Consider the following 72,089-nt stretch of genomic DNA (forward strand, 5'->3'; position numbering starts at 1 on the left):
TGCATGTCACATTGCGGAGAGTATTCATTTTTAATGGTTATTGTTGTCACGGTTTTGGGCGGGTCTGATCAGGACTCTGGTTGGGACACCCCTTGAGGTCACTGAATATTGTAAAGAGGTAGCATACTGGGGAAGAAGAGCAGCTAAAGGCAGACACGGAAAGGACAGCTATGAAGAGGCTCAGGAAAGTAAAAGCAGAGCAACCCTTGTGTGAACAAACAGGAAACAGATTACTAATGGACAAACACGCTGGGGTTGTACACAGAGTAAAGCACAGAACCTCCCACAGTGACAGGGAATGTCAATGCCTCTGTGCAGTTTGCTCTTACAGATAGTCACCCTGCCAGCCCCATAGAAAGGAGGCAGCAGAAGTGATTCTGTCTCTGGACCCTAGAGCACAGACAAGGAAAGTACTTACATACACAAGACACACTCTTGTGGGTCCAGCTGGAAACACAGTGGCGATTCCTGAGAAAACAGCAATAGCACACTGTCACTGTTAGGCACGAAAGACAACATATAACACTAGACAAGGATGTGGGCTGGAATTGCCTCCTGGAAACCAGGAGCCAACCCCAGAACAAAGGAGGACACTTATACACTGGTGAAGACTGATAGAACACTTACCAGACACAAATAACCAAGAAGAAACAGAAAGGAACAAACTAAGAGGCAGAGGCAAGAACTAGGAACAGGCTCAGGCTGAAGCAAAGGCGGGACTAGGACTTGAAAACAGGGCGCAAACTTCTGGCTGGGACAAGCAGAGACAGGACTGGGAAACTGAGAGCAGGCTCTGGCTGGAACAGGCAAGGACAGGGCTGGAATACAAGGTGTAGGAAATGAGCAGTAAACAGGACTGGGAAACAGAGAGAAGGTTCAGGCTGAAACAAGGCAGGAGCAGGGCAGAGAAACAGGGAGCAGGCTCTGGAAGAAACAAACAGGTACAAGGCTAAGAGATAGGGAGCAGACTCTGGCTGGAACAATCAGGAGCAGGGCAGAGAAACAGGAAATAGGATCAAGCTGGAACAGAACAGGAACAAAACTGGAACACCATCCGACAAAGGGTCTGTAACACAAAGGAATCGAACTCCAATGCACGACGGGGATCTTGAAGAAATGGCTGCTTATAAGCAGTTCCAAGCTGGGCTGCACAGGAGAGGTCTCAGGTGTGTGTAGTGTCAGACACTTGCAAGTCCTGGAGGAGAGGATCCAGTGAAAAGGAGCAACTGGACTTCTCCCATTGAAAACAATGGGAAACAGAATCCGGGCTTTCCTGACTACCAGGCTGTGCATTATGGGATTTGCAGTCCCAGGAAGCAAATGTAGTACTATACAAATGTACCATGGAGAAAAGAGAAACAAACCGGAGTCAGCAAGGGACTTTAGATAACTGTTCAAGGTGATTCCCAGGCTTCCAAGAGTCCCCTTACAGCGCCCCCTAGAAATGGGACGACAGAGTCGTAACAATTGTGTATTACACACATCTCTATGTGGCATATGACATTAGTTTACTAATGATGACAAGTGATCCAGTGCCGTAAGCGTGGCTGGACTCGGGTTGATCTTGGAGGTGTGTGAGTTGAACCATGTTATTCGAGTGGCTGCAGGATGGGAATAATTATGTTTTTAAGGCTGTCCGAAATCAGGAGCATTCTTGTATTTTTCTTAGATGAATGGATACAGGGTTGTAGTGTTGTGAGACTAGGGGGCATATTTATACTCTGCTTGCGCTGTTTTAGCGTACTTTTTTGATGCTAAAATGGTGCAAACCTAACGCCATATTTACACTTTGACGCTAGACCCGTCTAGCATCAAAATATAGGGCTTAGCGCCATTTCTAGGATGCACCAACCCACTGTGCGTCAATGAGATGTAAGGTAGGCGTTCCCGTCCTCGAAATGACTCTAATCTCCTACCGCCATATCTATATCCCGGCGCAGAAACAACGCGCAAGGAGTAGGTGGGCCCAGATAATGGCGCTAAGCCTGCTTAGCACCATTATCTAACGCCTGGGTCAGACCAGGCGTGGGGTGGCTATGGACCCATTTCCATGGTCAAACACCATGGAATGAGCCCATTTATGCCCACTCCAAGCCCCAGGAACACACACACCAGAGGGACACCACAGGATGGGGGACCCCATCTCAGGTAAGTTAAGGTAAGTTTTATTTTTAATTTTAGGTGTGTAATTGGGGGCCCCTAGCCTGGGGCCCCCTGCCTGGCACTGGACCTAATGGTCTTGCCCAGGGGACACTGGTCCCCTGTGCAGCCATTGGGGTGGTGGGCATGACTCCTGTCTACACTTAGACAGGAGTCATGTTTGTGGCTGCTTGTGCATCAGACAATGACGCTAGGTTGGTTAGTGGGATATATTTTGCAGCTAACCAGCCTAACGTCATTTCTGACCCACTAGCGTCATAATCCCTAACGCCATCCCTGTCCGGCTAGCGTCTTTTTTCCAGACGCTAGCCATTCCTTAGCGCCATCTTGCTTCATTGTATAAATATGGCGTTCGGATGGCCCTGAGGAATGGCGTTAGCTGGCGTTAATATTTTTGCCGCAAAACTGGGCCTAGGTGCACTAGGACCCTTGCGGTTCTGGTTGGACTCAACAGAAGAATTACGTAACTTGCTGGGAGGTGTTAAAATGTGGTTATTAACGGTTATGATGTAATCAGAGTGTGGTGTGTGATAGTATGCTGAGGCATAAAGACGTCTGTTACAGCGCTCCATGTGTGGCATGTTCATTTGTACGCTCCCGGACTGGGGAATGTGCTGCAAGGGTCACAGCGTTTGGAGATTTGGGCTCAGAAAGAGGGTCCTGCCAAGCATGATTTGTGGAAACACGGACTTCTTACATACAAATGGATGTTTGAGCTAAGACTACATTTGGCCAATGTGGCTTGTTGGAAATTTTTTAAGAGTCTGGTGCGAAGGTTTAATGCAGAGGCTTCGGGTACTTCTTCCGTTCTTGTCATGTGCCAGAAGTAATTATCTCTAAGTATTAAAAGAAATAATGTAATTCAGGGAAAGGGAAAACATGGTGTCTGGTGCCATCTAGTGTACAGCACATTCGCTACCTTATTGTCAGTGAAGATCGCAATATTGCCTACAATTCAACTACATAAACAAACTTTGCGGATCGAGATTTAGGGCTTTGAGGCCCTTGTGAAGGCACCGGGGTTAATAGCAGTGCAACATCTATTGTAAGAATGTTGGCCCGATTCCTAGTAATGCAGAGAGACTCTCTCTGAATGACTGGCAGCCAGGAGAGATTTAGCTGGACAAGATTATTGTAGACTTCATGTGAAGATACGGGTAAGGCTTGGCAGTTTTTTTTCTCGGTTTTATATAGCTCGAACTGGACCCTACCATGGTACATGAGGACCAGTTACATTACACAAGGACACACTCATTTTTGGTAGGCACGAGGAAATTAAGGGGCATATTTATAAGCCCCTAGCGCCACCTTACCCCACAGAAGCATCAATTTTTTAATGCCAATGTGGCCCAACGACGCCAAAATCCTTGCGCCATATTTACAAAGTGGCAAAATGCATGAATTGCGGTACTTTGTAACCCTTTGTGCTACATTATGCCAGCGCGTTCCCCATTAGGGGGGCCGAAAAAATGGCACAAGGAAATCTAACAGATTTCCTTGTGTCATTTTTTTATGGCACTTTTAATGCCTGCTCAGAGCAGGCGTTAAAAGAGGGCTTCCATTATTTAAAATGGGCCCCTATGTACTCTGCAGGAGTAGCACCAATATTTTGGCTCTACTCCTGCAGAGTACATCAATAGCATCAATAAATATTATTCTATTGCCCCCTAGCCTGCGCCATGGTGAGCAGTATCATAGATACGGCGCACACATGGTGGCGGTAGGGGGATACTAAGGGGCGTAAGGAAAGTTGCTCTGCACTAGGTGCAGCACCACTTTATTTAAATATGCCCCTAAGTGATTTGCCCAAAATCACAAGAGATTAAACCGTCCCCAGCTCCAAAGTCAGCAGCTCTGGCCGTTATGCCACATCCTCTCTGTAGTTCCGTTCTGAGCCTGTTGGAGTCTTCATACAAATAATTGAGTGTAACAAGACAGATTCCCTTGGCGTCGTTCAGTCGAGGGAAATGCAACCACAATGATTGTTAGCTCCCAACGTGGTAAACCCAGGAAAGAAAAAGCTACAACGTGCAAAACACATGCACTACAGTTTTGACCCTGTATCTGCATGGCCGACCACTACAACAATGAAATCTCAGGGCTTTAAGGTTATGGGGGTCATTCTGAGCTTGGCGGGCGGCGGGAGCCGCCCGCCAAGCGGGGACCGCCAGAATACCGCTGCGCGGTCAAAAGACCGCCGCGGTTATTCTGAGTTTCCCGCTGGGCTGGCGGGCGACCCCCAGAAGGCCGCCCGCCAGCCCAGCGGGAAACCCCCTTACATGAGGATGCCGGCTCCGAATGGAGCCGACGGAGTGGAAGGGGTGCGACGGGTGCAGTTGCACCCGTCGCGATTTTCAGTGTCTGCTTGGCAGACACTGAAAATCTTGGTGGTGCCCTGTTAGGGGGCCCCTGCAGTGCCCATGCCAGTGGCCCCGCGACACCCGTTACCGCCAGCCAGGTTCTGGCGGTCAAAACCGCCAGAGCCAGGCTGGCGGTAAGGGGGTCAGAATCCCCATGGCGGCGCTGCCTGCAGCGCCGCCATGGAGGATTCCCAAGGGCAGCGGGAAACCGGCGGGACACCGCCGGTTTCCCATTTCTGACCGCGGCTGTACCGCCGCGGTCAGAATGCCCATGGATGCACCGCCAGCCTGTTGGCGGTGCATCCGCGGTCCCCGGCCCTGGCGGTAGTCTACCGCCAGGGTCGGAATGACCCCCTATATGCTGGAGAGGCCATGCGATCCCCCTGCAGCCCAGGGGACCACCACCTGCTCGGTGCATTTAGTACATTGTGTGCAGTGAGGCTGCGTGGCCACCCAAAAGCCCCAGGGCCTACCACCTCCCTGGGGCAAACTGTAGAAAAAAGAAAGGGGGTGCATTTCGGACTCCCAGGCCTTAGAGACCAACAACCGACATTTTCGTGGGCCATGTGCCCCCCCTGGAGGTGCCACTGATGGCCCTGTGGACCGCCACCCCCCAGGGCCAGCTCCTGCAAGCCCACCCCCAGGACATAGCTGTTTGCTTTACAGCTGCCACTAAGCCACAGCAAACACTCTGCTCAGATGAAGGGAGAGTTGTCAAACATCCTCTGTCTGCCTGCGGAGATGCAGGCAGAGACACAGAGGAAACTGCTCCCACAGAGAGGAAGCTGCTGTAGAAGTTTTCTCTCTGTGACAGTAATGCAGGCTCCCGTAGGAGGCAGGGAGCCAGCTGGGACCGTTGGGGCCTTCAGGCTCCCTCTGCGGTTCTCAACATTGAGACTGGGTGCCCTGGGGCACCCCGGTCATATGGCCAGGACCCAAGGGATGGGGTCCCCAAGACTGAGATCGGTCCTGGGGAGAGGGGGCCATGCAGCCCCCAACCCCCCCAAAAAAAATAATTAGGCCAGGCCTCGGGGGATGGGGACTTGCAACCACGGCTGACTATAGAAAGACAATATCTGAATATGGGGAGACACTAGGAAAGTAGAAAAACAGGGGTATAATAGAGATTGAAGGATATCAACTTCTGAGGAATTAACATCCAAAGATACCCATGTTATATCTTTTGCCCAAGGTACATAAATCCATGAGTAGCCCTCCAGTTATACCAATAGTCTCTTCCATTGGTAGATTGCCTGAAAATACATCCTAATATGTTGATCATTTCTTACTCCCGTTAGTGAGTGTTCTTCCCTTATACATTGCAGATACTAGGGATTTTCTAAGGAGGATAGAAGGTATTAACTGGGGACCAGATTTTCTCCTAATTACACTTAAAGTTAAATCATTATACTCCAGCATACGTCATTGTGATGGTATAAAAGCATGAGAACACTTTCTAAGAGCTAGACAATTGAGCCAGTTTTTATATATACAAATGCTTATTGAAATGATGACATTTTGCCTGAGTAACAACATCCTTATGTTTTGTAAAATCCTATATGGACAGAAACAAGGGATGGCGATGGGCACCTGCTTCGCCCCGGGCTATGGGAATCTTCTCACGGACTGGTGGGAGGAGCAGGTGTTCACTGGGCCAGAATTTACTCATGATGTGGGAAAAGTGATATTGTGGCTGTGGATATTTTTGATCTGGCAAGGCAATGAGAAAGAGGCTATGGAGTTTGCTGAGTGCTTGAACAAGATTAGCTTGAATTTAGAATCAACCGCCAACTACAACAAGCAGAGCATAGTGTTCCAAAGGAAGTGAAAATAACTGCAAAAGAGATTAAGGTGATCATGAAATTGACAGGAAACAGTCTCCTGCATGCACAGAGTAGTCACACCAGTCAACTTAAATGGAGTATTCGATATAGAGAATTGATTCAAGCCAAAAGAATTGGAAGTGAGGAAGTGACCTTTGAGACAGAGAAAAAGAACGTGCTACAAAGCTTTGCCCAGCGTAGTTACCCCAAGTGGGTATTGGACAAAGCGGTACAGAAAGTAGATGCATGTACCAGAACTGAAATCTTTTTTGGCCTTAAGTGAAAGGATACTAAGACTGACAACACAGAAGAAGGGGTTAGCATGAGAATCATTAAATCTGGCAAAGTGTGTGCAATCTTCCAAAGAAGCTGGGGTCTTTTACGATGTTATCCCATTATAGGTGGAATTATGGGGGAGAGACCCAGAATAAAATACTGGAAAACTAGGTCCCTGAGAGATATGTTGATGAAAGTAGATGTTTGTATTGAAACTACTAGACAGAATGCATTGGGCGGACCACTGTGTGATTTTTATGTGCGTGGCAAGTACAAAGCATGTAAGAAGTCTGTTAACAGCAAGGGAATAAGAACTCCTCCTACAAATAGGTAAAGTACTTTGCAAAGTTTATTACCTTTACTACCCCTTTTGTGGTATACATTTTGGACTATCCCTGTAGCTTCAGATATGTGGGCAGTACAGTACATCCAGTGCGCAAGAGAACATTAGAACATGCAAGAGCTATAGCTAAGAGAGATGAACACTATCCAGTGGCCAGGCACTATGAAACACATCATTTCAGTGACACGACCTTACTGAGGTACACGAGCATAAATCATGTTCCACTGAACCCCTGGGTAGGGGATCAAATAGGTATGCTATGTAGACGAGAATCCAAATGGATTATTGATCTTAACACCAAGATACAGCATGGGTTGGATTCCAATGAGGAATTACTGGTAAGTTCAGATTGGTTGTGCTTATTGTGATGAGGCACCCATGGGTCAGTGAAGTCCGCTTAGGGGGTTCGTATTGTCACTGATAGTATGTGGTGATTATATTAAAATTGTGTATCATACTTCTGTGATTCTGATTTACGGGCCCAAAAGAAAAATATATATTTTTTACATGACACTCATCCCTAATTATTTTCCTCATCTAATTGTAATATATTTCATGCAAATTTATGATGGATATCAGCCAATGTGAACAAAAAGTTCCTCCTCCTTATTAAGACCCCAAGGATGACGACTATTGAGGCGAATGATGTATTCGGATTCTAGTTTTCTGAGTCTTTTTTCTCTGTCCTCACCTCGTGGTGTGGGAAGTACCCTTACCCTGTCTATTCCAAAAAATGGCAACCTATCGCTCAAATTTTATGTTTAGTAAAGTAATGGATGAATAATTGCTTGATGATATTAATGCTGATAAGGATTATTAAGTGGCCCATGTGTTTGTATACAATGATAATTTAACACTGTAGGCATATCGGTGATTAACCATGTGGGGAAGTAACATTGTTAGTTATGTGTGTTTAGAAGTGCAAATTGGTTTCATGAAATTTTCATAGTATTTCTTTTATGTCGATGCACTAGGTTATAGAGGTTAAGGGGAGATTGTTATAATGACTTGGGCTGTTGACAAAGACCGTTATGGTCAAAACGCATCCAGGCTTGACAAGCCTTGTAGAATGGCTTTGTAAATAAATCTAATCATTACTCAGCAATTGTTGGGAGTGCCGCTTTTCTACAATTCATTTTGAGATATATATATATAAATATATATATAGATAGATAGATATATATATATATACACATATATATGTATATAAAATGGGACAGCCTTATGGGACACACTGCAGCATGCCTAAGGAAGTCTTTAATTTTCACGCTACAGACACACACACCTCTGTAGCATGAGAATTAAAGACTTCCTCTGCCATTCTGTCATGTGTTGCAAGAGGGGAGCTTTGTGAATCTAGTCTCAGGTGACAGGCTCTGCAGGGGTTAATTAACCACCCCTTTAAATGCTGCTGTTCTACCTGAATTAAGACTGGCAGCACAGCAGGAGTTTTTCAGCTTTTCAGCTCTAGAGTTGAAACAGATGTCGAAACGATTACCAACCAACTTGTTCTGCAAGGGTCACCTCATCTTGCACCTTACAGCACCTCAGAACATGATGGCCCACCCCTCACTCTGATTGGTTTCACAAAAGCCAATATTAATGGTTTCACACTCAGACCAATTCTGATTAGTTGAATTGTGGCCAAATCGAGTGGCTGAAACAACATTGTATTTTAGGCACTAGCTGATCTTCAACTAATCAGAATTGGTTCCTGTGTTCGGTTTTTCCGATTGGCACCAATTCAGAATGACTGATGGAAGCCACGAGGCACAGCTAAGCCCTAATTGTGGGTCCATGTGTTTGTACTGGATTTAGGAATCACTTTGCAATTCATTTATAGTGAACAGTCTCATACTTATTGAGCCCTACATAATAGGGTGATCAGATGTTGAGAAGCATAAACCGGTACAGGCTAGACATAAAAGTAGGACTAAAGTCTTTAGGCTTGCTGCTATGTTCTGGCCTTTCCCGATACACACACATATATATATATATATATATAGAGAGAGAGAGAGAGAGAGGGAGGGAGAGAGAGAGAGAAAGAGATATGATGTTATATAAGCATAGCATGTAAATGTGTGGATGTATATATATATATACACAGAAAAAACACACATTTACAAGCTACCCTTACCTAACATTAGTTATGACAGGACCTCTAGCATGAGCCCCGCTCCCACCCTCTCCCCCACTCAGTTTTCCTTCGACTCCACCTCCACTGCCTGAACAAGAGTAATTCTTGTTTGCAGGATGAATTGTCCTTTGCCCCAAAACCGGGACATGTATTTAAAGTTCAAGAAAGAGTCAGGTCACCGGGACACTCCTTTGAAAACAGGGACTGTCGGGGGAAATGCAGGAGGTCTGGTCACCCTACTATATAATCTACATATCGATGACATACATAAATAATGATCAATGCAATCAACTATCACGACACACAGAAAATTGTGTCTTTCTGGCAAGAACCTCAACCGCAAAGTAAACTTTTAAAGCCGTTGGAGAGCTACTAAACACAATTAAAGAAAGATGATGACAATGTCTAATAAAAAAAAGCTGACTAGAGTACACTTTCTTGCTTAGTAATAAAAAGCTGGGAAATGTCACATCTTACAGTTGCATAGGTTTAAAGATCACAGCACTAGCCCATGGACTAAACATGTAGAGGGAGCAATAAGAAGAGCTGAGAATGCCAACAAGGGCCTTGGATGTTTTGCGAGCCAGCTTGGGCACAACATGATGACTCACCTGGACAAAACAATGAGACCCAAAGGTAGAGAAATAATATCTGAATGTGCAGAGGTATGGTCCTCCCCACCAGCAATAGACCGCGCAGTGAGAGCCGGTACAATAAATTGCCTGTAAACCTGAAAACAATCCTCAGCAACCTGACTGGCCGAGCATATGCTTGCCCTGAAGACAGAGTGCACACACCTCTTCTTATCAATGCCACAAACTCAATCAAAAATGCATCTGAAATATGTTGGAAAGAAAAACTGATGGCTCAAGGGAGAAGAAATTTCGTGAGGGAGATCCAAAAAGAAGCCAGGACATTTAGGCAGTAAAAACCGCCTCCCGCCACGGTGACGTCCGCCAAAATACCGTCACCGCGGCTACCATCCGTCTGCCATATTATGACCACAGCCACAAGTAGGGCGGAAATCTGGCTGTGACCATACTGGCGAATGGCGGTAAGGTGGCGCTGCTACCACCAGCAGCGCCACGCCAGTAGACAGCCGCCAGCAGTATTAGGACAAATAATACGGCCTGATGGTGTTCTGCTGGCGGGCGCTGCTGGCGGTAGCAGAGCCCCATCCCGTCTTCTGCCAGAAGACCCCCTGGATCCAGGTAAGTCAGGTCTCCGACAGGGGAGGTGGGTGGGGGTTGTGCGTGTGTGTGTGCATATATGTGTGAGTGCGTGTGTGAATGTGGGGGGGTGTTCAGTGTTGATTGCGTGCGTGTATGTTTAGAAGTGTGAGTGCGTGTATGTATGGAAGTGTGAGTGCGTGTATGTGTGGAAATCGGAATGCGTGTCTTTGTGTATGTTTAGAAGTGTGTGTGGATGTATGTGTGAACGGATGAATGCATGTGTGGACATATGTGTGAATGAGTGTGTGTCTGCGTGTGTGTGAATGGGGGGACGTGGATATAAGCAGGTGGGGGGGTCCTTAGGAGAGGTATGGGGTTTGGGGGGCCTCCTATCAGTGACAGGAAAGGAATTCCCTGTCACTGATAGGGCCTACCGCCATGGTTTTCGTTCACGAAAACCATGGCAGTAGGCAGGGTCATAATCCAGCCGGCGGCACAAGGGCGGCCACAGGGCTGGAGATGGTTATAGCGGTCGGAGTGCTACATTGGGGGGTTGGCTTCAGCCAACCTGCCAATGTTATAATGTTATAATGTGGCGGTGTTATATAGTGGCAATGTTATAACAGCCTGTTGGCGGTACTACCGCCACATTAACGCAGACCGCCTTAGTATTGAGGAGATTCTCCAACCAGGAATAAACATTCTGCACAATATGGTCTAACTGTTGGCCACTTTCAAAACACATATGCACAAGAATAGCATTCATCCAAACCAGGAGACCTTAAGTACAGTCAAGTAGGGTGGCCAGGCGTCCCCGATTTGCTGGGACAGTTACGGATTTTCACCATCTGTCCAAGGAGATTTCGATAAATTTGGCTCATGGCCCGGTTTTTAGAGGAGGTCAACTGAAAACAATGAGAGGCACTTTTTAGGTGTTCTGAAGCTGTGGCTAGCAACTGTTTTAAGTAACCAATTTAATTAACAGGTATGGTGCTAGTTTAAAAAATTGCATTTTATTTTTTTTCTCAGTGCCTCTTTTGTTTTCCTGTTTTGCTGAGAGCTGTCATTCTGCGCCGCTCCGTCAATGTAAAATTGCAGTCCTTCTTCTATTTTTGCCAAAATGTCCCAGTTTTTGCTTCTCATGATCTGGTCACCCTACACTCAGGGTACCTTGGAATGAAGCACTCTGCCATGACAGGCCCTTTATTCAGCAGCACTAAAAATCTCAGGAAAAATGCAGACTGTTCCTGGGAGAAAGAAGCGATCACATGCACATAGTATGAAAAGTTAGACCTAGCCTAAATCACCAGATAGAGACAGAATCATTGAAATATATAATTCTCCTGTGCCCACACAGAATACGATGGAACAAGCTTCTCCAACAAGTATCTCGTGAGCTACTGGCAGTGCTCCAGGTACCTGTAGGTAGTCCTCTGGTGTGCAACCCAGGCTAATTAATTAGAAGCTTTTGATTGGTTGAATTAATATCTACATACCAACTTCAAAAAGTGTGTATTTTCAGAAATAATAAGCTGGTCTTTGGAGGAAAATGGCAAAATGTTCAAAACATATTTTCAGCTGATATTTGAGTGATAAATCATATGGAGTTAGGGGGACTTTGCTGATATTTTAAACTTTTTTAACAAGTCTGCTGGTAACCATGCCTGATTCACAAATTTGATCACTGCTGGTAATCTTTCACTTGGTGGTCGCTAATGTAATATTATCTGATGGGGTCACTATTGCGCATATACTATAAATAGCTCAGTATGATTTTCATCAAACATAGGTAGATCTTATTATAGAAAATGGCAGCCTCCCCTGTTCTGGGATCCCCAGGTGAGGTGACATGATGATTTACTTATTGTAGGACCAAAGTCAGGGCAACACAGAAAAATGACCTTCCTAAGTCGCTCATGGAAGAATTGAATCCAAAATTCAGCAACTACAGTACTACTACAACAGCAAACTAATTAGCCACAATCAGTATGTATTTTCCAGTGTGCCCACAGCTCTTGTTCCAGTGTACACATGACAATGCAAATGAAAAAGCATTGCATTCCTTTTAATGTAAATGTATTGCAATTCATTGGGGTTGTTTTCTTGATTCATCCCCTGCAGTGCTGTGGTAGGATCCTGAACAGGGATGTGGGTGGGGTGCCAGAGCCAGAGAGAAGACTAAAGTGCAGCGGGTACAGTGTTTGCTAAGGATGAAGACACACCCTTAGAGCTAGTTATATAAACTTTCATTCAAGGTATAATAATTGAAGGTACAACTTTCATTCAAGGTATAATAATTGAAGGTACAACTTTCATTCAAGGTATAATATGGGTACTAAGAGGCCTGGGGCAGAGATCATGGGAGTCCAAAGATCTGAGGGTCTCAGGGTCAGTGGAGTTTAAGGGATATGGGGGTGAGTGTTATATTGGGCAACAGCAGTTTCATTGTGTCGGAGTCAGAGCCAGGGGTTGAGGCGGAAATGTGTCTGGTGACTCTGAACACTAGGTGGCGCAGTTGGGCAGTGGAGTGTATACATGCTACCTACAGCACAGTGTCCATGAGGCTGAAAGACAGGGTCTGATTGACTTCAGTTTCATAATGCGTGCGGGGGAAAGTACCCCAAAGTGTAAGTGGTGAGACAGGTGTTAGCGGCTTGGGAGGGCAGAGACTTGAACTTTCAGCGGGTGGTGACAGGTAGAGCAGGGATGTGGGGACAGGTGACTAGTGACAGGGGTCTAGCAACAGTTGCCGGGTGAGTGGCAGGAGAGGTTTGACAGTAAAGTGAGTAGTGACAAGTGAGGCAGGGGTGTGCATGGTTGCAAGTGAGTTAATGGGTAGTGACTGAGTGGTGGCAAGTAAGTAATTGGGAGGTGGCTGAGGTGGGTCAAATGGTTTGTGAATGACATGGAGTAGTATTATGGTGCTGTGAAAGGCAGGCTGATAGTAAGAGGGTAGTGGTGTATGTGAGGTCTGGTGGGTGGTGACTGAGATGGGAGCAGATGTATTGTGATTGCAGCTACGAAGGGTATAATTGTCAGGTGTGCCTTTGTGAGTGGACCTGGGTGTGGGAACAGGTGGGTAGTGACAGATGAGGCAGGCGACTAGTGGCTCAGCTGGAGTAAGGGGTGTAAAGTGCATAGTATAGTGACTGAGGTGTGGGCAGAGGAATGGGGCTGGTGGTAGTGTCTAGGTTGTGGCCTGGGGTACCAGTCTTTTGGGAAGTGAGAGGTGGGATTGGGGTCTGTGTGTGTAGGTGGATAGTGATTGGGTGGGGGTAAGTGTTGTGACTAAAGTAGGGCAGGAGCTTAGGAGTACAAAAGTAATGAATGAGTATGGGGTAAAAGTGTGGGTAGGCAAATAGTGACTGGAATGTGCACTGGTTGAGGGCAGGTGGGGAATGGGTGAGGTGAGAGCAGAGACGGGGTGTAGCTTGGTCAGTAAGGTTTGCAGTGTGCGATATTCAGATTTTCCAACAATCATGTTGGCATTTAGGCCCTCATTATGACATTGGCGGTAAGTCCCGCTTACCGCCATGCCGACTGCTGCCAACATTCTGTCCCACGGCAGTTTACCGCTACCCATATTATGACACACACATATCAATCTGTCACTATACAGACACACACACAAGTCTGCCAGCCCAAAGGTCAGTGCTAAACTGGCGGTAGCAAAACCGACACCGTTACGCCAAGAGAACTACGCCCACAATATTATGACCCACGAATCACTGCAGCGGACATTCAACCACGGTAAACCATTGGCGGTACATACTGCTGCGCTCAAAATACACCCAACCTAACAAAACAACACTATAATGGACAATTCAAACTACACACACCTGACACACATACACACACCACACCCACACAACTATAAAACACACACTACCCACAACCCTTTACGACTAGAAAGAATTGTCAACAGGGAGAGAGAGACACCAAGAGCACCCACAGAACCAGAGCCACATAACACCATAACCCATACACCATCCACGCACCTTACAGCACACATCCCAACACATCACCTCACACAACCTCACACACACCACTCACACTACACCCATGGCACCACAACAACACCCCAGATTCTCAGAGAAGGAGCTAAGGGTCATGGTGGAGGAAATCATCCAGGTAGATCCACAGCTAGTCGGATCACAGGTGCAGCAGATATCCATTGCCAGAAAGATGGAGCTATGGCGGAGTATCGTGGACAGGGTCAACGCCGTGAGACAGCACCCAAGAACAAGGGATGACATCAGGAAGAGTTGGAACGACCTACGGGGGAAGGTGCGTTCCTTGGTAGCAAGACACCAGATAGCAGTACAGAGGACTGGCGGTGGACCCCCACCTCCTGCCCCACAACTAACAACATGGGAGGAGCAAGTCTTGGCCATCATGTATCCTGAGGGCCTGGCAGGAGTAGCAGGAGGACTGGACTCTGGTAAGTCAAATCTTTACTACTTTCACCCCCATACCTGCAAGCCATCACATATCCCCACCCTCACCCTCACCCTCACTCCCATCACTCCACCACCTCCCACACACCCTACCATCACAACCCACCCCTCCCACAACCAAGCCCTTCATGCAACACCAATGCATGGACACCACTCACAGCCCTGCATGGACACCCATCACCAAAGTATGCACACTTGAGACAATCACCTAGCCCACCAAATCACCACTCACACAAGCCTAAGCTGCCAGGGCAATAACAACCATAGAGGGCAACACACCCATGCTCAAGATGGCACACGCAGAAACAATAACTGCATTTACATCCCCACAGATCCCCCACACAACGTTACCGGAGAGGAGGTGCCAGCAACATCCAGTCCCCCACAGAAGAGGCCCACAGTGATGACAGCAGCTCTGCACACCTGGATCACGATGACCAACCTGGCCCATCACGGACCTCCGGACAGTCGGTTACCCAGCCACAGTCCCATACCACCACAGAGACTCCCCCCTCAGGAAACACCAGCACAGCACCCACCCAGCTGGCCCATACCACTATCCCCAGGACACGTCAATCAGCAGTGTGTCCACCACTACAGGGACCCCAGGCAACCCCACAAACACAGGACGATCAGGGACCTGGGTCAGTGGCAGTGGGCACTCGGTTCAGGGGACAGAGGCACAGGACAACAGGGAAGCTGGGAGGACTGCTGTGTGACAAGGGGGAGGACAGGCTTAGGAAACCTACTCTCTATGAGGCACTCACCAACATACTGGGAGAATACCACCATTCCCAGGAGACAATGGGCCAGATACTGGCCATGTTGCAGAGGACCCAGCAGCTGCAGGAGGGACAGTACGCGGAGATTAGGAAGGACCTGAGGGACATCCACACCACCCTGGTCACCTTTGCAGGGGTGCTAGCAGACATGGCTAACACCATGAGGGAGGCAGTGGCACACAAACGGGCCCCTGACACTAGCCAAACTGATGAACGGCCTTCCACCTCTGCTGGCGCTAGTGTACAGGAGGACCCGCCACAGGAACAACAGACCATCAGCACCCCTGCCCCTGCAGAAGGAGAACCACTACGCAAACGGTCCCTGCAATCCAGGCAGAAGCCAGAGAATATTGCCAAGACCCCCACCAGGAAATAAGACTCTCCTGAATGTCACCCTTGTGTCCCACTATGTCTCCCTGTCCACCTTGAACTTCCATTGCTCCACTTCCTATGTCCCTTTGGACAGCGCACCTGTGATACAAATAGACTGGAACTTTACCCTGGACTCTCCTCCACCACCACCCAGTCCATTGCAATACCCCATCCACTTATTAGCACATAAATAAACACCCTTGTAAAAAATGCAAATATGGAGTCAATAGATTGAACTATGTATTCGTTTAACAAGCTGTAAACATTGCAATTCAACTGTACAGTAATGTATACATAGGTATGACCTGTAGTTGGCTGCAGTCAACGCACCAGGAGCCAGAGTGGGGCACAGATATTTGTAAATAGACATGCCAAAGGGTACAGTAAGTGGCCATAGTAGTGGGAATATCAGCCTCCCAGTGACAATATCCAATACAAAACTGTCAATGGAAGGTGAAGCTACAGTATCTTACCTGTGTGTCAATGGAAGTACTGTAGTATGATTGCTGTTCTATTGTCCACATCCTCATCCTCTGCCTCCTCTTCGTCACTGTCCAGAGGGTCCACTGCCTCCACATGCCCATCTCCAGCCTCGTCCTCCTGCAGAAAAGGCACCTGGCGACAAAAGGCAAGGTTGTGCAACATACAACATGCCACGATAATCTGGCAGACCTTTTTGGGTGAGTAGCACAGGGAACCGCCAGTTAGATGGAGGCCCCGAAAGAGGCTGAATGTCCTCTCTATGGGCCAGATGTAGGTAGGTTTCATTTTGCGAGTTGCAAATTGCGAGTACTAGCGACTCGCAATTTGCAACTCGCAAAATGAAATGCAGAAAGGTGTCTCAGACACCTTCTACGACTCGCTACGGGGTCGCAAAGACCCATCTCATGAATATTAATGAGGTGGGTCGCAGTTTGCGACCCCATAGCGAGTCTAGGCACTCACAGGGATGGTGGCCTTCTGGAGACAGCAGACCACCATGTCTGTGACTGCTTTTAAATAAAGCAGTTTTTGTTTTTCTTTTTGCAGCCCGTTTTCCTTAAAGGAAAACGAGCTGCAAAAAGAAAAAATACCGAAACCATTTAGTTTCGTTTTTTTCAGAGTAGGCAGTGGTCCATAGGACCACTGCCTCCTCTGAAAAATACTTTTTTGTGGCATTCACAAAGGGGAAGGGGTCCCATGGGGACCCCTTCCTTTTTGCGAATGAGTTACCATCCACTTCAAGTGGATGGTAACTGCGAGTTGGTTTGCGACCGCTTTCGCGGTCACAAAGCAACTCAACATCGCGATGCGTTCGCAAATAGGAAGGGAACACCCCTTCCTATTTGCGAGTCGGAATCACATTTTGCGAGTCGGTACCGACTCGCAAAATGTGACTCTGCATCACGTAAGGCCTTTTGCGCCTCGCAAACTGCGTTTTTCTCCGTTTGCAAGGCGCAAAGGGCTTCCTACATCTGGCCCTAAGATTCTTCTGGTTCGCCCATGTGCCTCATTGTAACGTTCCTCTGCCCTTGTCTTGGGATTCCTCACTGGGGTCAGTAGCCATGAGAGGTTGGGGTAACCAGAGTCTCCTGCAAATATTGTGGGATACCTGTTAGCCAAACACTAACCCGTAGGGCCAACCCCATAGCCATACACCAACATATACTAGGGGGAACCATGGGCTCACCTATTAGCCACACCCGGTGCCTCTGGAGTTGAGCCATCACATATGGGATGCTGCTATTCCTCAGGATAGAGGCATCATGCACAGAGCTGGGATACTTTGCATTGACATGGGAGATGTACTGGTCTGCCAGGCACACTATCTGAACATTCATCGATTGAAAGCTCTTTCCATTTCTGAACACCTGTTCATTTCTCCGGGGGGGGGGCACAAAGGCAATATGTGTACCATTAATTGCCCCAGTAATGTTGGGGATATGTACCATTGCACAGAAGTCAGCTTTCACTGTGGCCAAATCCTCCACCTGAGGGAAAACAATGTAGCTGCGTATGTGTTTCATCAGGGCAGACAACACTCTGGTCAGCACTATTGAGAAATTGGCTGGGACATCCCTGATGCCATGGCCACTGTCGCTTGGAAGGAACCACTTGCCAGGAAATGGAGCACAGATAGCACCTGCACAAGAGGGGGGATCCCAGTGGGGTGACGGATAGCAGATATCAGGTCTGGCTCCAATTGGGCACCCAGCTCTTGGATTGTGGCCCTATCAAGTCTGAAGGTGAGGATAATGTGCCTGTCCTCCATTGTTGCCAAGTCCACCAGGTGTGTGTACACGGGGGATGTCTCCATCTCCTAGTCATCTGCAGCGGTTGCAATCTAGGGGGCAAAACAATGAGCATCTGGTCAGAATTCCACATTTCCAAAATGTACAGTGCATTGCATGTTGTGACTGAAACAGTATGTTGTTGGATAGGCCCAAATGGTGCCTATGTGTACTGTGACACAGTTAGGTGCCATGGCCTGCCACCCTCCCCCTGAAATGGCGTCCGCCTGTCCTGTGTGGATGGACAGGTGGAAATGAGGTAATGCCGCTGCCGTTGTGCGCCGTTGAGGGAGGCGATCGAGTACCGCAGTGCAACTCCTCATTGGTTGTCTATGGGCCCTATGGGTTACAGTGGCCAATTGTGATGTACGCCGGCAGTGACGGTACGCACCGCCGCAGACGTGACCGCCATTTTCTATCTGTTCTCTCACTTGCTACCTGACCTTCAACAGGAGAGGACCTACACTGCATGTTCTGCTGTGACCTGTGTCTGGAACAGACCATGGGTCGAGTCACTGGGAAAGGGCCCCTGCCTTCCCCGCTGCAGAGTTGGAGTGACTGGTGGATGGGGTCCTACCCCAGTACTGAATGCTGTATGGGCCTCCAGACCAACAGGTGAGTACACTGGGAGTACGATGCACGCAGCATGAATACATTGAGTGCTGTGTGTGAGGGTATTGTGTAAGGGGGTGTGTAAGGGTCCTGGGCAGCGTGCTGCATGTATGGTGGGCAATGTCTGTGCATAAAGGGATCTGAGGGATATGGTGGGCCATGAGTGTAAGAGGCCGGACGATATGGCTGATACCTTTTGTTTATGTTTATTTCTCTGCAGGTCAGCACCCATCAGAAAAAGGGTATATGGCGTGCCATCGTCAAAGACTTCCGGACCCTGGGGGCCTATGGCAGGCGGAGCACCCACTGTCACAAACTGTGGGAGGACCTGAGACCCTGGGCACGGAAGACGGCGGAGACCCAGCTGGGGATGGCCTCCCAATGAGGAAGGGGTGCCCGTCGAACCCTGACCCCCCTGATGTTCCGCATACTGGCGGTGGCCAATCCGGAGCTGGATGGGCACTTGAGGGCATCACAGCAGCCACAAGGGGGTGAGTACAGTTTCCCAATATACTACTTGCGCGTGGTGGGGTGGTCTCCGGGTGGGGGATGTGGGCCTGTGGGTGCCCCTAGGCCAGGCAGGACATTGCATGGTAGGTACCATGTTGGGCAGAGTTCTGATGTGAAATTCCTCCAACCAAGCTAATAGGCCTCCACTACTGGGCAGGGGTCTGTGGGTCTCAGGTATGCTGCTATTGGCCTTAGATATGCCTGTCCTAGGGCTGGTGACTTGCATTGTGACTTGTAGTGCATTGCATAGTGCGTAGGCCTGTTCCCTGTGTGAATGTGCTGTGTACGCCAACGGTGGTGTTGGTGCAACAATTAACCAATTGTATCCTTTGTATCCCCCTCTTTTGGTTTTGTCACCCTGGCCTTGTGTGCATTAGCATCATCTGGCGAAGGAGCAGAGGCACCAGCGACGGAGGAAGCTGCATTCCACAAGGCCCATGAGGACGAATCCACCGACGGTGAGGGCACCAGTGGGACGGAGGGCGAGGGGAGCACCATGGCGGCGATAGGTGGGGACAGTTCTGAGAGTGATACCGATAGAAGCTCCCTGGTGGTGGCGGACACCTCTGTGCCCACCCCGACTACAGGTACAGCCGCCACCCCCGTACCAGCACCGCCCTCCCAGCAGCCCCGCAGTGAGTTTCCCTTGCCCACTCACCCAGGAGGGTGGGCATCTCCTTCACCCCAGGCACCTCAGGCCCTGCCCCAGTTAGCCCTGCTGCCCTGAGTGAGGATTCTATTGACCTCCTGCGATCCATATCTGTTGGGCAGTCAACCATAGTGAATGCCATGCAGGGGCTGAAAGGCCATTTGCAACAAACAAATGCATTCCTGGAGGGCATTCACTCTGGCATGGCGACCCAACAGAGATCAATCCAGGTTCTGGCCTCCTCCCTGATGGCAGCCATTGTCCCTATCTCTAGCCTCCCCCCTCCAACGTCCTCTACCCAGTTCTATTCCCCTGAACCCCAACCTATCCCAAGCACACATTCAGACCAGCATGCACCAAAGACAACACACAGGAGTGGCTCAGGCAAACACAACACCGCACATCATCCCACAGGCACTCACACAAACACCATCCAGAATCAGACACACCAACATCCACTGCCTCCACTGTGTGCCCCTCCTCCTCATCGTCCACCACCCTCCCAGTAGCATCTCCACTCACACCTGCATGCACTACATCCTCATCCACTACCTCCATCACCATCACGCCTATCACTACACACCCCTCACTGGCAGTCACCAGCCCCACATCCATGCACACATCCCCTGTGTCCTCTCCCACTGTGTCTGTGCCCCCTCCTTCCAAAGTACACACTGAGCAAGCACTCAGACACCCAACATCCACCTCACAACAGCATCCAGCCCCTGCACCCAAACACAGCAGATTGACACTTCCTACAACCACTCCCTCTTCCTCCACTCCCAGACCTTCACCCTCTTCCTGCCCCAGTGTCCCTAAGAAGCTTTTCCTCTCCGCCGTTGACCTCTTCCCTACCCCTCCCCCCTGTCCTTCACGTCGGGCCAGGGTGGTCAGAACTCAGGCTAGCACCTCAGCCACCCAGTCCACGGCCACAGTAGTGTCGGCAGCTACTGCAGGTGGGAGAGGCTCCAGGGTAGCAGCCATAACCATTGACAGTGTGCCAGCACCAGCTGCAAAAGGGAAGGACAAGGAGCCACTACCAGCTGTGAAGGGCAAGGGCAAGGAGGCACCAGCAGCTGTGAAGGGTAAGGGCAAGGAGGCAACACCAGCTGTGAAGGGCAAGGGCAAGGAAGCACCACAAGTTGGGAAGGGCAAGGGCAAGGAGGCACCACCGGCTGCCAAGGTGAAGGACAAAGAAGCACCACAAGCTGGGAAGGGCAAGGGGCCTGCCCCTGCAGGCAGGAAAGTCAGGAGGCCTGGTGCAGGGACAGAATCTATCATGGCGGTTCAGCCGTCCAAGGCTGCAGGGGAAGGGCTGGAGCCTCCCCCCACCACAGGCATTCCCAACACCAGCACCACCACCAGCATGACCACCAGCATCACTGCCTGCAGCAGTACCACCAACGCCAGCCCCAGTGGGCAGCCGTCCAAGCCTGCAGGGGAAGGGCTGGAGCCTCCCTCCACCACTGCCAGCCCCGCCACCATTACCGCCACCAGTATCACTGCCTGCAGCAGTGCCAGCAACAGCAGCCCCAGTGGGCAGCCATCCAAGGCTGCAGGGGACAGGCAGGAGCCTCCCCCCACCACTGGCATCCCCGACACCAGCCCTGCCACTGCCACCACTGAGCAGCCATCACCGCCGACGGGCAGTGTGTAGTCCTGCCTCCATGGACTGTAGTGAGTCCTGGCCCCTGCAAATCCTGTGGGTGTGACACCCAGGTGAGAGACTGTGACCTTGCACTCCCCATGTGATCCATCACAGGGCACAAAGTCCCCTCCAGAACCAGTGGAAGAAGCCATCCACTCACCCCCTCCTTGCCAGGATGAAGCACACTGGGCACAAATCCCCCTAAAGAACCAGTGGAAGAAGCCATCCACTCACCCCTCCTTGCCAGGATGAAGCACACTGGGCACAAAGCCCCCTCAGAACAAGTGGAGGAAGGCATCCACTCACCCCATCCTCCACAGGATGAAGAACACTGGGCACAAAGCCTCCTCCAGAACCAGTGGAAGAAGCCACCCACTCACCCCATCCTCCACAGGATGAAGCACACTAGGCACAAAGCCCCCTCCAGAACCACTGGAAGAAGCCATCCATTCACCCCATCCTTTCCAGGATGAAGCACACTGGGCACAAAGCCCCCTCCAGAACCAGTGGAAGAAGCCATCCACTCACCCCATCCTTGCCAGGATGAAGCACACTGGGCACAAATCCCCCTCCAAAACCAGTGGAAGAAGCCATCCACTCACACCATCCTCAGCAGGATGAAGCACACTGGGCACAAAGCCCCCTTCAGAAACAGTGGGCAAACCACCCACTAGAGAGACTGTGGCCTTGCACTCCCCAGGACCAAGCAGTGGGCAGACCACCCACTTGAGAGACTGTGGCTTTGCACTCCCAGGACCAAGCAGTGAGCAGACCACCCATTTGAGAGACTGTGGCGTTGCACTCCCCAGGTCTGTGTGAAGGGCATGTAGCCCCCTCCAGGACCAGTGGTGTTGTTCCATCTTCCGGCTAAGGTGCCCCCTGTTCCCCGTCCCCCTGAGGTGCCTGTGTATATTCAACCTGATGCCCCTGCAGTGTTCTCTCCGTGTTGATGCAGGAGTCAAGTGGGGCCTTGGCATATGTGATGTGGCCCTGTGGCCCGCGGACATTGTGGACTGGGCAGTGTCCCTCCATTTGTATATATGTATATACTGTTTTGATTTTGAAGGACGTATTTCTAGTATTTTATCTTATTACACTCACTTTGATCAATTCCTTTTGTCCTTGCATTATTCCTGAGGGGTACAGGGTGCAAATGTAATTGTTGTGCATCTGTTTGTGTGTATGGTGTTGGGGTGGGGGTGTTGCGTGTTGCGTGTGTTTGTCACTCTCTTTTTCCTTTCCCCTCCCTTGTGTGCTAGGCGGCAGTACTCACTGTGGTCATCTTTGCCGGTGTTGGTATTCATGGGGAAGAAGGAGATAGACGAGCATGGGGAACACCTGCAACTCGGGCTCCATGGCAGCGTGCTTCTTTCTTGAGTCTCCAGAGGTGAGTCATTTCCCTTCTGTGCACTGTTTCCACTGTGCTTTTGATATCGTTAGTACCGTCCCGGAAAAGGTGGCAGATAGGCCTGTTGTAATAGTGTGGGTGGTACATTGTCTTCCGTCAGGCTGTTGGCGGTTACAGCCGTGGGGCTTGTTGCTACTGCCGTTGCGGTCGGTGTATTAAAGTGGCTGTCTGTGTGAGCGGTTTCTGCTGTAGACATAATTCAAATTTTTTTACTGCCATCCTGTTGGTGGTGGTACCGCCGTTTTATCACTGACTGCCAGGGTTGTAACGAGGGCCATAATGTTAAAATAGATTATACGATAAGCAGGGTGCTTGAAATGGGCTTAAGGCGCAGCAGAAAGGGAGAGGAAGGAGAAGGAGCAGCTCCTCCATTAGGGCAGTGGGGCGTCGCCCCTCTGCCTAAATGTCGATCTTCCTGTCCTGAACCAAGTAACAGGACGACCCGGGGCCACTGCTTCTGAGTGGTAGCAGTGAGTTGTGCATAGTTTAATGTATGCAAGTCTTTTTAGCCGGCTGTCTTGCGACGGCCATCCAGACATGCACATTTTAAACTTTATCCTAGCTGTCTTAAGACAGCTGGGTTAGGAAAAGCACAGGTCCCCAGTGCTCTTGAAAGCACTGAGAGTGGCCTCTCCCTTCAATCCTGGTGCTGCTCTTTTGCTGGTTACCAGCATGACAGCAACAGCAGGATTTCTTAAGGAAATTTGCTGGAGCCAGAGGACACCAGAGCATGCAAGGTATGTGGTATTTTCTTTTTATTTACACACACTACTCACCTTGCATGCATACACGCACCAACACCACATTTGCCCACCCTCCCCACACTGCCTACCTGCCAGCCACCACTGGGAAGGAGAGTACTAAGTGAGAAAACACATTATTTTATAAAATTATCAACATTTTTTAGGCCTTCAAAACAGAAAGAGGGAAACAGTGTGTGCAATTTTGTCTGTGTATGTAAAAATCACTGGGGAAATCCATCAGACATCTCACCATACCAGGCGGCAAGCACTTGTACCCAACTATTCATCAGAAAATAAACTTATTAGGGGGGTATAATACCCCAAACACCCACCCAGAAGCTACACCCCGGAGCAGAGATGTGGGGTGGGTACCCAAAGAGGCACAGGTATTTGGCATTGATGGGGTCCTGGCCTTCTGGTTTCTACTGCCTTTCTCCAGAGGGAACACCTGGGTCTCCTCTTTTCAGAGATGACTTGTCATTCAACAAATTCAGGAATTCAGAGTGACAGTGTAGTATACCCTCCCATTCTCAGTCACTTTATCATTCCTGGTCACACTCCCAAAGCCTGTCATAAAAACATCCCTGACTCTCTCCCCACCACTGTCACCTTCTCCATCCTTTCCACCTTCCCCATACCTGTCCTTCTCCCTGTCCCAGTCACCCTCCCATGTCCCTTCCACACTCTCAGTCCCTGTCACTGGCCCTATCAGTCATAGAGTCCATTTCTTAGTAGAGTGCAGCAATCAAAGTTCCGAATAAGTATCTATAAAACATGATAGCAAGATGATATTGCATGGTAGGCTGTCTTGCCAAATGCTAATGCGATTACAATCACATTTCCACTCACTATGCAGCACCAACTTTCTGTTGCCTATCATTGCCATCATTTGCTTACGTATGGAAACTTACCTTCACAATATTTTTGTCCCGATATTCTTGACACCGTTTTTTGGAACACCTTTTAACCCTTCAGTAGTTAGCAAGACAGCCTACCATACAATATCATCTTGCTATCCTGTATTTCGCCTTATTTGTGGGATACTGCTCTTAGAAGTATTACGCCTTGAGAAAGTCTTGATGACAAACACATGTTGGCTGTTATTCTTTGGATTCATTGTGCCTTGGATGAATAAAATTCCAGCATTTTACAGATACTTATTTGGAACTCTGATTGATGCACTTTACTAAGAAATTGACTTTATGAACTATTTTGGTGTGCCTTGGTAATTCAGTAATAAACTTCTCACTGTTGATTGGTCCTTCAATCTGCACAACTGCACTCAAGGTTGTTGGGTCCTGTACCAGTAGGGCACCCTCTGAGTATTATCTGTGACCTCTAAACACCACTTCCCCTATAAATTATGCACACATATAAGCATAGCCACCTCTTCTCTAGCCCTATAAGTGTTGCCAGCACAGTCCCTGACTGAATCACAATCCCTGTTTTCCCAATCCTGTCACCCACCCCACTTATGTCACCCGCCCTATCCCTGTTACTTCCACACCCCAGGGACCCTGCCAAGCCATGTGGCCCTCCCAAAACCTAATACCCTCCCCGTCCCTCACCCTCCCCATCCCTGTGAACGTCCATGTCACACTTCCTATTCTTTGTCACCATTGCAACCTATGCCATCCCAGTCCCCATCCCTGTCTCACTGCCAGCCCCTGCAACCTCCCCATCCCTATCACTCTCTCACTTCCGCTCACCTTCCTCCTCTCTGTACTAATCCCAGGATCTGCCAGTTACCCACCCCATGTCACTACCACCATTCGTGTTGCAAACTCAGTCCCTGCTACACTCACAGTCCTCATCACCCTCCCTATTTCTGTCACTCTCCAAGCCCTTGTAACACTGTCCACCTCTATCACACTAACATACCCTATCGCACTCCCGGTCACAGACTCAGGGCCTCATTACAAGTCTGGTGGTCCTGGGACCGGCAGACTCACGATGGAGGTCGGACCGCCGCGCAAGCAGCGTTCTGACCTCCATAAAATGACCGTGGCATCCGACTATCGGCATCGCCAGGTTGCTGCCAGTCGACAGCAGTGCTGCCCTGGGGATTACAAGTCCCCTTTTGTCCAGCCTTTGCATGGCGGTTGCCCCGCCATGCAAAGCTGGTGGAAAAGGGGTGCCCACTGGAGGCCCTTGCACTACCCATGCACTTGGCAGGTGCCCCTATGGACAGAATTACTGGCAGTGAAAAGTGCGACAGGTGCTTTTGCACCCGACGCACTGCCACATTGCCGCCGGCTCAGGTCCTGTTCCCCACTGGGCCGGCGGGTGGAAACACTGTTTCCGCCCGCCGGCCCAGCAGGGAACTTTTAATAGAGCCGGCGGGCGGAATACCGGTGTGGCGGTCTTCCATGCGAATGAGTTTGGCGGGCGGCCTCTGCCGCCTGCCAAACTCATAATGAGAGCCTGAGTTTTTATCACGCTGATTTGATATTTATAGAGCACACTGTTACTTGGGGGTAGGATGTCCTGGTACTAGCATGAAGCCCCCACGAAAATTAGGTGGAGGAGAAGATAATAGTTTTTCAAATGTTTAAAAAAAGAGGAGTGATCCATACTACTTAGTCAAGGATCACTGACAGAATATCAGAAATAAAAATATTGGGCCTGATTACAACTTTGGAGGACGGTGTAAATCCGTCCCAAAAGTGACGGATATACCACCTACCGTATTACGAGTCCATTATATCCTATGGAACTCGTAATACGGTAGGTGGTATATCCGTCACATTTGGGATGGATTAACACCGTCCTCCAAAGTTGTAATCAGGCCCATTGTGTGGACAGAATATCATGTCAAAAATATTGAGAACCAAAATATCAAGAAGGTAAGTGCAAATAGGTAAGTATAGATTTACTATTCTTAACTCTAGATCTACAAAGTTTGAAGATACACATATCGTCAAGGTTCACATATTTGGAGTTATATATAGAAAAACTTTGCTTATCTATAGAAACCTACCTTCACAATATTTTTGGCCCCGATATTCTTGACACGATTTTTTATCCCACAATATTTTTTCTGTTTTTGATATTCTTTCTAAATGCATCTAGTCAATCCAGTGTCAGGTTCAGCTGGAAAGGGAGACTGTTCCATGCCTTGACTGGGACCACCAAAATGTCTCACCCAAGGCCGGAGCATGGAAACTGTGTCACTGTACGGAGAAAAGCCGCAGAGTAGCATAATGTTCTTTTGAGAGAATGAAATGTTTCCTAAGGTAAGATGGAGCAGAATGGTAAATATTACAGTGACAAAGACACAGATCCCAGTTATGAGTCTTGAGAATAATCACTCTATGGGGGTCATTACAACATTGGCGGTAAAAGCCGTTTACCGCCTGCAGAAGACCGCCAACACACCGCCGCGGCCGTGGAATTCCGCCACAGCTATTATGACCCACATCTCGGAATCCGACAAAATTCAGACACCCACACAAGTCCGCCACATCAAAGGTCAGTGTTAAACTGGCGAAAACAAAACCTCCACCGTCACGCCAACAGAAATACGCCCACACTATCACGACACACGAATCCACGCGGCGGTCTTTTAACCGCAGTATTCCATTGGCGGTACACACCGCCATGCTCAAAATACACACACATCTCCAAAACACCACCACATTGGACAATCCGAAATACACACACCGGATACACATACACACACCACTCCCACACACCCAATACAATATAAAACACATACCCACATCACCCACAAACCCCTACGACCACAATTACAGAGAGAAGGCCAGAGAGAGACACCACCATCAACAAACTAGCATCCACAGGCACACAACACCATCACCCACACAACTTCAACGCACAAAACACCACACCCCACTACATATCACCACACACACCACCCCACACATCACCCACACCACCCCATGGCACGGCAAAGACACCCCAGGTTCTCGGAGGAGGAGCTCAGGGTCATGGTGGAGGAAATTGTCCGGGTAGAGCCACAGCTATTTGGATCACAGGTGCAGCACACCTCAATTGCAAGGAAGATGGAGCTATGGCAAAGAATAGTCGACAGGGTCAACGCAGTGGGACAACACCCAAGGAATCGGGAGGACATCAGGAAGAGGTGGAACGACCTATGGGGGAAGGTGCGTTCCTTGGTCTCAAGACACCACCAGGCGGTTCAGCGGACTGGCGGCGGACCCCCACCTCCTCCCCCACAACTAACAACATAGGAGGAGCAGGTCTTGGCGATTCTGCATCCTGAGGGCCTTGCAGGAGTCGGTGGAGGAATGGACTCTGGTAAGTCAAATCTTAACTATTACACCCCCCACCCTACCTGCATGCTATCACATACCCCCACCCTCGCCCCCACCCCATCACTCCAACTCCTCACAAATGTACCAATATCACAAAACGCACATCCCAACACCAAGCCCTGCATGCAACAACAATGCATGGACACGCATCCCTAAAGCATGCCCACTGCACATACCCATACACCCCCCTAAACCATCATCACACAAGCTTGCACACAGGAATGCCAGCACTGGGGTACACGGTCACCCACCCATTGCACACCATGCCACACACAGATGGAATAATCATGCCTTTCCACCCCTGCAGGACCACTACCCAACGTCAACAGACAGGAGGGTCCAGACATGTCCACTCCACCCACAGAAGAGGCCCACAGTGATGACAGCACCTCTGTCCACCTGGATCTAGATGACCAGCCCGGACCATCGGGACAGTCGGTTCCCCTCACACAGGCACAGGCCACCACAGACCTTCCCCCCTCTGGAAACACCAGCACAGCACCTACCCAGCGGGCCCATATCTCCGTCCCCAGGACACGTCAATCAGCTGTGTGTCCGCCACTACAGGGAACCCAGGATAACCCACCACCCCAACAACAACAGGGACCTGGGGGCAGTGGAGGTGGGCACATGGTCCAGGGGATGGAGGCCCAGGAACACAGGGGAACTGGGAGGGCTGCTGTGCGACAGGGGGCGGACAGGCCAAGGAAACCCACTCTCCACGAGGCCCTCTCCTCCATCATGGGAGCATACCACCACTCCCAGGAGACGATGGCAACAGGACTGGCCAAGATTCAGGAGACCCAGCGCATGCAGGAGGAACAGTATTTGGGGTTCAAGGAGGAACTCAGAACCATCAGCTCCGCCCTGGGCACCATCGTAGGGGTGCTGAAGGAAGTACTCAACACCAGGAGGGACACTGTGACACTACAAGGGGCCCCTGACACTAGCATGGACGATGAACTGCCCACCACCTCCGCCGGCGCTGTAGGACAGGACGTCCTGACACAGGACCACCACACCAGCACTCCACCTCCTGCAGACGGAGAACCACCCCACAAACGGTCCCTGAGATCCAGGAACAAGACAGAGCACAATGCCAAGACCCCCGCCAAGAAATGAGACCACCCTGATTGTCATCCCACTGTCCCACTTTCTCACCCTGTCCATATTGAAACTGCCCCAGCTCCACTTCCTATGCCCATATGGACAATGCACCTGTGAGACTAATAGACTTAGCTCTGCCATGGACACTCCTCCACCATCACCCCTCACCATTTAACTTCCCCCTCCAATATTCTGTATTTAAATAAACACACCTAAAGCACCAAAAGATCTGGAGTCTGTCTGTGATTTCGATATTGTGTATTTGCAATTACAGTGACAAAATGTTCTTGAAATAGTCAACATACCTCTTGGACCTGGCTTTTTGACAGGGACATCCCCAAACTTTTTGCCTCCTTCCTCCTATTTTTCCTGACCTGTTGTTGTTGGTTTTTTGACCTCTGGGCACTTTACCACTGCTAACCAGTGCTAAAGTGCATATGCTCTCTGTGTAAATTGTACTACTGATTGGTTTATCCATGATTGACTATTTAATTTACTTGTAAGTCCCTGGTAGAGTGCACTACATGTGCCTAGGGCAGGTAGATCAAATGCTACTAGTGGGCCTGCAGCACTGGTTGTGCCACCCACCTCAGTAGCCCCTTAACCTTGTCTCAGGCCTGCCATTGCAAGGCCTGTGTGTGCAGTTTCACTGCCACTTCGACTTGGCATTTAAAGGTATTTGCCAAGCCTAGAACTCCCCTTTTTCTATACATAAGTCACCCCTAATGTGTGCCCTAGGTAACCCCTAGAGCAGGGTGCTGTGTGGGTAAAAGGCAGGACATGTACTTGTGTGGTTATATGTCCTGGTAGTGTAAAACTCCTAAATTCGTTTTCACACTACTGTGAGGCCTGCTCCCTTCATAGGCTAACATTGGGGCTGCTCTCATACATTGTTGAAGTGGCAGCTGCTGATCTGAAAGGAGCAGGAAGGTCATATTTAGTATGGCCAGAATGGTAATATAAAATCCTGCTGAATGGTGAAGTCGGATTTAATATTACTATTCTAGAAATGCCACTTTTAGAAAGTGAGCATTTCTTTGCACTAAAATCTTGTTGTGCCCTTCAATCCACGTCTGGCTAGGTTTAGTTGACAGCTCCTTGTGCATTCACTCAGACACACCCCAAACACAGGGTACTCAGCCTCACTTGCATACATCTGCATTTTGAATGGGTCTTCCTGGGCTGGGAGGGTGGAGGGCCTGCCCTCACACAAAGGACTGCCACACCCCCTACTGGGACTCTGGCAGACAGGATTGAGCTGAAAGGGGGCTTGGTGCATTTCTTAGAGACTCTTTGAAGTCACCCCCACTTCAAAGGCACAACTTAGTATAAAACAGGGCCTCTGCCCTACCTCATCAGACACTTGCTGGAGAAGAAACCTGAACCAGAAACTACATCCTGCCAAGAAGAACTGCCTGGCTGCTCAAAGGACTCACCTGTCTGCTTTCTACAAAGGACTGCTGCCTTGCTGTTGCCCTGCTGCCTTGCTGAACTCTTGTCTGGCTGTGAAAGTGCTCTCCAAGGGCTTGGATAGAGCTTGCCTCCTGTTCCTTGAAGTCTCAGGGCCAAAAAGACTTCTCTCTTTTACTTGGACGCTCCGTGCGCCGAAAATTTCGACGCACAGCTTGTTTCGCGGCGAGAAAAACGCCGCACTCCGACGCTGATCAACGTGACGCTCTGGGGACGATCGAAGATCCGACGCACGGCCTCGCAAGGACAACGCCGCCCGACCTCTAGAGGAGAAATCGACGCAACGCCTGCAGTGAGATCGTAATTTCAACGCGCAGCCCCGCAGATCGAAGTCTAGAGGAGAAATCGACGCAACGCCTGCCGTGAGATCGTAATTTCGACGCGCAGCCCCGCAGACCGACGCGCAGCCGGAGAACAAGCAGGAAAATCCACGCACAGACCCGGGACATCTGGTAATCCCCGCGATCCACAGAAAGAGACTGTCCACGCGCCGGAAAACGACACCGACTTCCCCGCGTGGAAAATAACGACGCAAGTCCGTGTGTGCTGAGGAGAAATCGACGCACACACCAGTTTTCCACGCACCTCTTCTCCTGTGGCCCTCTGAGGAGATTTTCCACCAGAAACCAGGTACTTGTGCTTGAAAGAGACTTTGTTTATATTCTAAAGACTTAAGACACTCTCTATCACTTTTCAGTGATATCTTTACAAATTCGTATTGCAACTTTGATCGTTTTGACCTGAAGATACCCAGATAAATATTATATATTTTTCTAAACACTGTGTGGAGTATTTTTGTGGTGTTATGCTATGGTGTTGTATGATTTATTGCACAAATGCTTTACACATTGCCTTCTAAGTTAAGCCTGACTGCTCGTGCCAAGCTACCGGAGGGTAAGCACAGGCTGATTTTGGATTGTGTGTGACTTACCCTGACTAGAGTGAGGGTTCTTGCTTGGACAGAGGGCAACCTGACTGCCAACCAAAAAACCCATTCCTAACATTGGTGATCAGCGGTGAGGATAGGACTTGTGTTTGTGCAGTGACATACAGTAGCTAAGTATTTCACTACCTACCCACAGTTGAAGGTCAACTTGATTTTTCATCTTTTTCGCTTTTGGTTCTCTGATGTCCTCCTGGATATACTATTGATATTTTGGACTTTGAATTTTGTTTTTTGCTGATAAGATCTTATCAGAATGGGATTGTGTACCTACTCATTCTTTGTTCGTACTGACCACCTCACTAAGGCTGACCTAAGGAAGCTTTGCAGAAAATGGGGCCTTCCTGTAGCAAGGAGATCTACTAAGGCGGAGATGCTCCATCACTACATAGTCTGGGGGGAGGAAAGATGGGCAGAGAGAGAGGCAGCAAGAAACCAAATGACTAAGTACCCCTCAGATGAGGAGGAGGACTACGCACATGAGGAGGAAGACTACACAGATGAGGAGGAAGTCTACTCAGAGTTGGACAGTGACCCAGAAATAGATGAATGGCTCCGAGGTCAAAGGCGACAGGAGCAACAATTAGAGGAGTATCTTGCAAAGGTTGAGGCAAAAAGACTCTTAGCCCTGGAAGAAGAAAAGATTGCAGCTCAAGAGCTGAGCTGTAAAGAGCTGAAACTGGAGGCCGGAAGGGCTGAGTCCAGTTCAGATGGTGGCAGCAAAAATCTTGCATCTAGTACTGCTGAAGAAGGGCACAAGCCCAGAGATGTGGTGCCCAACTTGAAGAAGGGAGTTGACACACCCCAGGCAGTTCAAGGGTATGAGGTAGTTCCCGTTATGCACAGGGTCCCTGAGAAGGATTGGGGAACTGGCACAGGGAGTCATATTCCTACTGGGGGGAGGGACACTTTACTGACTCTAGCAGAGAGTGACAGAGAAAAGGGTTCCCCCCTGGTGGACGTCCTGGATATAGAGTGTAGAGACATCCCAGAAGAGTATGGGTTGAGTGTCAGGGACAGACAGATACTGTCTCACCAGTCTCAGGAGGGTGAAGTAGAGTGCTTTTCCAAGGTTGAGTTACTGGATGGTTGGGTGAAGGGTACTGTGGTTAATACATGTGAAGGGCAGAATGATGTAATTGCTGGAGAGCATATGTCTGGTCCTTATTTTCCAGAGCTACGCCAACACCAGGTGGAGTGTGAGTTCTCTGACCCCAGGGAACTTACAATGGAGGCAGACTTCTGGGTGAGTACCAGAGAGTCTGAAGAGGCATTTGGGGGTGCTCCGGAAGGGAGTGGTCTAGGTGGTTCCCAACCGAGTGAGGTGGGAAAGGATTGTAGTGTCCCAGGTAGGTCCCAGGTCCTAGAGGGTTCCATGAGGGAACACCAGGAGGGACGCCTAGCCTGTACCGTAGGGCCATCTTTTGAGGGAAGCCCCGCAGTGTCAGAAGAACTTGGGGGGGTGACTTTAGCCAGCATCCCAACAGTTCTGGTGTCTGGCAGTACCCCTCCTAGTGAGGGGGTGCAGAAGTCCAGACATAGGGTTGAGAGGGGGTTGCAGACCCCAGTGGAAGACCTTGAGAGTCAGGGGACCGCTCTGAGAACAGAGCCCCCCAGGAATGACCCAGGTGAAACCGTTTCTGGTTTGGGGGAAACCCAGACTCTGTCGGATGGGCAGAGGTCGGGAGACCTGCGCCAACCAGACTCTTGTGTGACCCTAGGGGACGGTATGTCCCTTGTGGGGGGTGAGAGTGCCCCCCAGGAAGTCCTGGCATGCCAGGCAAAGATTCAACCTCAGGGTGGTGACTCTAGGTTGGATACCCAGGTTCAGAGGTTAAACTCTAACCTGGTGGGAGGTAGATGTGCCTCCCAAGAAGTCCTGCTGTGCCAGGCAATTGTCCAACCTCAGGGTGTTGACTCTGGGTTGGATAACCAGGTTCAGAGGTTAAACTCTGACCTGATGGGAGGTAGGTGTGCCCCCCAGAAAGTCCTGGCGTGCCAGGCAATTGCCCAACCTCAGGGTGGTGACCCTGGGTTGGGGAACCAGGCTCAGCGGTTAAACTCTGACCTGGTGGGAGGTAGGTGTGCCTCCCTGGAAGTCCTGGCCTGCCAGGCAATGGTTCAACTTCAGGGTGATGACTCTGGATTGGCTAACCAGGTTCAGGGGATAAACTCTGACCTGTTGGGGGGTAGGTGTGCCCCCCAGAAAGTCCTGGTGTACCAGGCAGTGGTCCAACCTCAGAGTGCTGGCTCTGGGTTGGATAACCGGGTTCAGAGGTTAAACTCTGACCTGGTGGGGGGTAGGTGTGCACCCCAGAAAGTCCTGGCATGCCAGGCAATTGTTCAACCTCAGGGTGGTGACCCTGGGTTGGAGAACCAGGTTCAGAGGTTAACCTCTGACCTGGTGGGAGGTAGGCGTGCCTCCCAGAAAGTCCTGGTGTGCCAGGCAGTTGGCCAACCTCAGGGTGGTGACTCTGGGTTGGATACCCAGGTTCAGAGGTTAAACTCTGACCTGGTGGGAGGTAGGTGTGCCTCCCAAGAAGTCCTGCTGTGCCAGGCAAGTGTCCAACCTCAGGGTGTTGACTCTGGGTTGGATGACCAGGTTCAAAGGTTAAACTCTGACCTAGTGGGGGGTAGGTGTGCCCCCCAGAAAGTCCTGGCGTGCCAGGCAATTGCCCAACCTCAGGGTGGTGACCCTGGGTTGGGGCACCAGGCTCAGAGGTTAAACTCTGACCTGGTGGGAGGTAGGTGTGCCTCCCTGGAAGTCCTGGTGTACCAGGCAGTTGTCCAACCTCAGGGTGCTGACTCTGGGTTGGATAACCGGGTTCAGAGGTTAAACTCTGACCTGGTGGGGGGTAGGTGTGCCCCCCAGAAAGCCCTGGCGTGCCAGGCAGTTGCCCAACCTCAGGGTGGTGACCCTAGGTTGGAGAACCAGGTCCAGAGGTTAAACCCTGACCTGGTGGAGGGTCAGTGTGCCCTCCAGGAAGTCCTGGCGTGCCAGGCAATTGTTCAACTTCAGGGTGGTGACTCTGAGTTGAATGGCCAAGTTCAGAGGTTAAACTCTGACCTGGTGGAGGGTCAGTGTGCCCTCCAGGAAGTCCTGGCATGCCAGGCAATTGTTCAACTTCAGGGTGGTGACTCTGAGTTGAATGGTCAGGTGCAGAGGTTAAACTCTGACCTGGTGGGGGGTAGGTGTGCCCCCCAGGAAGTCCTGGTTTGCCAGGCAGTGATCCAGTCTAAGGGTACAGACCCTGGGCTGGAAGACCAGGTTCAGGGTGTCCCCCCGGACCTGGAGGGAGGGGCTACTGATAGCAGTGCCCCTACCATGTTGTCTTCTGAGGAGGCCACTCCTAGCTGGAGGGTGCTGGACCCCAGAAGGGAGGGCAGGGGGAGGGAAGCCTCACCCCGGGCCCTAGTCCAACCGGAAGGTACAGGCCCCAGGTTGGAGGGCCAGTTGCAGGTTAACAGCCCCGCACTGGTGGAGGAATGGTACAGGGCGACTTCTGTAAGCACCCTGACCATGTTGGACTCTGGGGGTACCGCTCCAGGAGGGAGGGTACAGAGCCCCAGAGGGGAGGACCAGGTTCAGGCTGTCATCCCTGACCTGGTGGAAGGGAGAGTGGTTAAAGGGTGCCCAGCACCTGGGGCTACCGCCCCCCACTCTCCACAGCCACAGTGGTTGGAGAGCTTTGAGAGGCCTGGGGCCTGGCTCTCATCCCTGGCAGCTGTCAGTAATCACTGTGGCTTGCTGTCCGGGTGGACAGAGTTATCCCCGGGGAGGGGACAAGTGTCACACCCCGGGGGTAGAGTGGGCAACACCACTGTGTTGGTCATGGTGGTACTATCCTACTCCTGGGATACATCTGTGAGCAAAGTAAGGTTAGGTGCTGCACAGATGGGATCCGCAGGTAAGGAGAAAGGTTCCCCAGGGGTTGGCTTAGTGGGCCCTGAGAGTATGGACAGAGTGATCCAATTGGAGTCAGGAAGGCGAAGAACTGGAGCATGCCCCTGCTGTTGTGGGCCTGGGTCTTTGTTCTGTCGCCTCAAACAGGGAAGTACATCAGGATAGTGATTGTTCTCCCCTGGCTTTAGGCTGGTAGGGGGTCATGTTGGACCTGGCTTTTTGACAGGGACATCCCCAAACTTTTTGCCTCCTTCCTCCTATTTTTCCTGACCTGTTGTTGTTGGTTTTTTGACCTCTGGGCACTTTACCACTGCTAACCAGTGCTAAAGTGCATATGCTCTCTGTGTAAATTGTTCTACTGATTGGTTTATCCATGATTGACTATTTAATTTACTTGTAAGTCCCTGGTAGAGTGCACTACATGTGCCTAGGGCAGGTAGATCAAATGCTACTAGTGGGCCTGCAGCACTGGTTGTGCCACCCACCTCAGTAGCCCCTTAACCTTGTCTCAGGCCTGCCATTGCAAGGCCTGTGTGTGCAGTTTCACTGCCCCTTCGACTTGGCATTTAAAGGTATTTGCCAAGCCTAGAACTCCCCTTTTTCTATACATAAGTCACCCCTAATGTGTGCCCTAGGTAACCCCTAGAGCAGGGTGCTGTGTGGGTAAAAGGCAGGACATGTACTTGTGTGGTTATATTTCCTGGTAGTGTAAAACTCCTAAATTTGTTTTCACACTACTGTGAGGCCTGCTCCCTTCATAGGCTCACATTGGGGCTGTTCTCATACATTGTTGAAGTGGCAGCTGCTGATCTGAAAGGAGCAGGAAGGTCATATTTAGTATGGCCAGAATGGTAATATAAAATCCTGCTGAATGGTGAAGTCGGATTTAATATTACTATTCTAGAAATGCCACTTTTAGAAAGTGAGCATTTCTTTGCACTAAAATCTTGTTGTGCCCTTCAATCCACGTCTGGCTAGGTTTAGTTGACAGCTTCTTGTGCATTCACTCAGACACACCCCAAACACAGGTTACTCAGCCTCACTTGCATACATCTGCATTTTGAATGGGTCTTCCTGGGCTGGGAGGGTGGAGGGCCTGCCCTCACACAAAGGACTGCCACAACCCCTACTGGGACTCTGGCAGACAGGATTGAGCTGAAAGGGGGTTTGGTGCATTTCTTAGAGACTCTTTGAAGTCACCCCCACTTCAAAGGCACAACTTAGTATAAAACAGGGCCTCTGCCCTACCTCATCAGACACTTGCTGGAGAAGAAACCTGAACCAGAAACTACATCCTGCCAAGAAGAACTGCCTGGCTGCTCAAAGGACTCACCTGTCTGCTTTCTACAAAGGACTGCTGCCTTTCTGTTGCCCTGCTGCCTTGCTGAACTCTTGTCTGGCTGTGAAAGTGCTCTCCAAGGGCTTGGATAGAGCTTGCCTCCTGTTCCTTGAAGTCTCAGGGCCAAAAAGACTTCTCTCTTTTACTTGGACGCTCCGTGCGCCGAAAATTTCGACGCACAGCTTGTTTCGCGGCGAGAAAAACGCTGCACTCCGACGCTGATCAACGCGACGCTCTGGGGACGATCGAAGATCCGACGCACGGCCTCGCAAGGACAATGCCGTCCGACCTCTAGAGGAGAAATCGACGCAACGCCTGCCGTGAGATCGTAATTTCAACGCGCAGCCCCGCAGATCGAAGTCTAGAGGAGAAATCGACGCGACGCCTGCCGTGAGATCGTCATTTCGACACGCAGCCCCGCAGACCGACGCGCAGCCGGAGAACAAGCAGGAAAATCCACGCACAGACCCGGGACATCTGGTAATCCCCGCGATCCACAGAAAGAGACTGTCCACGCGCCGGAAAACGACGCCGACTTCCCCGCGTGGAAAATAACGACGCAAGTCCGTGTGTGCTGAGGAGAAATCGACGCACACACCAGTTTTCCACGCACCTCTTCTCCTGTGGCCCTCTGAGGAGATTTTCCACCAGAAACCAGGTACTTGTGCTTGAAAGAGACTTTGTTTATATTCTAAAGACTTAAGACACTCTCTATCACTTTTCAGTGATATCTTTACAAATTCGTATTGCAACTTTGATCGTTTTGACCTGAAGATACCCAGATAAATATTATATATTTTTCTAAACACTGTGTGGAGTATTTTTGTGGTGTTATGCTATGGTGTTGTATGATTTATTGCACAAATGCTTTACACATTGCCTTCTAAGTTAAGCCTGACTGTTCGTGCCAAGCTACCGGAGGGTGAGCACAGGCTGATTTTGGATTGTGTGTGACTTACCCTGACTAGAGTGAGGGTTCTTGCTTGGACAGAGGGCAACCTGACTGCCAACCAAAAACCCCATTTCTAACAATACCTATGTCACACAGCTCTAGTCCATGAGGAATCTAAGCAGATGACACACGTTGGGACCCACACCTGTGAAACCGTAAGGGAAAGTGACAACTCAGTGACCATACACTGGGTGAAAACGACAGACAGGATAGAGGTAGAAGTGTAAAAGTACATGTAGTAGTCAGGAATGTATTCTCACCTGTGTTTCACTGGAAATATTGCTGGATCACTGAGTCCCTGTTCTGCATGTCTTCTTCCTCTGCTTCCTCCTCATCACTGTCCACAGGCTCCACAGCTGCCACAACACCGCCATCTGGACCATCCTCCTGCAGAAAAGGCACCTGTCGTCACAAAGCCAAGTTGTGAAGCATACAGCAGGCCACGATGATCTGGCACACCTTCTTTGGTGAGTAGAATAGGGATCCACCTGTCATATGCAGACACCTTGGAGTACATGTTTAGTGTGTTGTTCTGGGTGGACAGAGAATATTAGAATGTCGTCCAGATAGACGACCACAGTTTGGGGTAGAAGATCAGAAAAAATAGCGTCCATGAATCTTTGAAAGATGGAGGGAGCATTGGTAAGTCCAAAAGGCATCACCCGGTATTCATAATGGCCGAAAGGTGTTCCTTTATCCTTAAAAGATGGTATGCTCCTCTAAGATCTAACTTGGTGAATTTCTTTGCCCCTCTGACGGCTTCTAAGATGTCCTTAATAAGAGGCAGAGGGTATCGATCCTTAGTGGTAATCTTATTTAATCCTCTAAAGTCTATGCAAGGACGCAAGTCTTTCGTCTTTTTTGGTACGAAAAAGAGAGGAGCCCCTGCAGGTGAGGAGGAAGGGGCAATCAAACCACTTTGTACATTTTCCTCTAGATATTCCTTGAGGATCTTCTTCTCAGGCTCTGTTAGAGAGTACATTCGCCCAAAAGGAACCACGGCATCTGGTTCCAAAGGAATGGCGCAATCGTATTCTCTATGGGGTGGCAGTTCTGGTCTTTCTGGTTTCTGGAATACATCGGCATATTCTAGATAATGTCTGGGTACTCCTTGTAGAACGTTAATGGAACATCCCACCTTAGGTGGTGTAAGTAAGAGACTCTTCGGGGACCAATAGTTTCCTGCTAAATAACAGTGGTGTTGACAAAAATGGGAGGAAAGAGAAATGGTTCTAGTTTCCCAATGAATTTAGGGATTATGCCGAGTTAGCCATGGAATCCCCAGGATCATTACGTGATGCGGTGAGGATATTAAGTTGAAGGAAATGTTTTCTTGATGTTTCCCGAACTGTAGACATAAGGTAGGAGTGGTATACTGGACAGGTCCCGAGGCCAAGAGTGAACCATCCACTGTGTGGACTTGTTCTGGTACTTCCTTATGTATTTGCAGAATCTGTCTTTCCCTGGCCCAGGTCTCGTCTAGGTAGATACCACTGGCTCCACAATCCAGCAAGGCCAGTGCTCTTTCTTCACGGCCGTCTGTTAAGTGTAGGGTAACAGGTAAGAGGAAAAGAGCAGTTCCTTCTTCCCTTGAAGAACAGATGGAAGGTATCTCAAAATATCCCGTCCTCACCCTTCTCACAGAAGACGGGAGTTGGCGTTTCCCAAGGGCTTGGCTGGATGGACGGGACAGGTACGAAGTAGATGACCAGCAGCACCACAATAAAAGCAAAGTCCTTTTCTTCGCCTGTTTTCCCGCTCACTAGATGATAATGACCCTCGTGCCATGTCAATTTGGATAGGATCTTCATCAGTAGCACCTTTAGGTTCAGAACGAATCTCCTCGGAACGATGAGGAAGGGTGCGGGACGTCATCGAGTGTGATGGTATACGACTCCTCTTCTTCTCCACCCTTCGCTCATTTAAACGATATTCTATTGCTAGGGTCTGATCCATTAAACCCTTGAGATTCTCCACTCTAGCGGAGTGCACTAGTTCGTCCTTAATGTCATCCCTGAGACCCCTGCGAAACAGGGTCACCAACGTACGCTCCACCCAGGAAGTTTCAGCTGCCAACTGTCTGAATCGTGTGATGTATTGTAAGACGTCCTGACTTCCTTGTTGAATATCGCATAGAGCTTCCTCTGCTGAAGACTCTAGTCCAGGACGCTCAAACATTTGTTTAAAGGCAGCGACAAAGCTTGAATAATTAGACAGGCTAGGGTCGTTGCCTGTCATCAAAGGGGTTGCCCATGCCAAGGCTGGTCCAGATAGAGCACTGATCAAATACCCAACCTTGGTCTTGTCTTGCATGAACTGTGAAGGACGGAATGCGAAGTAGACTGTCAAGGCATCCAGGAACTCTCGCAATTTGTTAGGGTCCCCAGAGAAGCGAGGTGTGGTTGCGGAGACAGTAGGAACATCGGTGGCTCTAGAGGCTAAGGCTTGTCGAAAGGCCGTATTTTCGATACGTAGCTGTTGGAGTTCTTGGGCCTGTTGTTGGATCGTCAGGAGCAAGGTTTGACTTGTTGGTTCTGTACTCATCACGGGATTCTCCATGGTTCCGGACAGCGACTGGAGTTTTGGGCATTGCAATCTGTCACGATTCACCCTGGGCTTACCGTCGATACTGGAGAGGGATGGTGAGCGGCCCCGGTTCCTGCAAGTCCTGCTCTGGCTGAGGTAGGGGCGACCCCTTCCGGTAGCCACGGTGCTGATGACAATAGTAAGCCACTACAGTCCGTGCCCTCCAGAAGGAGTCCCAGAGGAAAAACCCCAAGGGGAAAAAACCTCCAACAGGAACTCCCTGAAACAGATGGAGGACACAAGGATTAGAACTCAGGATCCTGGAATTCTGGAAGACTGAAGACAGAACAAGAACGACTGGTGTCTCAAATGAAAACCAGCCGGAGCGTGACCACCACCGCTGAAGTGTTGCAACGCAATGAGAAGAAGAAAAGGTTCCCCTTATATACCCCTAGACAGAAAGTGATAAACAGGAAGAAGCAACACCACCATCTTGGTTTGGGAAGAAGCCATAAATAAAGATAGAAAACATGCCCCTGTGTAACAGGAACAAATGCATGCAGGGAAGAAGGGAAGTGCACAGCATGCTGGGAAGGAGAAAGCATGCTTTAAAACTAAGCATGTATACTGAGGAAGGTCTCAAAGCGTGTGGCAGATGAGTGGTGTTATGGAGGGGGGCCCAGGCATCCTTAAACAAGATTAACCTCGCGCGCCGAGCGCAGCGAGGACCGCGACTCAATTCTGGGTCTCCGGCCCTGCCGCGCTCTAATTACAGAGCGCAGCCGGAGAAAAGGGCCGCCGCGGTTTCCCCCGCTGATTGGCTGGGTTGGCCCGCAGCGGCTCGCAGCGCAACATTCCTGTACACCTGTTCACTCCTGTGGAGGGGGGGGAACCAAAGCCACATGGGTCCCATCAATGGCACCTATGATGTTGGGGATATGTCCAAGGGCATAGAAGTCACCTTTCACTGTAGGCAAATCCTCCACCTCAGGGAAACCGATGTAGCTCTGCATGTGTTTCAGCAGGGCAGACAACACTCTGGACAATATGTTGGAAAACATAGGCTGGGACATCCCTGATGCCATGGCCACAGTTGTTTGAAAAGACCCACTTGCAAGGAAATGGAGCACTGATAGCACCTGCATTTGAGGGGGGATTCCTGTGGGATGGCGGATTGCTGACATCAGGTCAGGCTCTAACTGTGTACACAGTTCCTGGATTGTGGCATGGTCAAACCTGTAGGTGATAATCAAATTTCTTTCCTCCATTGTGGACAGGTCCACCAGCGGTCGGTACACCGGAGGATTCCGCCATCTCCTCACATGTCCCAGCGGACGATGCCTATGAAGGACAACAGCGAGCACAGAGTCAAACAACTCAGAGGTATGTACCCACAGTCTACACAGAACACCATTCATACACAAAATGTGTCCTGTATGTGTGTTTAGACTAGGCCTAGGTATGTGTGACGCAGTTGGTAATTAGGCCATGTGGGCCCCTGAAATGGCGGCTGCCTGACCTCTAAAGTGGGACAATGGGATGTGAGGTAACTGCGCTGGCGTTGTACACCGTCGCGGTAGGCGGTCGAAGACCGCGGCGCAATGCTGAAATGGTTAACATTGGACCCTATGGGTCCCAGGAGCCAATGACGATGTACGCCAGTGGTGATGGTACGCACCGCTGCGGACGTGACCGCCGTGGACGTGACCGCCATTTTCTATCTGTTGAATCACTCGATACCTGATCTTCGACAGGAGAGGACCTACACTGCACGTGCTGCTGTGACCTCGGTCTGGAAGAGACAATGGCTCGTGCGTCTGGGGAAAGGGCCCCTGCCTTCACATCGGAGGAGTTGGAGAAGCATCGCCGATGGGGTCCTCCCCCAGTACACGCTACTCTAAGGTCCTCCAGACCAACAGGTAAGTACACAGGGAGCATGTTGTATGGGCTATGCGTGTGTGGAGAGGGCTGGTTGAAAGAAGGAAGGGGGCAGAGTTCTGCGTGCATGAAAGACAGTGGGTGCATGTGCCACATGGCAAGGGTAGGGATGGGGGCCACGCACTTTGACGGCGCAGTTGGTAATGACTTCTCTTCTTCCCCTGTACATTTCATGTAGGTCAGCGCCCACCAGAAGAAGGATATTTGGCGTGCCATCGCCAAGGACGTCCGGACCCTGGGGGTCCATCACAGACGGAGCACCCACTGCCGGAAAAGATGGGAGGACATTCGCCGCTGGAGCAAGAAGACGGCGGAGGCTCAGCTGGGGATGGCCTCCCCACATGGGAGGGGTGCCCGTCGAACCATGACCCCCCTGATGTTCAGGATCCTGGTGGTGGCCTACCCTGAGTTGGATGGGCGCTTGAGGGCATCACAGCAGACACAAGGGGGTGAGTACACTCTCATTCAGCTGACTTTGCGCGCAGTGGAGGTGTCTGGGTGGGGGAGGAGGGCTGTGGGTTTCCCTAGGCCAGGGCGAGTTCCGTAGGCTAGGCCCCTCAGTAAGGCATGGCCCTGTGGCCCCCCACCCCACCTCTGTAGAGTGCCAAGTACAGCTATTCATGCACCTGTGTCATCTATGTGTGCAGATGTCGTCCATAGCCTTGTAGGCCATTTCCCAGGAATTGCACTGTAGAGCCCAACAGCGCAACGTAGTGCAGGGGGCTTCTGTGCCTGTCTTGTCCGCCAACGGTAGCGGTAATCCATGCACTCAACATGTCTTTCTTCTGTTTCCCCCCCCCTTTTTTGTGGTCTCCCTGTTCTTGTGTGCATTAGCATCATCAGGCGGAGGAGCAGTGGCACCGGAGCACGAGGGAGCTGCATCCCACATGCCCATGGAGCGCCACACTACGGACTCAGAATACACAAGTGGGACAGAGGGCGAGGGGAGCACCACGGCGGGGACAGGAGCTGAAACCAGCGACACGGACTCGTCCTCCGATGGGAGCTCCCTTGTGGTGGCGGCAACATCAGAGCCCCTCGCATCTACAGGTACAGCTGCCACCCCCCCCACCAGCACCGCCCTCCCAGCAGCCCCTCAGCCTTCGCCCCGTGCCCGCTCACCCAGGAGGGTGGGCATCACCTTCGCCCCAGGCACCTCAGCCCCTGCCCCAGTCACCCCTGCTGCCCTCAGTGAGGAGGCCATTGACCTCCTCAGGTCCCTCACTGTTGGGAAGTCTACCATTTTGAATGCCATCCAGGGTGTAGAAAGGCAGTTGCAACAAACCAATGCATTCCTGGAGGGCATTCATTCTGGTCAGGCGGCCCTTCACCAAGCTTTTCAAACTCTGGCCTCAGCACTGATGGCAGCCATTGTCCCTGTGTCTAGCCTCCCCCCTCCAACTTCCTCCACCCAGACCCAATCCCCTGTACCTCTGCCCATCCCAAGCACACCATCAGACCAGCCCGCACACACCTCACCACACAAGGGAAGCTCAGGCAAACATAAGCACCACACATCCCACAGGCACTAACGCAAGCATCACACACATACAGACACACCAACATCCACTGCCTCCACTGTGTCCCCCTCCTCGTCATCTCCCTCCTCCCTCCCAGTCTCGTCTACACTCACACCTGCATGCACTACCTCTACAGCCACTACATCCCGCACCAGCACACCCACCACCACACCCCGCTCACGTGCAGTCACCACCCCCACTACCATACACGCATCCCCTGTGTCCTTTCCCAGTGTGTCTGTGACGCCCCCCGAAGATACACAAACGCAGGCACACACCCACCCAACAGCCATCCACCTCACGACAGCCTCCAGCGCATGCACCTGCACCCAAAGCCACAAAACATACACCTCCTACAACCACCACCTCTTCCTCCACTCCCAAACCCCCTCCAGCTACCCGTCCGAGTGCGTCCAAACAACTTTTCCTGGCCAGCCTTAACCTATTTCCCACCGCCACCCCCTGACCAACTCATAGGTCCCGAACTTGCACCTCAGCCACAACATCTCCGGGACCAGTGGTGCCTGTGGTCACAGGTATGTGGAGTGCACCGGCCACCAGGACAGCCAGTGTGGCACGGAGCCACAGCACAGCCAGTCCCCCCCCTGTGAAGCACCAGAAGTTGGCCAGTGCCCGGCGGGAGAGGGGGAAGACTCCAGCCACCCAAGCCGCTCCCAGGGGTCCCGGTGGGAGTGTGGACTCAGCTGTGACTCCTCCCAAGGTGGGGAAGGGCCACAAGAAACCCCGCAAGTCTGGGAGGAGCAGCACGGCGGAGAAGACCGCCATCATCCCCGCTGCCCAGGAGGGCCCCGCCAGCCCCATCCTCGCTGCACAGGAGGCCAGCCCCATCCTCGCTGCACAGGAGGGCCCCGCCAGCCACAGCCCAGCTGCCCAGGAGGCCACCACCAGCCCCATCCTCGCTGCCCAGGAGGCCAGCGCCAGCCCCATCCTCGCTGCCCAGGAGACCAGCACCAGCCCCATCCTCGCTGCACAGGAGGGCCCGCCAGCCACAGCCCAGCTGCCCAGGAGGGCCCCACCAGCCACAGCCCAGCTGCCCAGGAAGGCCCCGCCAGACACAGCCCAGCTGCCCAATGAAGGACCGCCAGCCACAGCCCAGCTGGGCAATGAAGAACCGCCAACTCAAGCACCGCTGAACAGGGCACCACACCGCTGTACAGAGCACCGCCAACTCAAGCACCGCTGAACAGAGCACCGCCAACTCAAGCACCGCTGAACAGGGCACCGCCAACTCAAGCACCGCTGAACAGGGCACCGCCAACTCAAGCACCGCTGAACAGGGCACCGCCAACTCAAGCACCGCTGAACAGAGCACCGCCAACTCAAGCACCGCTGAACAGGGCACCGCCAACTCAAGCACCGCTGAACAGGGCACCGCCAACTCGAGCACCGCTGAACAGGGCACCGCCAACTCAAGCACCGCTAGCCCATGAGCGGCAGGGGCACCGACGCAACTGGGACCGTCACGGGGTGTGTGATGCACTCTGGACACCAGTACCCCTCCAGAACCAGTGGAGACATGCATCCACTCCGTCTGTCCTTAGCAGGATGAAGCACTCTGGGCACGAGTCCCTCTCCAGAACCAGTGGAGACATGCATCCACTCCGTCTGTCCTTAGCAGGATGAAGCACTCTGGGCACAAGTCCCCCTCCAGAACCAGTGGAGACATGCATCCACTCCGTCTGTCCTTAGCAGGATGAAGCACTCTGGGCACCAGAACCAGTGGAGACATGCATCCACTCCGTCTGTCCTTAGCAGGATGAAGCACTCTGGGCACCAGTCCCCCTCCAGAACCAGTGGAGACATGCATCCACTCCCACTCCGTCTGTCCTTAGCAGGATGAAGCACTCTGGGCACCATGCCCCCTCCAGAACCAGTGGAGACATGCATCCACTCCGTCTGTCCTTAGCAGGATGAAGCACTCTGGGCACCAGTCCCCCTCCAGAACAAGTGGAGACATGCATCCACTCCGTCTGTACTTAGCAAGATGAAGCACTCTGGGCACCATGCCCCCTCCAGAACCAGTGGAGACATGCATCCACTCCATCTGTCCTTAGCAGGATGAAGCACTCTGGGCATCAGTCCCCCTCCAGAACCAGTGGAGACATGCATCCACTCCGTCTGTCCTTAGCAGGATGGAGCACTCTGGGCACCATGCCCCCTCCAGAACCAGTGGAGACTGTTATCCATTTGAGAGACTGTGGTTTTGCACGACCCAGGATGGAACAGTGGGCAACCCACCCACTGTAGAGACTTGTGAGACTGTGGCTTTGCACTCCCCAGGATGGAATAGTGGGCAACCCACCCACTGTAGAGACTTGTGAGACTGTGGTTTTGCACACCCCAGGATGGAACAGTGGGCAAACCACCCACTGTAGAGACTTGTGAGACTGTGGCTTTGCACTCCCCAGGATGAAACAGTGGGCAACCCACCCACTGTAGAGACTTGTGAGACTGTGGCTTTGCACTCCCCAGGATGGAACAGTGGGCAAACCACCCACTGTAGAGACGTGTGAGACTGTGGCTTTGCACTCCCCAGGATGGAACAGTGGGCAAACCACCCACTGTAGAGACTTGAGAGACTGTGGCTTTGCACTCCCCAGGATACATCATTGGGCATGGAGCCCCCTCGTGGATCTGGCGTTGTGCACTCATCCGGCTGAGGTGCCCCCCCTTCCCTTCCCCGAGGTGCCTGTTGTATTTCAATCTGATGCCCTTGCAGTGTTCTCTCTGTTTTGATCTGGTATCGTGTGTGGGCCTCGCCCATGCATTTTGGGCCCAGTGGTCCACGGACTAAAAATAGTGCAATACCTGGACTACTATTCTTGGTGTATATTTTGTAAATAGTGTTTATATGTGTATTTTTGCGTACTGCATTTTAATATATTCCAATGGTTACACTCATTTACTTTTGTCTTTGCATTCTTCCGGTGGGGCTGGGGGGTGTAACTATAATGTATAGATATGTATTAGTGTGTGTGTTGTAGTGGGTGAGGGTGGGGGTGTTGCGTGTTGCGTGTCCCTGTTTTTTGCCTCCCCCCTCCCCTGTGTCGTAGGTGCAGTACTCACCGTGGTCTTCGCCGCCGGCGTTGGTGCTCCTGGTACAGGAGCAGGAAGAGTATCGCGGGTAGGATTTGGAGTTCCGGGTCCATGGTGTCGTCGTTCTTCGCGGAGTGTGATGAGGTGAGCGTTTTCCCTTCGAAATTCCTGTTTCCGCCGTGTTTTTATCCGCGGTGAATCCTCCCCAGAAAAGGTGGCGGATTGGTAGGTTGTGATACTGTGGGCGGTACTTTGTCTTCCGCCTGTTTGTTGGCGGTGACCGCCAAGCTGTTTGTCTGTACCGCTGTGGCGGTCTGAGTGTTAAAGTGGCTGTCTTTGCTGGCAGTTTCCGCCACGGTCGTAATTGCAAATTTTTTACCGCCGGCCTGTTGGCGGTCTTACTGCCGCTTTAACACCGACCGCCAGGGTTGTAATGACCACCTATATCCTTAACATACTTCAGTGAATTGAACTTTTACGTGTTGCTATATCTTGCCTATTCTTTCCCCAGTGTACCTTTATTTTCCTTTTCCTTTCCCTCCTGAATACTACACCCTGCATCCTCTTCACAATTACTCCTTCCTTTCCTCCTCAACTCAATTTAATATTTATATAACTATTTGGGGTTTTATCTATCAATCATTATTATTATTTTACTTGTTCATTATGATTACCTTTGAATTGTGCGAATGGCAGCTGCTGAATACATTAAACAAATACAACTGAAGTGAATAATTCATGGCGGAAATCTGTCTTTGTTTTTAGGTTTGACTTTAGCCAAGACCTTTCGATTTTTGTAAAGTGATGTACTTAGCATTTCTTCTACAGCCTCCTGCATCCATTATTCTGTTGTTTTCATTCATAGTTTTCTTCGGCCCACAATAGCATACGGCATGGGCAGGGACACTGGAGTTATGTGGCATGGAAGGGCCAATTTATGGGGCAGGAAAAGGCATATAATGCAGCGTAATTTGGCACATTTTGTGAAAGTGCTATTTCATTATTTTGTATTTTTTAAACTCATTTATACTGTCTGCGGATAGGTTGTACCTCATTGGTACCAGTTTAAAACCTAAATATAGCAAGAGGCAACAGAACGGTCACCAGTCAACCTTTGCAAAAGGAGATTCCTTTGTGCAGCAACACGTGTTGCTGCTTTTTTGTAACTTTTGAACCGTTTGAGCTAGAAACAATGTATGTTTTTGTTAAAATCTGCAGGTTCTGCAGCTGATGATGGATTACGTGGCAAATGTGGCAAATCCATAATTATGCAAAAAAATGCCATGGCCGGACAATTGCATATTTCCACTGGCAATGAGCATGGAGCAGTGGGTCAGCCCCTTTCAGCCACTGGCTAACTTCAGTGTGGATGACGGCATTCTACCCTTCAGAAAATCACAACAACGTGCAAAAGAGGGTAGACCTACCTAGGTCTATGTCAGGACTACTGCCCAATTGGGTACTAGGAAGGTCCCTTATGAGATGCCAGTCTTATTGGAAGAGGAAGCCTAACCCACAATTTGTGGCATGCTTCATTATCGGCGGCCTCTCCCAACCCTGGTAAGATGCTACCACCACAGTGGACTCAACCACAAGGTAGAGGGAGTTCTTAGATAAGGAATTAATTTGTGGCAGCGGGAGGTAAATTTGAGAAAACATAAGTGCTATTCAGCAGCCTGCGTCCGAACAACATAGGTGGCAGTGGGAGCCAAGTACTGGTATTGCTTAAGATGCACACTTGTCTCAAGAAAAGTAGTATTTTTCCAAAATGTACTTCCTGCTGCTACCAGAAATTCCCCTTTATGGGCACAGCATTATTTCAAGAGTTCACATAATAAGATTAGGCACAATGCAGTCACCCTAATGGGGTCATAATTTCTCATATAGTCAAACATTTGCAGGCTCAGACTGTCCAAGATGACCCAGAGGCGAGCACGTGACAAGGTCTCAGAGATGGTGTGCATGAAGAAATTCACCAAGACCACCAAGTGGAGTTGGAGAGAACTTCAGTCACAGTGTCATCCAATCTCATGAACAGTTACACTGCTGCCACCATCCTGAAACCACTACCACTATTCGATCCCACTAAAAAGCAGAAAATTGGCGAAAGATGGACATCTTGGATAGAGACTTTTGACGATTTCCTTGATGCACTATGAGAAAAAATATTATCAAGGACCTGAAGAATCTTGCTGGTGACAGTGTAAAATAAGTGATAAAGAAAATGCTGTGCGCATGTGAAGAAAAATATCAGTCAAAAAGTCAACAGGAAAAAGTACTACAGTCATTCAAACATTCTGCTAGATTACACTGAAACTAAATGGTTGTTTCATACTTTTCATTGACAGTGGTGTGTCGATAAATATTATGCCTGAGGATAAATATAACAAACTATCTCCATTGCAACGACTTGTCATGGTCTGCCCATCTCTTACCACCGTTGGCTGAAGAACGTGAAGGAACACGGTCTTCTACTGGTTCTGGACTGGCAAAGATAGGGACAACCCTTTCTAGTAGCCACAGTGCTGCTGACTGGAAAAGACGCCAAGGCAGACCGTACCCTACATAACGAGTCCCAGAGGAAAAACCCCAATGTTTTGGGAAAAAACCTCTATTACACGAGCTCCTGAAAAAGAGGGAAAAGTAACAAGGAAAAATAGAATAAATCTTGCAGGAAAAAACAGGAATGCGGAAAACAGGGAAAAAAAAAACAGGAGCAAGGATCACCACCAAATGGAAGTGTTTGCAATGCAATGAAGAAAAGAGCTGAAGTGCTTATATACCAGGATAAAGGAAGTGGCACAACAGGAAGAAAGTGTAACACCATCTTGGATTGGGAAAGACCATATAGAAAAGAATAGGAAAAAAGACCAAGTAGAAAAAGAAAAGGAAAAAGGCATGCTGGGAAGAAGAACACCAAGGAGAAAGACAACATGGATACCAAGAAAAAAGAGAAAATGAAGATTGAAGAAAAAAGAAGAAAAAAAGGAAGAAAGAAGAGGAAAATCCAAGGAGGTAAGTATGGGTAAATTTAGGGAGTCTGGCAGGGGCTGTGGCGGGACCCAGAGCACGAAGTGTGCCTCCTGGGCCGCACTGCGTGAACATGCAGACAGAAAAACGGGCCGCAGTGATGCCAGCATCCCGAAACTCGGACCACCGGCTCGACCGTGGTCCAATAAAGAGACGCGGCAGTAGTGTGCAGCATCACACGACTGACACCATCAAAAACTAAAATGTACAATTGGGCTGCATCGACACCCTTTAACAGTAAAGGATCATACGTAGTGACTATAAAACACATGAAAACAAAAGTGCAATCGCCCATTCATGTGCTTCAAGGTACGGCGTCAAGTACCTGTTTACTCATTTTCAACATGGCTGCTGGTATGGGACTGATCTCAATGAACTACAACATGACTGTTCATCACAAAATAGTAAGTTAGTTCCCTTTGTTGTTTCATGTGTTAGGAGAACTTAAGACTATGAAAGTACAATTGCATATTAATGAGGATGTCTGTTGTGTTGCTCAAAGACACAGATAAATTTCATTTCATTTACAAGAAGCTGTTGAAAAGGAACTCGAACCACTACTTAAGCATGATATAATTGAAGGATCTACTGGTCCGACGGCATGGGTTTCTCCCATCGTTGTAGTGCCCAAAAATGATCATGAATAAGCTGTACACATGTGTGTGGATATGTGTCAAGAGAGCAAGGCAACTGAAAGAGAACGACATTTAGGTACACACATTGCTGGCATGGATTTGAACGGTGCAAAAGTCTTCTCTCGCCCTGATCTAAATAAAGGAGAGAATTGCAGTTACATTACAAACTTTTCTACACATATTGGTCTGTTTCAATACAAAAGACTCCATTTCGGTGTGTCATCAGCTGCAAAGAGTTTTCAGGATGTCATTAGACGTATCATACAACCTGTTTTTCAATTTCAATTAACTTTATTCGATCATTTCCAAGATGATCATAAAGGACAGACATGAATACAAAAGACATTAATAAATACCTAAGAAAGATAATTAAAAAATGCATTGCAAGAAACTTCATACCAATACATACTACTTTGATTAAAAATATATAAATTATGTTATAAACGTAGCGTCAGAGCACATGATAACAGGAGCCTAATAAAGGCCTGGTACAAATGGGGTTTAGCTCTCAATAAATATAAAAACACATAGCCTTCCTCACTCCTAAAATATACCTCAAAAAGTAGCTAACTAGATAACATGTATCTTGATCATTTAATTGCTGGAGGAAAGCAATATAGCCCTACATTTAGTAAATGTGTGTCTGCGCAACGATGGCAATAAAATCTCCTAGTCCAGGAAAGGTAAAAATTACAAAAAACACAAAATACAATAAAGACTGGCTTGAAGATTCATTGCACAGGTAAACACAAATATAATTAGCAGACTTTCCTTAGTGGGAAGCACAACAACCAACATATAGCCCCTGTTCTAAATTGTGTCAGAACATTGCGTTCGTACACATTCTGTACGAAAAATAAATAAGGCGCAGTCCCACCTGCCATCTGAATCAAACAATGTTCGCTGACAGTTGGCTTCACCACTTCCACTGCCTCCCTATTGGCCTGGCTATGCTTAAAGAAACAGCCCAGAGCCCAGGTTTTATCTTTTTAAGTAATAGTTCCTGAGCTCTCAAACAAAGATGCACGACCCAGGGCATGAGTGGTATCTCTAATGTACTTTAACCACGAAATATTCAGGCTGTGGTCACAAGCAAGGCAATCTCAAATGATGGCCTGGTTGAGTTCTGCTTCCTTATTTGACCAAATCAAACACCAAAGAGCCAAGGGAGCTGCCCCAATAGAGTTCTGCACATACTTCAGGCCTAATTCCTGATGAAGAACAAAATGAGAAGTCGAGGGAGGGACACCAAACAAACAACAACAAAATCTGTTTTCTTCTGCTTGAATGGCTCCAACGTATCTCCATGCTGCATGTCAAAGTCAAAATACACTTCCTTTTGAAAATTCTATAATAGGACCCACATGTTTCCTACCAAGACAGGTGGCAAGGGAGAAGGTGGAACCAATAGCATGGGCAAAACAGGGCATTATGGGACAATCTATTCCTGGTGTATGTAGACCAAGTACACGCATCATCAAAATTCAATCCAAGGTATGGAAATGAAGACAACGTGGCTATTTTTTTCCCTTCAATAGATAGGGTGCAGGTTTTAGCATTCCTAGGTCCGCACACCATAATGAATGTCTTTGAGAAATTTGTCTCCAGTTCAAGGCCCTTCATAAAACCCACAAAGCAGCTAATCAAAATTTTCAGGCCATTAGCCGTTCTGGAAAGCAACACCGAGTTGTCCGCAAATAGCAGGGCAGGTACTGCCTTTTTCTCGACCCGTGGGACATCCGTCCCCGACAACCGCAAATGAGATTTTTAAACCATTTATGAAAAGTAGGAAGAGAATGGGAGCATGTACACAACCTTGGCGTACTCCACGGTTAACCTTAAATGATGTGGTGCACTCACCATCCTCACCGTATCTGATTGAGGCCGAGATGTCCCAATGAAGTAGTCTTAAGCAGGAGACCAAATCCCCCTCAAGTCCCATGGACACAAGGATCACCCATAATTTCGACCTGTATACACAATCAAATGCACTGGACTGGTCCATAAATCCAATCGGAATTGGAGTGCTTTTTACGAATTATAGTTATCCACGATAAGGTGTAGGTTCAGACACTGCTCGATAGTCCCTAGGCCCTTCCTGAAGCCATAACGGATCCGCAATATGGCGTTACAATCACTCAACCAAGAAATAAGCTGTTCTAATACAACTCTTCCCATTCATTTAACAGTTGAGTCCAGCCATACAGCTTGTCATGAATGTTTGAAGTGCTGACATCTTAGTTTTCAGAGCTACACAGAAGGAACATGATAAAGCTCTCAGGCAAGTGTGTTGTTAACTTGTTAATGCAGGTTTAACGCTGAATGGTGAGAAATGTGAATTCAGTAAGACAAACCTAAAATTATTTGGCCAAATCTTTAAATCTGTTTCTTATGGGGCATGACACCAGCTAAAGTGCAAGTGCTGCCAACTGCCAGTCCCCCACAAGATGTTTCCATGTTACACTCATACCTTGGCATGGTCAGTTACTGTTTCAGATACATACAAGACTTTGCCACTGTGAGCGCTCCATTGAGAGAGTTTATGAAAAAATAATGTTTTGTTTCACTGGTCACATGAATGTGAGCAAGGTTTTAAGAGAATCAAACAAGCTATTGAAAATGCTACTGAAATGACATATTTTAATCCAAAGCTACATACAGAAGTTGTTGTTGATGCTAGCCCAGTCAGGTTAGGAAGAATCCTTGCAAGGCACAACAGACACCCAAATGCTCGAAGACACATTGTTGTATATGCTTTCAAGAGTTAGTCACAGACTGAAAGTTCTTATTCACAACCTGAAAAAGAGAGTTTAGCAGTAGTGTGGGCTGTGAACATTTCCATGTGTTCCAATGCAGAAAACCTTTTACACTTGTGACAGATCATCAAGCATTGCTGACCATCTTTGGCATCCAAAGGCCAAGATGCCTCCACGCATTGAAAGTTGGGGTCTATGATTACAAGAGTACAACTACACAATTGTGCATCATCCAGGGAAAGATAAAAAAACCTGCCAACTACTTCTCCAGAGTGCCTGACAGTATCAAGGTAACCCTTCTAAGACAGCTGGAACCTACCTAAATTTAATTGTGAAATCAAACATGCCTGCTGCCATTTCAGTGGAACAAATTGTCGCTGTCATGAGTCAAGATAGTGACATGTTAAAACTGAAAGACATTATTACCCATCAGTCATGGAACCAACATACTCGACCTCTTACCAGTGACAGTGAATACCAGAAATTTAAAAATGATAAAAATGATGAAATGTCCGTGACTCAAGAAGGCATTATCCTGATGGGTTTGAGAATTGTCATTCTGGAGAGTCTGTGACAACAAATAATTGAAGTGGCCCATGAAGGACATCATGGAATCGTTGCCACAAAACAAGCTTTCCGCCGTTGAGTCTGATTTCCTCATCTCGAGGAAAGAGTTGAAAGAGACCTAAAGGCCTGTCACCTTTGCAACTGCCTGTCATTAAAAAACACTCAACACCTCTTAAACAAGTCAGAGTTGCCGAAGCATGAACAGGAAAGAATTGCTGTTGACTTTTTTGGTCCATTTGACAATAGACATCACCTGATGGTGATTGTGGATGAATACTCCTGGATTCCATTAGTAGAAGATCTCTTATCTAGCACTCAGGAAAAAGTCAATGAGAGATTAGATGGCAACTTTGTGACATGGGGTATTCCTGCGATTTTAAAATCTGACAGTGGCCCACCTTTCTATGGTCGAGAGTTTAGAGACTTTCTCAATCTGCTTAATGTGAAGCATCAGAAAAGAACACCTCTTTGGCCACACGTTGATGGCCTTGTTGAACTTTTCATGAGTACATTAAAGAAAGTCGTTCAGCGTGCTGCATTAGAAAAGCACAACCTCAAGACTGTCTTGAATTCTACCCTATGAGCTCATCATTTGACTCCTCACTCGACAACAGGTGAAAGCCCTGCAATGTTAATGTTTGGGAGAGCAGTGACAACCAGGTTACCTCAATGGGCCAACACAAGATTGTAAACTGGAGAACAAACCTGTAGAAAAGATTTGGATCATAATAAGAAAATTAAGGTTGTTGAAAATGGCCCTTTTTGCAGGGTTATCCCCAAACTTTCTGCTTTCTTCCTCCGATTTTTCTAGGTCTGTTTTTGCTGGTTTATTGACTCTGCGCACTTTACCACCGCTAATCAGTGCTAAAGTGCAAGTGCTCCCTATAGAAATTGTACTGTTGATTGGTTTATACATGATTGGCATATTTGATTACCTGGTAAGTCCATAGTAAAGTGTACTAGAGGTGCCCAGGGCCTGTAAATCATATGCTACTAGTGGGCCTGCAGCACTGGTTGTGCTGCCCACATTAGTAGCCCTGTAAACATGGCTCAGACCTGTCACTGCAGTGTCTGTGTGTGCAGTTTTAAACTGCCAGTTCGACTTGGCAAGTGTACCCACTTGCCAGGCCTCAACCTTCCCTTTTACTACATGTAAGGCACCCCTAAGTTAGGCACTAGGAAATAGTGAAATACTGCCAAATTCTGTTTACACTGTGCAAGGCCTATCTCTCTCATAGGTTAACATGGGGGCTGTCTTTAAATATCCTTAAAGCGCAGATTCCCTTTGAGAGTAGATAAAAATGTGGAGTTTAGGGTCTCTGAACTCACAATTTAAAAATACATCATTTAGTGAAGTTGGTTTTTAAATTGTCTGTTTGAAAATACCACTTTTAGAAAGTAGACATTTTCTTGCTTATACCATTCTGTGACTCTGCCTGTTTATGGATTGTCTGTCTGGATCAGTTTAACAGTTGGGCTGTTTTGCACCTCTGTAGACAGTGACACAAAAGGGGGCGGGTGTAGCCTGCATATCCTGATGAGCCATCTGAGAGAGGAGGGAGGAGTGGTCGTTCACACCTGAAAGGACTGTGCCTGCCCTCACACAATGCAGTCTCCGACCCCCTGGTGTGCGTCTGGGCCCTCGCCTGGACAAGGAAGGATCTTGCAAACACTTGAGACTTTGCTTTGAAGTTTGCCAACTTCAAAGGCAGAACAGGTATAAGAAGACCCCAGACTTTTAGAATCTTTCTGGAATCAAGAGGAACCTCTGCAAGGAGACGAGCTGAAGGAGGAGTACTGTCCCTTTGCTGTGCTACTTTGCTGAACTGGCCTGCAGTTGCAGCTTCTGCCTGAAAAGTAGTGAACTTTATTGTGTGTCCGTCTTGGGAAAATTCTTCAAGGGTTGGAGAAGAGCTTGCCTCCTGTTGGAAGTCTCAGGGACACCAAAGACTTCAGTTTCCTCGACCTGCAGCACTAGGAACTGTGTGTTTTGTGGTGTTCAAGAGGAGTAACCACCGCAACGCAGCCAACAACGCCGCTGGCCTGCACCGTGACCTGCTGATGCCACACGGAGTCGCATTGCCCCGCCTCGCACTGCGACCTTGGTCTCCCCGACGCCACTATCGGATGACTTCACCAAGCCGCTGCTTGCACCGCGACCTGTGGGCCCCGCACTCTGGCATCGCCTGCTCACACCGCAGCCTGGGCATCCCCGACAATGCCACTCCTGCTGACACCGGCGCCGCTGCCTCCACCGTGGCCTGTGGACACCGCTCGTGAGGTACACAAAGCACTGTCCCGTCCCGCACCGCAGCCCCGGTCCACCGACACTAGCACCATCGAATCCTGTGTCATCACCAGGCATCCTGCCTGCACTGTGGCCTGTGGACACCATTCGTGAGGGTCACAAAGCACCGTCCCGTACCGCACCGCTGGCTTCGACCTACCGATGACAGCGCTTCAGCAACGACGACGACACTGCCTGCACCGTGACCTGTGAACCCCGCACATCGCACCGCCCCCCTTCACACCGCAGCCCTGGTCTCACCGATGCCGCTGGACGCTGTCACTGAGCCGCTGCCTGCACTGTGACCTGTGGGGACAGCACGTCGTATCGTCCTGCTTCGCACCGCAACCCCAACGCCATCCACGCCGGCACACCTGACTTCATCAGCCCGGAGTTCGATCCGCAACGCGTGTGAACTTCAAGGGCCCAACGACTCAGGCACCGACTCCGGAACCGACACCGCGACGTCAGCGACGCCGCTCTCCGGAGCTCACAGCAAGGATCACGACGCCCTGCAAATCCAAGGTACTGTTTGTGGGTCTTACCGACATAGTAGCTGGCCCGCGGCACTGCAGCCGGCCTGAACTGTTAGTTTTGTTGCTCACGACGCCGTGATAGCCCCAGGTGGAGCTATTGACTTCAAGGAACTGGATTTTTGAGTAAATCTTGTAGAATTTATATTTTTGTTACTGAATGTTGGGTTTTTATTGTATTTGGTCTTGTTTTATATAGATAAATATTGGCTATTTTTCTAAAACTGGTGTGGTGTCCTTTTGTAGTGTTTTCACTTATTACTGTGTGTTATGTGCAAATGCTTTACACGTTGCTTCTGAGATAAGCCTGACTGCTCGTGCCAAGTTACCAAGGGGGTGAGCAGGGGTTATCTGAGCGGGTATTTCCCTTACCCTGACTAGAGTGAGGGTCCCTACTTGGACAGGGTGCAAACCGACTGCCAACTAGAGACCCCATTTCTAACAAAGTCTATACAGACAAGCGATGACATGCAAAAGACATTGGACCAGATTTAAGAGGGCCTAGTGCCTCCTTGGGCCACATTAGCGTCATTTTTAACTTTTTATTTAACAGAGGGGGAGATGTAGTGTTGTGTGAGTATGAATGACGGAACGCCATTGGCTCCTAAAGAACCAATGGAGAGCTGTAGAGCTGTGATGTGAGTATTATAACGTGGTGAAGTGAATACAGGTTTAGAATGTGGAGTTCGCGGTTACAAGCAGACAAATAGACATGTAATACATAGCTCTGTGTGTGGCGTATTTATTGGCGGTTACCCAGGTAGGGGAAGACACTATAGTTGGTTCTTGCCAGTACTTTAGAAATGACCGCTAGTTTAGCAGTCATTTCTAGATTCTGTGGGTGTCATATCTGCCAGTGAAGCTATTTACTCCATCGCTCTGGCAGAGAAACAGGCTGCCTACCAAGATATAAACCTGCCCTTAAGAGGGGATTTAAATTTAAAATGGCAATAAGGTCGTAAGATTGTCCAAAGCTTGTGAGCATTATAAATGGTGCATCAGGGTCCAACTGAGTCTTATATAAATCTGCCATTAGGGTACCGTTTTAAGGATAATGAAATAGAATGTTTTGCTCCTAGATCGAGGTGGATTTTATTTTGTTCCTGGTGTAATGACACAAGAAATGTGGCCTCAAATGTGGTCCTTGTCCATCATCAGAGGTACATTTTAATTTAATTGAAAAAGTGGGGGCAATAGGAGAGAATATACTCATCAATATACTGAGCAGAGATACAACTATATACAAAAGAGCCACGGATTATAGGTTACACGTGGTTTGGCAAGGGCTCGGGTCGAGATTGAGACCCCCAGCTCCTGTTTAATAGGGTTTTCAATCCAAAGGGAGTCTGTGTACTCTATAAAGCTTCCTCCTATTTACTGAAGCAGATCATGTCATTTTAGGTAGCTCGCTGGAGAAGGCCGCGCTGCTGGTCACATGCAACGCACTGGACTAGACTGGCCATGAAAGCGGGTATAAGGCGATCTCCCAGTGGCCCGACGGGCAGTTTTGACAGTCCGCAGTCTCTGCGGCCACCCCCTACTCTGCCCTTGGCTGTGGAGCAGTGCACGGCACATACAGTACATATAACGAACAGCAGGTGGCGAAAGAAGCCCAGGAATAAAACGTACGTCGGTATGTACTTGATTTGTCCTGTGTGCGCCATCGGGTATTCTCTTGTTACTTCTACAGTGTACACTTTACACCAGCTTATCTACGCATACATCAAAAGACAGTTTTTATATAAAGAAAACGTAGAAATACAAAAGATATTTCATGTAGTTTACCATTAACTCACAGCAACCATAATGCTGAAGGGTAAGTAACAGCAAGCACTGACAAAGCCAATCGGTCGCAGCTTTTGCAGTTGTCAATGCTGGCCTGTTCGCTTTGCTACTGCTTTATGATGATGCTTATCAGCACCAGCAAGAAGATTTCAAAAATCGCTGATGCTGTTCCCCATCGCCAAACAACACGATGATGATTACTCACCCATGTATCGCCGGCTTTTTTGTTTTTTTGTTTTACTTTACTGTTCTAAGATGTAGCAAATTCAAAGAAAAAAACTTTGCCAAAGTCCATTATTTTTTAGACAGAAATGGCACAAACGAAAGTTGCAGCTGAAAGAACTTCCTTTTTTGTTTTTTTTAATAGACCGAAATGAGGTTAGGTGAGGTAAGTGCTGACGAGGAGTGGAAACAGGAGGGGAGGGGTGGGGAGCGACGGAGCAGTTGAAAGGGGGGCGAAAAGAAGAGCGACAAAACCCAAACACGGAAGGGCGGGAGAAGCAGCAGTGAAGCTTAGTGGGGGTGCAAAATTAAAACGAAGAAAAGCGACAAAACGTGCTTAACTTTTAAGAAAAAAGAAAGAAACAGAGAAAGATAGAAATGAAAAAAAAGACATGCAGGAACCCAAAGATTTTCTCAGGAGTTTGCCGGCTGTCACATCTGCTTAGTTTTGATTCCACCTCATCTCTCTTTTCCGCCACCCTACATCCCTGCCTGCCTCTTTATCTCACTTTTTCCGGGTTCTATTTCAGCCCTCCAGTTTTTCATTCGCCTCTGTTTTCCAATCTCTCTCTCCCCCCTTCTTCCTGCCCTTTTCAGTCCTGTTCCTGGTCAAAGTCTGATGATAAAAAAATAAGTCCTGGTTCCAAAAAATGAGTGCCAAATACCCAGCAGCTACAGGCACTGGCACAAATTAAGCACTGTTTGATGTCAGGGTACGACTTGCAAATTTGACACTTGACTCAAAGTAAGCCTGTATTTGCTTTTTACACACTCAGTTGAAGAAGTAAAGACATAAAGCAATGATTTCATTATTGTTGGGTATTTCCACAATTTTAGAAATTAGGGGGGAAGTTGTCACTGCGCTTTTTGTGACTTTTCACTACCAACTGGCAGAATTTGTCTAGTGGTAATGTGCTTTATGACTGTGCCATGGAGTTTTACATTATCATGGGCACACACAGGGGTATAACTGCTAAACTATAAATTCACCCAAAAGGGAAACATATGCGGTAATCTAGTGATGGAAGTTTTTTGTCTGAAACTCACTATACCCACAGCTTCCTAAATGTACCGGTGAATGGAACAGAAACCCTGTTGGTGTTTGGAAGGGTGAACATTCCCAGATGAGTGAAAGTCAACAGAAGTGACTAAAAACTAGAAGTGGATGAGCCAGCAAATTAACAGGGAGAGCCAAGTCAGAGCTTAGCCAAGGGTGTGGCTTGGCTGGAAGAGCCCATGAATGTGCTGAGCCAGAAAATAACCATTTATTAAATACCTTGTACAAATATGATAGAGTATCTTCAAATTAAAAAAAAAAGTGCATTTCTTTGATATGCAGAATCGTTCCACTTTAGCACATGTGATTCTATCACTGCATTGGGAAGCATCTATTAAACAAGAGCGTAGAATTATTCCTGCCCCAGCACTCAACTATGACAATGCGGCTAACTGAACTAATTGAACTTATTTGAACAAAGGGTCAAAAAAGTTGTCACACTCACCTTATATGTGGCATACATTCGGATTATAAATGTAGCATTATAAACTATTAAATCAAACACAAGTGTTTTTTTTTTTACAGCGCACACCCAGAATCCACGAGGTAAGAAAGAATAAGGAGGCTGAGTGAACTAAAATATTTGCCTACAATCACACAATTTGGTCCAGCGGGGGAGCCGAGACTGATTCCAGGCTTTCTAGTTTCACAGTCTGCCACTATATGTCTATCTCTTTCCCTCTCGTTTTTACATCAAAGATCACTGCTGTTTCATACATTCTTTCTCCGTGAGGTTAAAGCATGGGGGATAACAGAAGCCAGATGAAAGCTCATCTCGTTTTGGGCTTGAAGGTCCAAGAGGGCCTCAAGCTGAGCTAGAACCTGGCGGCTAGCTTGAGCTTTCAGTGGCTCACCCACTTCTATGAAAAAGAAAAGGCTGATTTTGAGCTTGGCGAAGGGGTTACTCCATCACAAACGTGACAGATAATCCATCCACCGCATTAGAAGCTTCTTAGGCTACAATGGAATTGCAATACGACAGACGGGATATCCGTCATGTTTCTGATGGAGTAACCCCTTTACCAAACTCCAAATCAGGCCCTAAGTGTTTATGAGATTACTCATGTGCTTGTTGACCTGCCTGCAATACAGCTGACATCCACTGGTGTTTGCAATAAGTTCAAAAGGTTAGGATCGTTTGCTAATGTCATCAAAGTTTGACAAAACAACTAAAAGTATCCTTCTTCACCACCTTGTTGTACTAAATCAAGAGTTTATTTAGGAACCGTGCCAGGTAAAAGTAGAAACTGATGAGAAAGCAAGCACGTTTACCTCCCTGTGCAAACTGCAACGTGACACCTAAGGGCCTGCCTTGGAAGGGCAGCCCCTCCTGCATGTGTGCATAGGATACTTTGTATCAACTGTTCCCCTAATCCCCTTTAAAACATGCCTCACATATCCACTATAAGACAAACCTCAGTGCTCCCATCACGTTGCAAAAATAAATCCTTTGTTGTTTCCGAATGCAAGGTCAACCCTCTGTTCTTGTTCATGAGTTCATGAAGAAGCTGTGTATGTGTAAAAATTTGCAGATCCACTGACAACAGTCATTGCTGGCATTAGTAGTATGAACCCCCTCATATTTCTTTAAGTGCAGTTCCGATCTCAGTGTGCAAGCTACTAATCCGGGGTTGGCTTTTAGGGAAAAAATTAACCCAGGTCCCTAATACACTGGAAGTTGTCACCGAGCGCGTGGGGGGTATTGTTTTTACCTAGCTTGGCACCAGCATGCTGTGAATTACAGTCAAAACAAAAATATAACTTTGTACAATTTGCATTAAATAGGATGGGCCTTCAGATGCCATGTTAACTGTTTGTCCCGCACTGGTCGGGATGGTCCTAATAACACAGCCAGCCATGGGTCTATCACGGAGACACCACGCTTCCCCTGCCTCTCTCTAGATAAGGCAGGGGATTCTAAATTTTAGCTGATGGAACTCTATGCTTTATCCAGTACTACAAGAGTCCTTGACCATTCTGATTGGACTTTCAATGCAAACTTGTAATTAGAGCAGACACTAGATGGTCAGTTAGTGTAGGTTCAAACAAAGCAGCAGAGAAGTATATGGAGAGAATCAAATGATCTTACCAAGGTCTGGAGAACAGCCCCAAGATGGTAGTAAGTTTTGGGCACTCCTTTGCTTTCTTCATTCAAGGATACATCTTTTGGCTCATTCGCACAGCTTTCAAACATGATTAATCAGTACTTACTTGGTTGTACTCATATAGTCACTATCAATACCAGGCACCCGTACTGTTGAGAAAAGTTCTGGCTGTATCAGATAACCTGTAGCATCTGCCCTCACTACGCTGGTGCCACTGGTGTAACATTAGCCCCCGCTGCCCGCGCAGTGCGTGGGGCACCTGAGCTCCAGAGGCCCCGTCTGCACAGTACACTGTGCACGGACAGTGGGCCTCTTGCCTGAGAGCTTCTGCCTGGGTGGGGGAGAGGGGACCCTCCTTGTAATTTGCAGGGGGGCCTCTCAAGTTTTGTTACGCCACTGACTGGTGCATCTCTTCCCCAGAAGCCGCTGGCATAACCACATGTCTCTTTAAGATACACTGTCCTTTTATTAATATAATATATCATCACATTATATCATCGCAATTTTCTGACTTTGAATGCTTTTTCTTTTGCTTGAAGAAAAATCAGTAAATTATGTCTGCCCTCTGTGCACACCCAGGTGCTATCTTTGATGTTTCTTACTGAAAAAGAAAAATCATTCAAAGATGTGTTCCGACATACACCGCAGCCATTTTTTATTTCATTTTTTTCATATACCTTTCCAAGATGTCAGATGTCTGTCTCAGAATGCTAATTAAAAAAATGAAGCATGCGCAGCATGCCACACGATTGCGGAGCATATGGTAGCCTTGTGCAGCTGCTGAGCCCTTTCAAAAATAATTAACAAAAAAACTTAGAAAGAGGGGCTGAAAGGGGTACGTTTTTGGCCCGCTGTGTGAGATGAGCAAAGTTGATGGTTTGGGGAAGGATGGGGAAAGTTGATGACACAAGCGCTGGAGGGGATGGAAACTTTAGTTAAGAAATGAAAAATAAAGCTGGGGCAGGGAAACGGGGAAAAAGGCAAAGAAAATCATACACTCAAATGGAGTGCTACGGAAAAATTGAAAAGTAGTTCCCTCAGATCAGCCATGGAAGAATACTAGTCAGCCAATAAAAATAATGGTAAAGGAGCTATGCTTCAGCGTGTTACAAAAACAGGAATAAGAGGGAAACCATTGAATGAGGAGCAGGGAACTGAGATAGACCAGAAAGCCATCTAGTGAAGAGGAAGGGGCTACCCCAATACAAACTCTATGGGCCTGATTTAAGAAAAGTAGCACTGCACTTAGTGAAGTGCCACTTTTATTGTGCCCCCTTAGCACCCCCGGAACGCCACCATGACGGTAGTTAGGGAACTAGTGTCAAACTTTTTAATGCTAGTTTGGAGCTTTGCAGGATTACAGTAAAGAAAATTGACGCTAATCCTGGAAAGCCCATTGAGGCAGGCACATTGTTAACAATGGTGTGCCTCCTCTTAATGCCTACTCTGAGCAGGTGTTAAAAGTGCAGATAAAAATGACACAAAGAAATCTCTTAGAATTCTTTGCACCATTGTTGTGGACCCCCCTAACGCAGGTTTGCCCCCGCACACCGCTGCATACATTATGCCTTGTGCAGGCATAACGTAGAGCAAAGGGTTAGAAAGTGGCGTAATGCATGAATTGCACCAATTTGTAAATTTGGCGCAGTGATTTGGGGCTCGTTAGGCCACATTAGCATTAAAAAAATTACACTAATGTGGCACAAGGAGGCTCTAGGGGCTCCTAAATCTGCCCTTAGGTGTATTGGATTATAAACAATAGGTCTTCAACAACAAAACGGGGGAAATGTATTTAAATGTGATGCAAAGTATGATAGCACTCAAGGTTGTTGTACTGTGTTAAAGAGAGAATGAAAAGCAGTATCATATCTACTAAGATATGGAACTTGTGTTTCTCTCCCGCAGCACTGGTGCACTTTAGGCTGCAGGTGCCCAGTGCTTAATTTGTAAATAAAAACGGGCCGATGCTCAAAGCCCTCCCTTAAACATGCGGCTACTGCAATTAAATGGTGAACACGGAATAATGAGGCAGCTTGATTCTTAGGCCATCTCGGGCCTCTGCAATCCATTTAAAGCTGCTCCCTGCCCCTTCAGCGCACTCTTACAGCTTTCTGCTTTTCCCCTTTGTGACGCTTTTTTGTTTTTCTCTTCCTCCGTCTTCCCCATATGTTTCTTTTGCTCGCAGTAAATGCTTGAGGCAGAAAAACAAGTGCCGGCCCTCAAAAATAAGTGCAGGTGCTCCGCACCGGAAACAAGAAGCACAAATTAAGCACTGCATGTGCCAAGGCACAGACCAGGGCACAATAGTGCAATGTTTCATGTGTTCAATCAAACATTATGTTCTGTATCAGAATGGGAGCCTTCCAGCACAAAACACCTACTTTAGGATTTTCCCACTGTGTGTGTATTATGTACAATGAAGCACACATGTAAAGTTTGAAAAGTATGGAGAAACTAAAACATGTTTTCTTCATTATGCCGGTCATTAGGAGGCGTAAGGCTTTGGTGCAAATTCCTGTCTACAATTGTTAGTAAATAGTTTACTGACAAACCCCGCTGGTGGTTGCATGGGGATGCCCATGTATCATCCTTCCAATACGTTCTTCATGCAAAGCAGTGAAAAGTAACACTTGGCAATACTTTGCATTACCGTGACCAACATTCCAAGGCAAGCCTTGGTTTGTATTGGGAAGTAAATACCACCATAACACAATGCGCATAGTTTGCGCTACAAAAGTGATGCAAACCTTATGCAACGTGTTCGTAAAGCTGGACCATTGTGTTTGCAAGATGAGTCTAACTGTAGGATTATCGTGCTGTTTTCGCCACCATCCCCATAAAACTCCAGTCTAGCGCCTTACATAGAGACCCTTTAGTTTCGCCAGCGTAGTTCGCGCATAAGATATTTTGTTACGCTTTGATGACCTTGGGGGTAGGATGACCACCCGTCCGTAAATTTCACAGACCGTCTGTAATTTGGGCCTCATGTCCGTTGTCCGTGAAGGTTCCTTTCTCGGACTCCTTCTGTCCATAATTGTGGATATTGCAGGGAGTTGCTCTGTCTCCCTGCAAAAAGCCCAACAAACTACAGGTTCTGACTCGCATTCCTGCCGTTAACCCAAGAGCATGCAGCAGTCCCTCTTCGACCAGGCACAGACTGCTATCCGACCATTTTCATTCTGTTTGGCCCATTATCACATACAAAATGTGATAATGGGAACTGAGCTGTTACAGCACTGGCTGGGCTCCCTCCTGCCCTAGCCTGGGGGCAGGAGGGGGCCCAGCATAGCCGCTGACGATGCCCTGGTTTCTGGATTACACAGACTGCATAGGTGGCAGAGCAAATTTGCACTATTTCCAGATTACATAAATTACAATAGTTTCTACGAATAAACATAAGTTGCCATCTTTCCAACAATCTGTCAATGTACTGATGATTTTGTTCTTGATAGGTAATTAGTTTTCAATTTTATTGTCAGTGGAAAAATTGTAATTCAGTAAACAATGGAGAAAAATTGTATGGACACCAGTACAATTAGCAAAATAAAGCCCTCTCCTTCTACCTATTCTGATTACATGTATTTATATTGTGAGTCAAAGGAATCTGGCATCATTTCTCAGAATAATACAATTGTTCATCAAATGTCAAAGCTGGGACTTGAACCCAGGACTCCATGATCTTCAGCCATGCGGTAGAGTGAGGGTGTAAAAATCTAAATGCGCAAAAATAGTCTACTTCTGTGAAAAGATTAAAAAACACTTGTTTTCCCTATCATGATATGCACAAGATGATTACAGAATAGGATGAAAGGATGTGAATCAAAAATCAACAACAGTAAAAGAGACATCCTAAAGGGTCAGATCGTTAAATGGATCCTGTGCTAGTTCATTTTGCACTAGAACCTAAGAAATTTGCACCAATTTTGAAATGCCATTTGCACTAATGGCCTAGTACAAAATGGCGTCTTTACTCAGGTACGTCTGTGCAAATGTTCTTTTTTTAAAAAAAATATTCAACTTTGCAATTGGCATGCAAAAAACGTTTGCCTCGGTGAAAAATTACTCTGAACTAGTCCAAAATGTTCTGTCAATATTGAAGTTTATGAAATTTTGCCCCGAGTGTACCAATCTTCTAATTTTTTTTCTCACATTGGATTGAACCAACAAAGCAAAAAAATGCTTAGTAAGAATTAGGAGAGGAATATGTTCATTGTCACCTCCACAAAGCGAAGGTTAGCTCTATCTATGCATTTAGAACACGTATGCTTTCACTGTAGCCATTTTTACATAGATGATAATGTAATTGTAAAACAGTTATAGGGATTTTGGGCCATATGTACGAAAGCTTTTTCCCATAGACACAGAATGGGTAAAATCCTTTCGTACATCTGGCCCTTTGTTTTTAAACATCACTTGCAAAGTGTAATTAATGGAATTTATTCTAACATATTTACTTTCCCCATTGCAGACATCAGTATTTTGCCAACATAACATTTTATTGTGTGATGTTGGAAAGCACAGTGTCATCCATATGCAATTCATTGTAGTGCCTCTTCTGGTTATATAACCGAAAGGACCGAAAATCATGTTTCCTCATATCAATGGATATGTGAGGAAAAGTCATAAACCAGAAGAAACATTGTTGGTGGAAAAGGGATAAAAGAGGGTATTCTTCTGCATGTATGATACCCATTCACTTTGTAAAGCAAAACACCCCAGATTTACAACATTAGCATGGGTACGCGTACACAAAGCACATGGCTGCAAAAGTTTTGCAAAGCTGTACAATGCAGCACATGGAGGGCAAATGGTAGCACCAATTAACTTTTGCAAACAAAAAATTATTTGGACACGAAGTCAAGTGAAGAGCTAAATGTCATTGTAAGAAAGAACCCACTTTTCGCACTGGGCTTCCACAGTAGATGGCATACAAAATACACCAGTGGTAAACTGTAAACTTTGCACTTGTATAGTGCACTACTCACCCGTTAGGGTCTCAAGGCGCTGTACGCATACCGCTGTGGAACCCCTCCTGGCTTTTCCCTGTGAGGCACCCACTCCTGGACAGCCCCAGGGTGAAGCCAGGCATTCAAGCGCTGTGAGGGCCGTTGTGGAGATTAAGCAAGCTATTGCCCAGAGTTACAGAGTCGGACTCATTAATTAGATTAGGCACTGAGGCGAGAATTATCTGATCCAAGGGAATTGAGCCCAAGACCCACCAAGGTGGAAATTGAACCCTGGTCCCGGGCCAGATCTCTGCATCAGGGTCTGCCGCGCTAACCATTGTGCCACACTTCTCCAGTGGTTGGAAGTTAAAGGGCATATGTGGACTGCAGTGCCACTTACATGACAAACTGTTTGTCACTGTTCAGGGAAAGCTAAAACTTCTATTAACGGGTGTAGTTAGGAATTTCTATCCTGGCATGGGAAAACTAGGGAGTGTTAAAACAAAGTTATTTTCCTTACGCCCTCATGAGGAGGTGCACGGTACTGTTGGAATGCAGAGTCCAGTACCATCTGGTACAGAGCCACTAGTACTATGCATTCATGAGAAACGCTGCTGGAATTATGCAGTAGGGGAGAACATTTATGCAGCAAGATTGACTATATTATGTGGCAAAAAAGATAAATTATGCAGCACAATGCAGAAAATTTTGTCATAATATCACTTCCTTATCTTGTCACTTTTCCACATGTTAACACATTCCAGCAAAGATTTTCCCTCATCAGTACGAGTTCAGCAAACAAATTCACAATAAGGAAGAGAAAGGGAACCAGTCAACGTTTTCAAAGGGCCTTTCATTGCATGGCAACACGTGTCACAGTGTTTTTAGTAACATTTGATTAGTATGAGCTAGAAGCAACTTTTTCTGTAAAAATCTGCAGATTATGCAACAGGTGATGGATTTTGTGGCGAATTTCTCCAATCCATAAATATGCAGAAAATGTGACAAAATTTCATAATTTCCTCTTGCCCTGATTATGAGTTAAACCTCATGGAATAGGGAATAACTGTGTGGTCCTAGTTTTACCACGTGTAAACTGTGTGGAATTCCCTGGTGCTTGGATTTTAACAATCACATTTCCCCCTGCTCCAAGCAGATTAAGAGGATAAGGGGAAGGGGGGAAAAGTGCCCTGGCAAGGGCGGTGATACAGGTTCCCTCTTGTTGAACAATAAAACTCTGCAAGGGTGAGGACCGAGGCTCAGCTGCTGGAAGATGCATTGTGCAGCTGAAGAAATGCATCAGTACTGAGATGAGGTGAGGATGTGCTGCTAGGTCCTTCATCGTCATCAAGGTTCCCAAAAATTAGGGCTTGCAATGCAAAGACAGAGGTTAAGGATGTGTTGCGCAGTCAGGGTAATGTGTTGGTTCAGAGGAGCTGCAAGGCCACAATGTGGAGTCCGGCATCGTTGTCAAGGCTGCTGTCGACAAGGGATGCGAGGGCCTGAGTTGAGGATGCCTTGCGCAGCACTGTTTCGAATGGGGCAACAGGTTGTGATGCGATGCAGGTCTTTGCGATGGTATCAATCCACACAGGAGCGGTGATGCGTGGGTTCTGCTCAAGGTTGCGCAGTGCAGAAAAGGAGAGGCATCAGTTCTGCTGGATCCACACAGGCTGGCTCTTCAGAGACGCACTCCAGCAGATTGGATGTGCTTGAAGCAGCACAGCAGTCCTCTTCCTGGCAGAGGATCAACAGGTCTAGAAGTGTGCTGAAGATCTGGTGTCTAAGGTCCAACATTTACACCTGGCACCCTTCCTCTGGAAGATGGGAGAAACTCCTAGAAATTCCCCTTAAGGTCCTCAGGCATCCTTCCTTCCCGGCCCTGGCTCCTGACTAACTGCAAGCGGTACGAAGCCCTCTCTGTGGAGGGAAGACAAATCCTATTCAAGTGTAAGTAGGGCTGGGCCCAGCTCCACCCTCCCATTCTGCCAGTGATGGACCATCCATAAAGGGGCCAAAATCCTGTCAGTTACATCAGTGGTCAAGTTTTGCTCGGTCTGCTGTACTACTTTGTATCCTAATATAAACTTATTTTGACTTGTACTTAGGTTAGTTGTCTATTTACTTACTTATATATTATTGTGTGACCTCCTCTGTCTGTAAGACTTACCTTTTGTCCCAAATGTTTGTCCAGAATTTTGACCTTCTGTCCTGAATTTTTGTCCTGAATTTTGACCCTTTGTCCTGAAATTTTATACTCACCTTCCTGAATTTGCACCCATGCCTGTTGGTCCCCCTACGCTGGAGTATGGTTCACACCCTATAGATCTATGAAAATAAACTATAAATTAATTAATGCATATATTTGAGGGTCCTTTACACCCTCCTGAATACTGTCCTGAAGATGCTAAAACCAGGTCAATAAAAATATATCTGTGAGCCAGGTACACAAACCGTATCACAACAGGAAATGGACATCAGTTGCGGTCCCAAAAAAGAAAATGCAAATTTCTATAAAAAGATACTTTTCAATTGTGGTGCTTGTTTTTCACTGTCATGCAGGGCTCTTCCCTTCCGGGAGGTTCAGGGCCTCTTATAATGTTTGCTGCAGACTTGCATTTTATTAGAGCTATCTCTGGGCTGCACACTTCCCATGTATTCCTTTCATCCCAGCGGTGCCTGCTCGCTGTCAGCCACAAGTTGGACAGCTCTTGGTTCACAGGCTGTCCTCTGGCAGTGGAGGTGAAGCTTCAGGGCGCGAGGAAGGAGTGGAGGAGGGGGGCTCTTTGTTTCCTTCCATGTGCACCTGGGTTCCAACAAGTGATATCAGCAAAAATTAATTTTGAGGGAGGTACTGCACAATAGTCACACACTGCCAAGATTACTGCGTAATAAGAATGTGCTAGTGTCTACCAATAAAAAACAAAGGCCCATATTTATACTTTTTTAGCGCCACATTTGCGCCGCTTTTTGACTCAAAAGCGACGCAAACTTACAAAATACAATTGTATTCTGTAAGTTTGCGCCGCTTTTGCATCAAAAAATGAAGAATGAAGCAAATGCAGCGCTAAAAAAGTATAAATATGGGTCAAACTGTTTTTGTGCAATGGTGACATCATCAATCTCTGGGGGTGACCCCTGAGAGGGCATTTTAGGTGCCCTTGGGGAGGAAACACATATTGGCCCTCATTCTGACCCTGGCGGTCGGTGATAAAGCGGCGGCCAAGCCGCCAACAGGCCGGCGGTCTAAAATATGCAATTCTGACCCTGGCGGGAACCGCCAACACAGCCCGCCAACTTAACACTCCGACCGCCACAGCGGTACAAACAAACAGCGCGGCGGTTCCCGCCAACAGCCCGGCGGCAGACAAAGTACCGCCCACCCTATTACGACCCACCAATCTGCCACCTTTTCCGGGGCGGGAGCACCGCCGATAAGAACACGGCGGAAACAGACTACGAACGGGAAAACGCTCACCTCTACGCACTCCACGCGAGATTCCGGCAGTATGGAGCCAGAGTTGCAGGTCATCCCCGCACTCCTATTCCTGCTCATATACCAGGAGCACGCCCGGCGGCGCGGAAGACATCGGTGAGTACGGCACCTACGACACAGGGGAGGGAAAAGATTACCGGCACACACCCACCCACCCACACCCACTACAACACACACATCAATGCATTCCCACAGATCACTGTCACAACCCACAAACCACCCCCCTCCGAAATAATGCAAAGACCAAAAGAAGAGATCATAAACGGGCAGATATATTGAAATATGTACACCAGTAATCCCAATTAATAAATAAACTATGTACAAAATATATACAGCTACTAAATGTAGTCCAACCACTGTCCGTGGATCACAGGGCTCCTGTGCAAAGGGGCAAGGCCCAGTCCCACGACAAGAACTCCACGGAGAGAACACTGCAGGGGCATCAGAAAGAAAATAGGACAGGCACCTCAGGGGGAAGGGAAGGGGGGCACCTCAGCCACTTGAGTACACGACGCCAGATCCACGAGGGGACTCCATGACCACTGGCCCATCCTGGGGAGAGCAAAGCCACAGTCCAAACAGTCCATACAGTGGGTGGCCTGCCCACTGGGCCATCCTGGGGAGAGCAAAGCCACAGTCCATACAGTCCATACAGTGGGTGGCCTGCCCACTGGGCCATCCTGGGGAGAGCAAAGCCACAGTCCATACAGTCCATACAGTGGGTGGCCTGCCCACTGGGCCATCCTGGGGAGAGCAAAGCCACAGTCCATACAGTCCATACAGTGGGTGGCCTGCCCACTGGGCCATCCTGGGGAGAGCAAAGCCACAGTCCATACAGTCCATACAGTGGGTGGCCTGCCCACTGGGCCATCCTGGGGAGAGCAAAGCCACAGTCCATACAGTCCATACAGTCGGTGGCCTGCCCACTGGGCCATCCTGGGGAGAGCAAAGCCACAGTCCATACAGTCCATACAGTGGGTGGCCTGCCCACTGGGCCATCCTGGGGAGAGCAAAGCCACAGTCCATACAGTCCATACAGTGGGTGGCCTGCCCACTGGGCCATCCTGGGGAGAGCAAAGCCATAGTCCATACAGTCCATAACAGACCCCACTGCCACTGGAGGAGGCAAGTTGGCCAGAGGACATCCTGCAGCCCTGCCCGAGATAGATCCTGCCCTGCCACGTCTGCCAAAGGGCCAGCGGTTCTTGCCCTGAAGGGCCCAGTTCAGCGGTTCTTGAGACGGCGGGGCCCGGTTCAGCGGTTCTTGAGACGGCGGGGCCCAGTTCAGCGCTTCTTGCCTTGAAGGGCCCAGTTCAGCGGTTCTTGAGACGGCGGGGCCCAGTTCAGCGGTTCTTGAGACGGCGGGGCCCAGTTCAGCGCTTCTTGCCTTGAAGGGCCCAGTTCAGCGGTTCTTGAGACGGCGGGGCCCAGTTCAGCGGTTCTTGAGACGGCGGGGCCCAGTTCAGCGCTTCTTGCCTTGAAGGGCCCAGTTCAGCGGTTCTTGAGACGGCGGGGCCCAGTTCAGCGGTTCTTGAGACGGCGGGGCCCAGTTCAGCGGTTCTTGAGACGGCGGGGCCCAGTTCAGCGGTTCTTGAGACGGCGGGGCCCAGTTCAGCGGTTCTTGAGACGGCGGGGCCCAGTTCAGCGCTTCTTGCCTTGAAGGGCCCAGTTCAGCGGTTCTTGAGACGGCGGGGCCCAGTTCAGCGGTTCTTGAGACGGCGGGGCCCAGTTCAGCGCTTCTTGCCTTGAAGGGCCCAGTTCAGCGGTTCTTGAGACGGCGGGGCCCAGTTCAGCGGTTCTTGAGACGGCGGGGCCCAGTTCAGCGCTTCTTGCCTTGAAGGGCCCAGTTCAGCGGTTCTTAAGACGGCGGGGCCCAGTTCAGCGGTTCTTGAGA

This window comes from Pleurodeles waltl, chromosome 9, assembly GCF_031143425.1.
Source record: "Pleurodeles waltl isolate 20211129_DDA chromosome 9, aPleWal1.hap1.20221129, whole genome shotgun sequence".
NCBI classification, from domain to species: Eukaryota; Metazoa; Chordata; class Amphibia; order Caudata; family Salamandridae; genus Pleurodeles; species Pleurodeles waltl.